Genomic DNA, 70,216 nt, shown 5'->3' on the forward strand with positions numbered 1-70,216 from the left:
TACCTAATTTTTGTTTCTAAGAAAAATGAGAACCACAAATGAGGATATTTGTTTAAAATTTCGATAGAACAGTAGCAGTATAATGTCCTTGTAAGTGGACATCAGGTCCTTGTAGAGGAAAATAGAGTATTTTGATCTAAATAACCCAAAATGTGATGTCAACATATGTGGACGCCAGGTCATAGGAGGATATAGACGCCTCAAAATTCTGTGCTGTGTTTCTGCAATTTTATCATAACCTCAAAAGCAGTTCTTAAACACGTTTGCACCATTGCAGTACCTCATTTTCATTATCACCAGCCCAAATTTCTGCCTGTCAAACAGACTTACTGATGAATAGATACAGCTTGCTTATTACTTAAAAGCTTATCTGTGAGTTCACGGTGGATTGTGAGGCACAAAGTCTAACTGAGGCTATGGTCTGTTGTAATATTTATGGTACAGTTACTGGGTGCAATTAGTACCCAGTGCACATTACACAGACAGTACAGGCTGATAAAATATCTGATTCACTTTATGAATCACAGACCCATATACATACTGACCCAAGACGCATGCAAAATTAAAAAGATGAGGAAGGACAAAATGCGAGTCAGCTGTAAAACTATTCCTGTTTTGGGAATTGTCTCATTGTTGCCACCTTTAGTGCACCTGTTGTTAATGTAATTAACACCAAAGCAGCTGAAACTGATTTTAAAACCCCCCGTCTGTTTCTTAACTGACCAGATCAATATCCCAGAAGTGTAAGTGACATGACGCTGTACTCTGATTGAAAAGTATTCCTTTTAATTTTTTGGACCAGTGTAGACACACGGTGTCGCTTCTTTCAGCAGAAGAAAATGAATTACCCTGATGTAATGTCTTCAAAGGCACTGTCAGAATACACGTGACAGTTAAGTATCTTTTGTTTTTTCTCAGCTGTCTGCTGTTTAACAAGATGCAAAAATAAAACCATACTCAGAGTTTCTGTCTCTCAAAGTTCAATTTTGATTTGGAGTTTTTTAATGAACCAAAAATAATGAACTTTTTGTCAGTGTTCAGTTGAACTCACCACAAACATGTTGTTACTGTTACTAAAGGGATATTCTCTCTTCCTGCCTTTTCTCAAACACCGCATTTCTGATTCTATAAACGCAAAATCATAGGAAGTGCATTAATCAGTTTCTTACAGTTTTTCTGGAGCATGCATTTAAAATTTAAAATCTTACGCATGCAGCAAGAAACCCAGTTTTAGGTTAAAGCAGAAGTATTCTCAGGGTGTGGTATATTGTGCTATACAAAATTGCAGCATTTCTTAAGAGCACTCTTTTCAACACACAAAAGGGGAAGTGTAAGTATCCCATATTACCCGTAACTCTAACCATATACAGATACAAACACAGACTTATTAGTGATGTGCGATACCACTGATTTCCTTTCCGATCCTTTCCGATCCGATACCAAGTAAAATTCAGGGTGGTATCGACCTCACTGATCAGATACCGATACTTTGCACAAACTTAATATGTTATTGTATTTTAGATTATAGCTTCATAATGATTACCGGACATCAGAGTACTTGTTCTTATTGTTTAATCATGAATATTATCATATAGAAATAAAAAATCTGAAGTTGTGTGTTAATTGATGCTATTTGAACATGTATATCTTGTCATTTAACATGTATATAATTGCCTGGACATTCCAACAAAAATGTCCAACATTCACACTTTCCCTCATTCACAGTAGTGCTGTGCCACACTACACATTTTAGTATCGATCTGATAACAAGTAAATACAGGGCCAGTATTGCCAAAGTTGATTAATGATTAATGAGATGAATTCTCAATTTGCAAATGAACACATTTTAATCATCACTATATCAGTGTGATTTTTACTTTCCACAATAACTAGTTAACACAACAAAACACACCTTTGAGCTTTTCATGTGTTTTGAAATTGGATTTTTTGGAGACCTGGAAAATAAATTTTTCTTTCTCTAAAGCACACAAAAAGATTCGGACATTTTTCACAGTGTATGTTTGAGGTTTATTTTTTCCAAAGAAATAATTAACAGAGTTCAGCGGGCTACACACTGAAAACTTAAATACCACTGCCCTTTAACATCAATTATGAAACCTTGTTTTGTAATTTTTACCAAGACCTTTACAAGACACCTTACAGCATGTTAGCAAACACACTTAAGCAATACAAAAGAACATAAAAAGAGACATTTGCTTCCCGAAACTTTAGTGTGGATTTCACCAGTGACCATGGTAGCCAGATACTTCCTTCTGCTGTTTGTCCTCAGTGGTAAGCTTTCATGTCTTTATGATAAAAAAAAATCTAAAATATGACAAACACTGTGCATATTTTTATTTGCTACCTATCCTACTACTAATTACATATTGTCCTGGATTGCTATAAACAAATGACGTCGTAGTTTGTGTTTCAGGAGCTGACAGTTCTCGGATTATTGGAGGCCGAGATGCTGCCCCCCACTCACTCCCCTACATGGCCTCAGTGCAACTTCAAGGTCGCCATTTGTGTGGAGGAGCACTAGTGAGAGAGGACTTTGTACTCACAGCAGCACATTGTGAGACACGTGGGTACGCATTCAGTGTTTGCTTTAATCGGCAGCATTTGCAGAACTGACAAAAAACCTCTCTATCAGTTTTTCTCCATATCATAATAGGTGCTTCATGGAAGAAAAATTATTAACATTGGATTCTTGATAACATACTAAATGTTGCTGCAATTTGTAGAACACCCACAGTTGTGCTGGGAGTTGATTCCCTGACAGGTACTGAGCCAACGAAGCAGCAGTTCCTTGTGGTCAAATCTTTTCCGCATCCAGGCTATGATGGACACAAAAATGATATCATGCTCCTCAAGGTGAGAGCAACAGCTCGTGGATTAATGTTTCTTCATGATCATTTCTAATTTGCACAGAAACACGTTAAGGTTATGCAAATACACCGTTCAGCTTTTTAAAGTATTTTTCCTGTCGTTGATCTCTTTCTCAGCTGAACCGGAGGGCCCAAGTGTCTGAAGCAGTTCAGGTGGTCTCTCTGAAACCTGGCAGGCTGAATCAAATCAGCCAGTGCATCACAGCAGGCTGGGGCGATATAGGCGATAACAACACCTTACCAAAAACGCTTCAGGAAGTCAACGTCACCACTCTGCCACACATGATATGCAAAAGGAGATGGGGACAAGTTCCCATCACACAGTCGATGGTTTGCGGTGTGGGATCCCACAGCCTTCAAGGCTTCTGCTCAGTAAGAGATTAAAGTGTCTGAGTACTGGGAAAACCTGAAAAACCTGTATTTTAAACAAAACCCACTTCCTGTTAAGTGTACTTTATCATTTCTCTTCAAGGGAGACTCAGGTGGACCGCTCGTGTGCGATGGAGATGCAGCGGGTGTTATCTCTTTCTCTGGGAGGCGATGTGGAGACCCCCAAACCCCCGATGTCTATACACGCATATCTTCTTTCCGGACATGGATTCAAAGGGTGTTGAATGACAATTAGGCCAGTTAGACTAACTGATAATGTGTCGCAACGCTTGATTGGATTATGGTGCTGTAGCCATGATTTTTGTAATTCTGCACTCATCACAGATATCCTTTTTTCTTTAGGTGTGCCTATCAGATGGGTTAGGAAAGGTTCATGCATGCTTTTTTCTTCTTCTTTGCTGTTGCTGCACTTTAATGTGTTTCAAATAAGAACACAATCTAAAATAAAATACTTTTGCTAGAGAGTTACTGTACATTGTGATTTTATTTATTTATTTTGAAAAAACTGGATGGCGTACCGAACATTACACTAAATATTGAAACACTCAATTCATGCAAATCATTTTCCTCATCATGCAGTGATACTAGTATAATGATACCTCACGGAAGAGTTAAAATATTTAGCAAGAAGCACAGGCTCATTGAGCCTCACTGAATATCTTTGTCATTCTCAGTCACAGGGAGGCAGCTGCATCCTGTTCCAGTTGTTTGTTTGTTTTTTTAATTATTTTTTTAGGTATTACAAAAAAAGAAGGCCTCCAACACTGTCATCTTCATAACTGCTGCATTTCAACCATATAACATTTTTGTCTCTGCCATTAAATATTGAAAATTCACTCCACACTGAGCCTGACTATATTTGTTCCTCTCTAGAATATTTTATTGGATACTATTTTTTTAATTAACCTCCAGTTTTTACTTTTTAAAATGTGTTTTTGAAATTATGCTTGACTGACATTTAAAAAATATATTGAAAAATCAAATTAACAAACCAACCCCCCCCCCCTCAAAAAAACCCCAAACAACTGCAGTACTCTAATATACCTCTAGGGGGAGAGCAACTAGTAATGGAAACACTGCAAAGCTCATATAACATCATACTGAATATGTGTTACTGCCTCTGTGCATCTGTTAAAATAAGATTAAGATTGATAAGATTGATTCAGATGATTAAGGCAGCCCAAAACATGAAGGTCACACTATGCAAGTGTCCTTGTCATGTGTCTAATATTTGTCCACACCTATTAACTCCTAATTCCAAGCCTGCACATTTATTTTTACAATATTTTAAGTCCATCTAATAAAAACAGCTTCCTTATTGTTATAAAGTATTGTTGTAAGCTTTAAATTTTCATGTTTTAGAGTAATATTCTAATTTTACAAACTAAATGCTCTCACAGCTCAAACAGTGACGCCAAAAAAACTAAAACAAATACTGTCTGTCCCTTTAATTGAAACCATAGGCAACTCCTGCGTCATAGAAAATTCTGACCTCATTTTTCCTGCTTGTTGGCTGTGTTGTGTAGCTATCTTGTCATCTTGCCCGTGTACTAATGACTTAACCGCTTTATTTCTCATATTTCTAAAACACACGAGCTGACAGTATTCACGAATCACTGTCGGAAACTGTTTATGTTTTGTGTAAAAAAAAAAAAAGTCAGTTTCGCGGAAACCAAAACATCATTTCCCATCACTCCCCGCGCCCTGCTCTCATTCTTCTCTACGGCTCTGGTGACTCACGGCTTGACGGGACATAGAGTCTTCTCTCCCCTCCTTTCCCTTTCCCACAGGTTTCGCGAGATTTTACATAGGCGGGTTGGTGTGTGGCAACATTTCTCTGCCAGACGAACTGAACAATGCTGATATGAAATCTGCTTAAAGGTAATGAAAAATATGTTCCACGTAGAGAACAAGGCTGTAAACACACAGTTTTTAGCTGTGTTTGCTAGCTGCCATTAGAGACACCGAAGAGTGTGCTGGATGTATGTGTCCGCCTACACTTACCTACAGTAACATCTGCATTGAGGTAGAGCTAAGACTGTTTCCGATAACCTACAGAGGCGGTGTGCTGGCTTTAGTCCAGGACAGGTAGGGTACATGTGACGTAAAGGGTCTAATGGCCTTGCCAATCAGCTTTTATGTGTAACTTGGTGAGTCCTTTGCGCCACACTGTAACCTTCTAACATTAAATCCTGTAATTTCGCACATAGCAGTGAAACGGCTTTTCTCAAAGTTGTCAGTCGGTTTTGTTAAGACTTTGTGATCCTAAGATGAGGGGAGGCTTGCTGTCAGCTATAACACACACAGTCTTGTCTTAGTATACAGTGACCTCTATGGTAATGTTGTGTCAATAAATACCCAGGAAGTTATTCCGTCATGCAAATTCATTGGCTCGAGGACTTGTCAGTCTGTTGAACAGGCAGCATCTGTTTCATAAATATATGTGTGTGTGGCATCTCCTAATGTATAATCATCATACATGTGCTTGTCAGTTTGGCAGCCAAACTAATTGTCCTGTCTTTCTCTTAATTAGTAACCTTTGCATTTCTGGAGGCATGTCCAAGAAAAGGGGCAGGTATGTCGATCTGCGTCTGCTGTATGTATTTGATGTCACATTGTGCCATCGTTGTCACAAAGAAGTCACCACAAGAACCCCCCGCCCCCCCAAGTGTTTTAATCACGTGGAAGCCACAGAAATGAACAAATAGCTGACAAATGTGACAAAGGTCATACTGTATTTTGACTCGGGTGCATTTTTAAAAGAGCAAATTAGGTTAGGTTGTTGGACCTGTGTGTAAGGCTCAGGCTCACAGACTTGCATCTTCATCTTGTTTCTACCAGAAAACGGAGCAGCGGGGAACTGAGTGACACAGTAACCCCAGACCCCAACTGCATTCTGGGAGTCCGCATTCAGCATAACTGGCGTGAGAGGGGGAATCAGAGCAAATGGAAGGGCACAGTACTTGACAGAGTTGGTGTAAATCCTTCCCTCTTCATGGTGAAATACGATGGCTTTGACTGCGTCTATGGCATTGAGTTGTTCAAGGATGAGAGAGTGTCCAACCTACAAGTGTTGTCAGAAAAAGTTGGTAAGTCAGTGTCTGCCTTGATCAGTTCATACTTCAGATTCTGGAGTTACAGCTGGGTCTGTATTGTTCTCTTTCATGCTTCTGTCTCCACAGTAAACAATAAAGTCAAGACACCTCCAGGGGCGGAGGAGTTGGTTGGCAAAGCGGTGGAGCATTTATTTGAAAAGGAAGATGGAGAGAAGAATGAGTGGAGAGGCATGGTCCTCTCCAAAGCACCAGTTATGACCAACTGGTATTATATTACTTATGAAAAGGACCCCGTTCTTTATATGTACCAGCTGTGGGACGACTATGCTGAAGGAGACCTCAGGATTCTGCCTGAAGCAGGTATTGCTAATTTCTGTTCAATGGAGGCATGTTTTATACAAGACTTTTCAGAGTTGTAAACATTTTTGTCCTACGGCATTAGAAATGAGTTAAACTGGGCCCATTTTTTGTATGTAAATCAATTTTACACTTTGAAGATCATTTGATACATTTTTCTTCTGTTGGGCATGAATACCATGTGAGCTAAAAAAAACATGATCGGTGTCTGTGTTCATCATCTCATCAGTCATATTTGGGGCAACCATGGTTCAGGGGGTTGGGAAGCTCGTCTTGTAACCGGAAGGTTGCCAGTTCGATCCCCAGCTCTGTCCGTCCTGGTTGTTGTGTCCTTGGGCAAGACACTTCACCCTACTGGTGTTGGCCAGAAGGGCCGATGGTGCGATATGGCAGCCTCGCTTCTGTCAGTCTGCCCCAGGGCAACTGTGGGTATAACTGTGGTTTGCCTCCACCAGTGTGTGAATGTGAGAGTGAATGAATAGTGGAATTGTAAAGTGCTATATAAATGCAATCCATTATTATTTACTGGCAGAATGACGTGTTTTGAGGGAAGAGAGCAGCACTTCCCTACTTTATTTCCCTTAAAACAGTGGTTCTTAACCTGGGTTTGATCGAACCCTAGGGGTTCGGCAGAGCCTCCGCCGTGACATGCACGGCTCGTTTGTGCACAAGTAAAAAACATATCTATGTCTTGAATTTGAAAAAAAAAAACAACACATTTTATTTTTCACTAAAGAGGGGTTCAGTGACTGCGCATATGAAACTGGTGGGGTTCGGTACCTCCAACAAGGTTAAGAACCACTGCCTTAAAGTAAAGTATTTTAAGTTAAATTTGAGTATTACAGATACCTAGTATTGCTGCCATGCTGTGTAAATAAAACCCAAGGATTGAATCAATAGTATCACTAAACGACCATTTCCAGCATGTGAAGAAATTTCCACATCTGATTTGGCAGAGACAGGTATTCACATTAACTTCAAGTGAAGTTTAATGCAAATAGAGAGATCTTTATGCAAAATGCTTTGACCTTTATAGTACGTATCGGGACCAAAGCCAAGTATAAAAACAAAGTAAGTTTTTTTTTATTTGTAAAAATTATGACAATGACACCATTAATTTTTTTCTTTTTATCAACAGCTTTCACCAGCAGCAGGATTTTATTTTACTCTTCATCTCTTCTTTAATTACAATCTTGGTGTTGTAATGATTAACCTCTCTCCACAGAAAACAAGCACCTGTTGCCTGCAGACAGGAAGCCAGGAGAAGAGACGGAGAGTCTCGTTGGGAAACAAGTGGAGTACGTTACTGACAAGGGTGTGAAGAGAACAGGCCTGGTCATCTACCAGGTCCCGGCCAAGCCCTCTGTCTACTATATCAAATATGATGATGACTTTCATATTCATGTCTATGATCTTGTCAAAACCACCTAGAGATAGTGGACACTTTTATCTCATTCCCCGACATCTCTCCACCTGCTACTGTTCCACTCATTGCTACAATCTGTTATTCAAAGCCTAGACAGGGTTAAATAGCTGACATGCTTTATTGTTCAGAAGTCAGTGCAATCTCTTTTTATTTCTTTTTTTCTTTTTTTATTTGTATGCACAGCATAACTGTAGCACTGCTATGCTTGGCTGTTTTGCAGAGAGAAAGTTTTTGTTTTGTTGTTGCTGCTCTACTTTAAATACAACTTTAAAGTCTGGACAAAGTCAAAGATTGCACTGCACAACATTTGTGCAGCACTTTCACATCTGTCCCCAAAAGTGCTCCTCTTAATTAAATTCCAGTGACTAACGAAGCTGCTTAATATCTCCTTTCAAAGGGCACTTTATGTTGGCTTATCTAAATTGACGATAAGTATGACACACACCTATGGACTAGGTGTTTTCCACTGAGGTAGTTATTAAAAGAAATGGGCAGATGCAAATGTGTGTGTGTGTGTGTTCATCAAAGAATATCAAATTAACTTAATACCAGAAGAGATGAATGGAAGTTGCATTGTAAAATCATCTTAATTGAGGCCAATTCTTTTTAAAAGCCAACATATTCCTGCACCTTTGCACCACGTGAAGTATTGCAGCTTTCGTAGCTGGGTGAAGTGGCTACACGCTGCATATGTCATTCGTGCTGAACATGTCCTCGTGACCTTGAAGGAAGGTTTCTGCACAGGCCCTAAATCCTAACATCAAGAGCGCAAGTATCATGTTTGTGCTGGTAATTAAAGTACTAAATTTGCATATGAATTTGATCCCACTGATATCATAAAGTGCCTTCCGGCTTGTCATTTTGCAATACTGTACTTACCATTTCTCTGACTGTGCTCTTAATGAATCTTTGCCCCCGGAGGCTGCTATTTGGTCCTCATTTCAAAGTGGCAACACTGACAGCTGGAGCAAAGTTTTAAAACTATCAATTTGTATTAGTGATGTGTGTGTGCTCTTAATGCAGTTTGAAAAAGTTCTTCAAACATAATGCACATTATCATTGGTTGTATAATCTCACTGTTGACGTTGTGGGGAGCACTTTATTGTATAAAGTTTACATATTTAGGTAATGGTACACTTTAATAGTTTCCCCCAAACGATGTTTCCTTAAGTGCAAATGTGGCAGAATTTCGCTTTAAGATACACGCATGTAAAAGAAAAAAATAGCTACAGTACATAATGACAGTATTTAATCTACGAAACTTGTGTAAAATTACTTGTAATGTTGCCTGTTGTGATTACTTCAGTTTATTAGAGTATCTCATTAAAACGCCACACCAGCTTCTTGTGAAAAAGTAATGTACATTAATTAAAATATGAATATTTAAAGATTGTAATCAACCGATTTGTTCAGTGACTAATCTCGACTCCTGCCTTTGGAACTCATAGTCTTGCAAATATGAGCAGCCAGTTTCCCACTCATGGATTAAACATAGTCCTAAACTTAAAGAAAAATTCAATGAAGAGCGCCACTGGGATCAGAAATTTATTTTAAGATTAGGCATAATCAATGTTTGGGAAGCTAAGCCTCTGTTCGCTTGCCACGTGGACGTCATCTCGCTTTCGTTACTGTGTTGCAGTTGCTGAACTGGCCTCAGTCTTTTCAGCCTTTGCTTTTTTTTTCCTGCATGCATCATATCTGATCAGTGCCTCAAGGTTTATAAACTTTATTTGGATGTGAAGAAGTGACAACACGTGGCAGAATGGGTAATGGTTTCTTACATTTAAATAAAAAAAAGGTTGACACTAAACATCACCGCTCGCGGTGCTGTGGAGTGTGTTCTTCATCGTGTACAGTGGAGTCAACCGATAATAAATGGCTGCGTGTGCTCTTACTCACGCTTTCAGTCATCTCCCCCTCTTTTCAAGTTGTAGCAGAATCAAGTGAACTGTGTCATTATTGTCATGATTAATAAAGATTTTTGCACATTTGTATGGTCTTACACTTTTTGTCGACCGAGCACTATGTTATATGACTTGATAGATCAAACTAAAGATGAGACAAGATGTTTTAAGATTGATATATTGCTCACAAATAGTGAAATTGCATATATATATATATACACACACACACACACAGATATTCTTAACATTTTTTGGGCAAGGTGAGGGCAGAATAACACTCTCTACTGGACAGTGCTGATAGCAACTATTTGGTATACACAATTTTGAGGTATACACAAAATGAAAGATTGCCTTCTTAAAAATAAAATTTCCTTCCCATTATGTACAGCTCCCATCAAAGGCCACTATCAGTTAGAAAACCACAGTACCCATTTAGCAGAGTACACTCCTTGCTTTTAATCTTTTAATCTAGCAGTTTTCTTTGATGTTGTGTGTTGCTTCATTCTTATGGCAGGGTTCAACATTTGAGGAATTAATGTCATTCTGAAGTGCAAAAGTCAAAAGGACTGATAATGTGAGGCTGCCCAGAGAGTCCATGTTCACTTTGTGAGGTCCTTCAAGTACTGCAGCCCCTGACTTGTGTATTCAGTGGCTTTTGTCGGGGCCTCAGAAAGATTTGAAACCGTCCACCGTATGCCTGCAACAAAAGAAAAAAAGAGAAGTTTGGGTTTTAGATAGTGAAAAATCAGGGTCAATATAGGGTCTAGACCAAAAGTAATACCAATACCAAAAGTATTTTAAAACAGACTACTGCCTCCAAACAATTTTAAAACTATTACTGCATGTAACAAGTGAAATACACAACAGAAAGTCTGTGCAAAACTTGTGACCACAGTAAATTTTTACCTTTGCTTTTTTAAAAAAGGAACAAATAATTGAATTCTTACCAGAATTCCATGCGTCCACAGGAGAGAACTCAATCTTAGGTATGGTTGGAAGTTGAGCCTGACAAGAGGGATAGGGTGCATTATTTTCTGTTAACAACATATTACATTGCTTACACTGCTTTGATTGGAGCTGGTATACAGACTTTCTATTAGTATAGGTGAAAACACTCCTTGTAAGGTCCTAATTTATCTTAGGTCTGATTTAGAAAAAGATAAAAAGTTTAAATAAGTAAATAAATTTTAAAAAGTGTTTATTATAACTGGACAATATGACTACTATTCTGTGCAGTGCAAAACAGTAATAAAAAAATAAATGCATAAATAAACAAATCAGGTTTTAAAATAAAATCATGAAGAGCAGACGCATTTGTACACTGTTTCAAGTGAAAAATTGCTTGTTGGAGTTTGTGAATAAAATCATAAGTAAGAAATGGATAAATACTCTTGTTCTTTTCTTTGCTTTTTTTTTTTTTTTTTTTTTTTTAAAATCACCAGAACTGGTTTGTCAGCAGAACTAGGACCTGTACTATGAAGCAATTTCAGCATTCCCTGGATATCCTTCCATTATCTGACATCAATTAAAATAACACTGAGAACCAAGATAAGCAGAATTACAAAGGTGTTTATCGACTAAGCCAAGCCAGAGTTTAACAATCTAGCTGTGAGTGTATTCAGCTAGATGTTGGCAGCAGTCGACCAGTCAGAAACATGGGCGGATCTTACAAAGCTACAACTATGATATCTGAAAAATTTGAAAAGATTAAATAATACAGGCATAAAGCAACAGCAGTGTTGAAAAGGAGTGGTGTGAGTGTGTGTGGGAAGAAACAGCCAGTCCAGTAGTATTAAAAGTTCTGTATGAGCACTTTAAGCATTTTGGTCAGTAATGCTGGAAAAGACATTTACTTTAATAAAGTCTCAGTCTTAAATCTGGTAAGTCTCAGTTACCAGACTTAAGGCACAGGAGAATCTGAAGAAGTGTTATTGACTATATTTTCAACCTGATGATCTCTAATCTAGACCACAACCTGCTCCAGAGCTAGTTAGGTCTGCAGCATACATTACCACGAATCAAAGTACATGCCTCACAAAGGTTTATGATGTCACGATTGTACTGTAACTATGTATGCATTAGAGCGTTTCTGATCTCATAAGAGAAAGGCTAGAAAGCAAAAAGAAATTTGCTTTCTTTTCGATGACTCGTATTTATGGTAAGCGTCATCAAATTTGCTGTCTGCAGCACTGATCAATTTAATGCAATGACTTTATAAAACCATTTTACTTTATGTTGTATTAGGCCTAGTGGCACTGATCCAGGAAGACCTAGTTGTTTATGACGTGCATCTTGTACCTCCACACCAAAGTACTTCATCCATTCCTCCATGGCGGGTGGGATTACTGCTTTGGCCTTCTGCAGAGCCTCTGAGCCCTGTTCACTGTTCCCCAAGAGACCAGAGTCATAGGCAACATAGACAGCTCCTCCTGCAATGGTCACCTTGGTGGCCAGTCTGGAAATGAAGGAACAGATGCAGTAATGCAATTAATCTGAAATACCCCAATTTCCCAACAGGGCAAACTGAAACTACAGACACACGTAGTTATTATCAAAGTAAACAACAAATTATTCTTTGATGCTAAGTTAGCAGTTAATAGTTGGGAAATTTACAACCGCCCACATAAGCTCACGTTATTGCAGAAAGTTAGTATATCAGCCCAAGGTTAAACTCCATAAAGAAAAGCATATTTTAAGTCTTAACATTGGAGCTAAAACGAAAACAACTGAAAATGACCTGGTATGACTGACAGCTAGCTTAGCCTAAGTTAGCTTAATTATCAATAAGAGTATTTAGAGCAGTAATAGTATACGAAACCGTGGGAGTTGAAATAAAAATACTAACTTCATAACAGGCCAAATCCTCGTCGCCATCGTTCAGCGCGGTCTATTGTCCTTTAAGAAGCTGTTATTACGAGAACTCCAACAATGAGCCGTAGATCAGGCTAGCTGGTTAGCTGCACTGAAGGACAACCCTGCTTGATGATCCGTGTGCACCAGTGTTGTGTAAATAAAGTTGCTGTTTCAAAAGTAAGGGCGGATGTAATTTCAGAGGCGCAGATTCGTCAGCCGTGATTTTTTTAAAACTATAAATGTATAGGCAAATAAATTAAAGATTTTGGCGCTTCGATAAATTAAAAAATATATATAGATTTTTTAAAAGTATTAAAGTAACAAAAAAATGATTTGTGTCCATGAAAGAGGGCAGGCCTATCTGACCAACCCCCGCCCCTTACAAAGTGGAAGGAGGGGAGAAATAGTGGGTTGCATAAAATGCACTTTGTTTTCTCAAACTGGGATTGTGAAAGTTGGTAGAAACTTCTAAAGCTTAGCATTTCCGATCAGCTGCTACCAAATTGCCATAATGGGTGCTGTCACAAAAATTATTTTAGCTAGTATATGTGTTGCTTTCCTGGCTGCCAAATGGACTTCACCCAGATTTGATGCCGGTAAACTCTGTTCTTTGTCATTGTGAGAAAGTACTTGCTTGTTTTTAGTTGCAGACTTGCAGCAGGCATGCAGGTTTGTCAAGCAGACAATAATGTGTTAGGTGGTGTTGGACCTACAGTGGTCCAAACATATGCGTGGTATGCATTTGCAATGTATAAGTTGAAAACAGCTAAATAGAGTCACACTTACGGATTTACTTAACTTAAAAATGAAGGTTTCACATGAAAAGGGGAAGACTCACGTAAAGGAATCCTAGCTAGCCTACTCGGTTATGTCACAGTTATAACTTAGTATCTCGTAACACCTCACTATTATAGTCATAATTACAATATTTTACGTCATTTTTTCCTCATTATTATGAATTTAATCATGACGAATTTCCTTTTTTTATTGTTTGTTATACATATGAAGTCTGTTTTTAATAGACAGCTAATACATGTGCAGTCAACTTTGATTTGATTTTTGAAGCTCAAAAGCACCCGGGCCAATAACTTATATGAGGTTTTATGGTCAGGCGTAGCCAGATTGAGGAGATAAAAGGTCTGAAGTTGAGTCCAAGAAATCAATTTGCATGTTCAATATGGGTTTCAAAGAATTACTGATGGAATCAAAGGCTGAAAAAGCAAAAACATGAGCTATAAAACCAGAAACCACAGGAATGTTTAAATTACCAGTTACATTCTTGAAAAAAAAAAAACAATGTACAGAAGGCCCGGAAAACAACAAAAACAACAGCAGATATCAGAATTCTGAGTAAAAATGCCAGGTCAGACTTTGCTATTAAAAAAAAATTATACATAAAATCTGAAAAAATTAAACCAACAATTTGTATTAGAATTATAGAACTAATAGAATACATGCCACATTGTTAACAAATAAAAGGCAGTCTTATGGTGTGGGTGTGTATTACTGCCAACTTGGAAAGGTAATAGTAACAATTTAATGATTTGTTCAAGAAATTTAGTAGAAACAGCACAAAGTGAGCGAGTAATTGATGACAATCTGCTCTCTGCTTGTGACCAAGGCCTTACCAAAGAGAGAATCCAGCATTTATTCACATTTTGAGAACACACCGTAGAGTCAATTTTCCGCAAGCAATGAAATTATGCGGCCCATGTCAATGGACTAGTGTTATGTATACTTGCATATCCCATGTGCTCTACTCTGCAACACTGTAACCTTATAAAATACCACATTTTTTTAAAGCCTAAATGCCTATACTTAACAAATGTATGACAGCGCAGGACGATTCGTTTCAGATGCCTTGTGTTTGCTTTGGTTAGTAATAAAAATGCAGTTTGAATGTCTGCTTTATGAACCCTAACCCGTCATGGGAATAAGAAGTGGAATGAGAGAGAGAGGGCATGCAGTTGATAGCACATTTAGCTAAACCTTTGAGGGGAAAAGGGTACTGACATATGGCTCCATTCTCCAGCATGGGGAGTGAAAATTTTTAAACCTGCAGGATATTTAAATCTTCATAGCACCAGGCAAAGAATTAAAGCAACAAACGAGTGATATGGGACCTTCAAAAACAAAGTACAGCATGGAAATTCTGGTGAAATAAATAAACACAATATCCAAGCATTTTACTAGTCCAAATGAAGAGTATGCATTTTGCAATTTCTCAAGATGGAAAAGTTTCAAATGCTCTTTGACCTGAAGCAATATATGGAGGACTAAGATTAGCTGATCTTTTTAGGAAATATATCTGCCAAAAGAATGATTCTAGATAAACTAAACTATTTCATTGTCATCAAGTTCACTTAAAAACTTTTTCTGCATGCGTAGACAGATTAACAATGTATGCATTAGTTACTGTGGTCATTTACTCTATTTATTGTTGACTAATAGAAATAACATATTTTTGTTGTTTCTATTAACCTTTCATGTATTAAAACAATTCCATTCCATGCTGAATACAGTAAACCTTTGTTTCAGATTCTCTCAAAGGGGCTAGGGTACTGGTGACTGGGGCCAGTACAGGTATTGGTGAACAAATGGCGTATCATTACGCCCGCTTTGGAGCCAAAATTGTTATCACAGCAAGGAGGGAGAAAGTCTTACAGCAGGTCAGTTTACGTAATAAACTGTTGAAATTCTGCTCATAGATTGCCATTTACTTGCGTTGTTTTGTGCCAGTCATGAGACATTCTGTAGTTCTCTCAAGAAACTAACCATGTGCATTTTTAATAATTTTGGCCTGTAGGTAGTAGAAAAATGTCTGAGTTTAGGAGCCCAGAAAGCTTTTTATATAGCAGCAGACATGGCGAATGAGGCTGACCCTGACAAAGTGGTGGATTATGCTCTGGAGAAGCTGGGAGGTTTGGATTACCTGGTCCTCAATCACATTGGGCCTAGCCCCTTCAGCATGTGGAAGGGAGATGTGGATCACACCAAATGGCTGATGAAGGTAACTGAGCATTTTGATGGTCATTCAAAACAGGAAATGGAGAGACTATGCTGATTCATGACTGTTTCTTTTGTGAAGGTCAATTTCTTCAGCTATATTGAGATGGCCTGGAAAGCTTTGCCCTCCCTTGAGCAAAATAAAGGATCACTGGTTGTTGTCTCATCACTCTTAGGTAGGTTTATTTTTATACTTCTTCAGCATTTTTATACTTTATACTTTTTTATGCAGATGATGACAAACTATAAAATACAAATTGTATGTGTGCACATATATACCTCCTAATACTTTCACCCACCAATTACAATTAAATTGACATTTTTTTAAAGACACGTTCTACTGCAACTGATAAATAAGTAATGGTAATTCAGTAATTAAGATTAACTTAATGTATTATGATAACAAGAGTTGATAACCCACTCTGGAGCTTGTTTGTGTGCACCAGGTGGCTGGGCCATAAGTTCTTGTGGAGCTCAACTAAAACAAGCCCAAAAGGTCTATTGTACCATGGGTCAACTACCTGCAGGAGAATCTGTAGAGGGAAAGTGTTTTCTGGATTGGAAGTACTGATAGTCTAGTTGTTGGCTTTTTTTGCTGTAAGGGACGTGGGGATCTTTAATGGGGAAGGAGCCTAAGTTTTGGTAGGAAGTTGAGGAATACCCACCAGAGCATGAAAGTGGCCACAAAGCTGACCGCAGAAGCAAAGCCATCGATTTCCTGGTCAGTCTACCTTGTTATGCTCATTTATTTATATGGGCTGGCGGTAGTGACCAAAAGAATAAGATTTGCAGATACAAGTGGCTGAAAAAAGTATCCTTCACAGGGTGTCTGGGCTCACTCTTAGAGATAGGGTGAGGACCCCAGTCATTTACAATGTGCTTTAAGTAGAACTGCTAAGTAGAACTCTTAAGTCAGGGTGTTAGGGTCCCTGGGTCTTCGACCCAGTGTTCTGTGTTCTTTGATTTTTGTTATTTCATTATATTTTAGCTTTGCTTTATGGGTTTCTGGTTTTCTGTCTGTGTTCCATGTTTGCTGTATCCCCACGTCCAGTCAGTGTCTGTGTCTGCCCTGGTCCCACGTCTCTGTTCCCTCTGGTGTGGTGCCTGCATGAATGTCTGTGTCTTTTGTTCAGTCTGTGTTATGTGTTTCCTGTTTTACTTTGTAGGTCTCTGTCTTATCGCAGTGTGTTCAGTTTACGCTTCCTTGTCTCGTCAGTTCTGATTTCCCCCAGCTGTGTTTACCTCCTGTTACTCATTCCCTGATTGTTCCCTCTGTGTATTTAAGCCCTGTGTTTCTCTGTGTCCGTGTCGCGATCTACCATCATTCATGCTGTGGTTTCTGTCTGTCGGCCTGCCTGTGTAAGTTTATTTTGTGTTTTTTCCAGTTTTTTGTTACGTTTTTGCCTTCTAGCAATAAAGCTGAGTTTTGGAAGTACACTTTTGCCTGTCGAGGAGTCTGCATTTTGGGTCCTTTTCCTGCCTTCACACAGCCGTTACATGACACGGGTGTTCAAACTTTTTTCACTGAGGGCCACATACATAAAAATATAGGAGGGACTGGGCCACTTACTAGAAATTAGGTATATAACCTTAACTTTAGTGTATTAAAGTTAGAAAAATCACTTAAAAGTGGTCGAATATGTTATATTGTTGAATATAATTAAAGACAAAACTGCCTTCATCACAGCTTTCCATAAATGGATCTTTATTGATGTATTCAGAAAAAGCTTTGGTAGCTCATTCTCAGAGCAGCAGCCTCAGATTTCTTCTTAGACAGAAGATTTACAGCACAGAGAAAAAACAAAGGGGAAAATGGGACAGGTAAATTTCAAGCTTGTTATTTAAGTTATTAGGCTTAGCAACACACCTATTAACGTTCGTTTGAAACCGTTATCAACATTAACAGACTGAACTGGACTTAATAACAGGAGTCTATATAATTTTAGTAAATTATTCTGGTGAGCAATGTTCCCTCTAAGCTGCGCACGTGCGCAATTGCGCACTGCTGGCACGGTCTCTGCGCACAGAAAATCTGCGTTGCGCACAAACAAAATCTAACCTGAATTGAAATTAAAATTAATACTTTAACAATTCTGTTTTGCAGTGTCAGTCAGTAAGTGACTGGCTGCTCCCATATGGGATTAGAGCGATGCCACCTTATCCCATAGTCCAGCCAATAATGCGATTCACATTCGTATATACGCAGCCAATCAACGTCGTTGACAGGCTATGACAGCGTCCTTATGTGCCGACACCGGAGTTTTAGCTAGCAAAGCGACGTGGCTGATGTGGAGTGAAGCCACGTTAATGACAACGTGTACAACCATTGGAGATGTGAGCAGGACAGACGGAAGAATTGACGGAAAAAGTGTGGACTTTATACCAGTTTTTAAATTGTGTTGATAGGCCACGTAAAACCAGAGTTGTGATTAAAAAAAAATGCAATGTTTGGTTTTCTTCCTGAATACTGTCGTTGTTTATATTTACTGCGGGAAGAAACGGTAAAAACGGCGTTTTAGAAGAAAAAAGGCTCGAAAGCGCTCTCCGCATGTGAGCAAAAACAAACCCCCACCCCCTCTCTCTTTCCTATTCGTCCAAAAAAGTACCATGTCGACCAATCAAAACATGGTATGGCAAAGCGGCATCTAGTTGTTAAGAAACGGGGGGAAGTTTTAGGAGTGACGGCGGTGTTTTGAGATGTGAGAGATTTGAGATGTTTAGCGCAAATCTTGTGTAGTTAGTGTGTAGTGTAGTCAGTAGTTTTGTTGTGTGTGTCAGAACAATGAGGCGACTGCTGAATGTTACAGGTGTTACAGGAGTGATACATCTGCTGTTGTCAGGCCTGCAGGTATCAGGCTGTTGTTCTCCTTTGTCTCATAGTAGACAAATAATTTGTGTGGCATCAGATTTGATGCAGAACAGCTGATTGTTCTGTAAATAGTTTGAAATGTTTATTTAAAAATGCATTGGCTGCATTTAAAAAAATTGCTGCAAAAAACTTTGTTTGCCAAACTGAGTTACTTTTGTGAGGAGTATATATAATTAATTGCCCAGCATTGGTCATTATATACTATATTTTGCAGACAGAGTTACAGACTCTCTCCCAGACCACAGACTCATACTCATAATACAAGTCAGAGCTTTATGAAAAAAAGAAACTTGTGTTTTCGAAATTGGAGTTCAAGTTATTTTTACTTCCAATAGTGTTAACATACTACACAGGTCAATGACTAGATTTTTTTAAAATTTTCATTGTAAATGGGCTAAAGCAGTTAATTAAAAGTAGTCTAACATAAATGTAAATGCTGTAATTTGGTTATTTTAATAAACCATGTAACTTGGATGGATTAGATGCTGGCGTGACCACAGTGCACACGTCTGATGTCGCTCACAGTGGTCCAAGGGATCGCTCAGGGAGTTTGTGTGTTCGCTCAGACACGTGAAAAATTAGAGGGAACATTGCTGGGGAGTATCAGCTGCGCTGGGTATGTAAATCGGGCCATCCAGCTGCGGTGCTGATCGTACGCCACTCGTGCCAAAACTCCGGACAAATGTCACTTGATCAAGGAGCAAATCTGCATCAGATGAGATCAGCTGACTTTGCGTGCGCTGTGCACAGCGGTGTGTACTCTGTGTGTTAACAAGAAAAACGCATATAAGAAAGTGGTGCGCAAAAGCAGGGTAGTAACAGAATTGATGCGCATTATTGATATTTGAAGCATGTGTACCTGCACATTAACACACGGGTACTGTGGAATATATTTTTATTCACCTAAAGTGCTCGTGCTGTCGTCTACTCCCTGCAAAAAATAGCAGCTGTGCGGTGTCTGTGGCATCGGTGCTCTCATCGCATGCGATGGAGTAAAAATCAAAAGCACAGCTTTATCAGACAGTTGCAGTTTAATGTTGGCTGACAGTCTTCAGTGCGTCGCACAACTGTATTTCTGGACATGCTGACGTTGTTGAAGTCCTGCACTTTTTCCGGGCACATTATTTCGGTGACTTTAACGAGGCAGTGTTTTGTGAGGTCTCCATTTGAAAAAGCCTTGCCATGTCTTGCGATGAGTTGGGCGACCTCATAGCTGGCTATTGTAGCTGACCCTGCAGGAGAGCTACCCTTTGCTTTAATTTCTGCTCTCGCTCGGCACCGGTGTAGGATGCATAGGCCTGATGTTTGGTTTCATAATGACATCGTACATTATACTCTTTCATAACTGCTACCGTTTCAGTGCAGATCAAACTGACACACTTCCCCTTGAATTCTTTGAAGAAATATTCACTCTCCCACCTGTCTGAAATTTTCTGCATTCACTTTCTACCTTTCGCTTCTTTGGTTCTGCCATGTTTAGTAACTTGGGGTAAATTTCTTCTGTGATTGTCCTTTTTGGTGGAGCAACTGCCTTGATCAACAGTAGCTCCCCCTGGTGTTAAAACTAAGAAGTGCAATACACTCAAGCAAAAGTTGAAGTGCGGGCCATATTCTATTCTATTTATAAAATTACTTGCGGGCCAATTAAAAATGGACCGCGGGCCGGAGTTTGGACACCCCTGTCTTAAGTAGACCTCTCCTGGCATGTCAGACTGGCAGGAGGCCTCAGCGCACACACAAGTATGACAGGAGAAATTAGATTTATTGGCTACCATCGGATTGCCTGGGTATTCCCCTAGGGCACAGTTGTCAAACTCCAGTCCTCGAGGGCCAGTGTCCGGAAACTTTTCCGTGTGTCCCTGCTGCAACACACCTGAATAAAATTAGTAGGTCATTAGCAACACTCTACAGAACTTGACTGGATGTTGAGGTGGCAATTCAGTCATTTGATTCATGTTACAGCAGCTCATGAGTGAATGAACATGGTGCAATAAAAGTACTTTAAGAAGTACAGTTTCCAAACGCTTATATTTACTTGAGTAGGGTTAGGGGTTGCTGCCTCAGCATGCAGTCAAGTTCTATAGAGTTTTGCTAACCTACTAATTTTATTCAGGTGTGTTGCAGCAGGGACACATTTAAAAGTTTCAGGACAACAGCCCTCGAGGACTGGAGTTTGACACCCCTTCTCTAGAAATATTGGAAGAGGTGACTGTGGAAAGGGACTTTTTCAGATTTAATTTCAAAGTTCTTTCCAAGTACAAGGAAATAAATGATATAGAATCGATTTAAAAAAAAAAAAAAAAAAAGAATAATTGGCTAGACCAGTGGTTCTCAAACTTTCGTAAGGCAGTTTTTATTAATCATTACTAATAATATGCAAAACCATCCCTGTGGTTTGTGATTCAGGGAGCAGTTGAAAGAAGCTTTGTTAGAATAAAAGTGACCAAAGTTGAAAAGTGAAATAAAGGCCAGTATATTAGAATCAGCAAACTCTAAGAAAAGTATTTTACCTGCATAATTCATATTCATCAAGTTGGTTATTTTTTCCTGCTCATTACCTGCCCACCTTCCCTTCTGCAGTGGTGCTGGGCCCCTCAGCAGAGCCCCTTAACACAGTTTGAGAACAGATAAACTAGACCAAAAGATGAAAAGTTGGACTCCCAGAGCTCAGAGATTTGAAATGGCCAAGGGGGCAACAGAAGTTACAACACGTAACAATATAACAAATGAAGAAACCAAACAACTGACATTCAGTACAGACTAATTAATAGAAACTTGTGAATCATATACAATAACAGACGATTACAGGAGCAATATTAAACACAGGCTTGAGCAAAAGAGCAGTTTTCTAATGCATTTAAAATGGACTTTGTCAGAACTGGTTACGACGGGGAGTCAGTGTTTGAAAGCTCCAAGAAAGCTACTGAAGACGCTTCTCCTACTCTAACAGTTGTTGATGCTCCACAGGTAAAATAACTTCTCCTTTCGTGGCGCCATATTCCTCAACCAAATTTGCCTTGAATGGGTTTTTTGGGTCTCTTCGTCATGAGCTGGCTATGAAGAAGAGCAACGTGTCCATCTCTGTCTGCACACTCGGTCTCATTGATACCGACTCAGCTATGGAGAAAGTCCGGTTAGTCAAATATATGTATGCAGAAATATTTGACATTGTGTATTTTGAAATATTTTTGAATTAAGTGTAAGAGTTTTCTCTATCCTAGGGGTGTCACTGATGTACCAGCCTACCCCGCCACAGATGCTGCATTGAACATCATCATTACGGGAGCTACAAGGCAGCCAGAGCTTTTCTACCCTTGGTTCACATACTTTATAGCTATCACCAAAGACTGGTTTCCTTCTGTCACAGATTATATAATCCAGAACTCCTACAACTACATCCCATGAAGAGCATTTATTCAGCACAACTGAAACACAATTATACATGTTCCTAATTATAAATATCAACATTTAATTTGGATTTTGGCCTAGCTCGTTGACATTTTGATGCACCCAGTTTTGTGGGAACATTTCTGACAATTCAGTTTCCACTTTTCTCATCATTTCTTTGAGAACAGTCCAGTAATAAAATGTATACAGATAGAAAAGCTCAGGACTTAGGATTTTACTTTTTAGGCTACTATTTTAACATTTTAGACATTAGTGTCTGTGTCAATAGTACAGCCACTGCTGTCCAAACATTATTGCACTAGTACTTGAAAACTCAGAAGAAAAAAGTCTGATTTACTACTGATAAGACAACCTCACCCCTCCATTCAGCCCTCCCGCACACAGACACAATACTTCACATGAGATTTGGTTATGAAATAAATGAATATGTTTCATGTTGCTGCTGATAAAGAACACAAAACAATAAACCAGCTTCCTCCTGACATGTTTGTTGGTGTTAATTGTGGTTAATGAAGGGAAGGAAAGGTAGATCATAATAACAGACCACATAAGTCATCCATAGTCTAACAGAAACATCTTTCTACCATAAAATGCAGTTTAGCATATTCCAGGTCGGTACAGCTCAGTGGAGAAGTGAAGAGCAGTCAGGAAGCTACTTGGCTGACGCAATAGAGAAGCCCAAAGCAAACAAAGTCAAGAATGTGAAATAACGTGAGGTATGATAATGCCTATGGATGCAAATGGAAGAAAATGGGTTTTTTGTCAGTGAAATATTTGTTCCGCACCTTAAAGGTATGAAGACCTAATAACTTCAAATTTAGATTTTTTTTTGTGTGTGCTAACCCCAATGCCACTATTAGTGTCTAATTATGGAGCTACAAAAATGTTAGCCTCCTATTGCAGTTGTCTGCTTTGACCTACAGCCACAGGCACAACAAAACCTAGGTTATTTATACTGCACCAAATCACAACAACAGTCAAAAAGGCGCTTTATATTGTAAGGTAGACCCTACAATAATACATAAAACAATCATATGACCCCCTTTGACCAAGCACTTGGCGACAGTGGGAAGGAAAAACTCCCTTTCGAATAGGAAGAAACCTATTTGAAGCTCTGAAACCTGACTGAAACTCTTCAAATAAGCCATATTATTTAAAATAATGATTAATTATACTTGTTATGTGGTCTGTTGATCCAAGTCTGCAGCACAAGTTGAAAGGAAAATCAAAAAGAATATCACAAGGAATAATAGTACAGGACTTATAGATCAGCTGTAATGTAAAATATTCATATTCACAGATGGGTCAAAAGATCCAGAGACTGGTTGAAAGAAAATGACCAAAACTAAAGTTTCATTGTAGCTTACCAGTACAAGGAAGGAAACACAGAAAATTTGCAATCTGTTATTTCAGTATCTTCAAATTATAAAATTGATGGAAAGAATATAGTTTTTGATTTTTTCCTAATTCTCCTCTCCACACTCCAGTCCATTAGGTGGCAGTAATGGGCTTGTGCCTTCCCACATGGCTAGGTTCAGTGGTTGCACAATGAGAGTGTAAAAGGCAGAAAGTCAAAAGAGCACTGAGATTTAAAAGGCTGATTAGCTCACAGAAGGCAGGCAAGAAGGTGACTGCACTGGAGTAATGATGTCAGTACTGGCAGATGATGGTTTATGACTAAACCATCATCTGCATCAGTGCCCAAATAATTGGTCACATATGTGCACGTTAAATTTCACTGGTAAATGTGAGCCACCTGCTAATGGTTCAGAACAGTATATATTTCCTCAAATGTTTGTTTTCTGCCATTTTATTCCGTATTTGTCTTTTCAGACCTCTAACAGCAGCATGTTTACGAGGAGAAGGTTCTCACAGACCAGCAGGAGAGGAACTCCAGTCTGGACCAGGATGGCGCAGAGCCTCCACAGATTAAAGAGTAACAGGAGGAACTTCGTAGAAGTCATGAGGGCGAGCAGGTTGGACTGAAGCAGGACTGATACCTTTACGGAGATTCCTCCTTATGAGGAAAGTTACCACAGCTCTCCTGAAGCAGAGAGCCAAGCTCATAAAGAAAGCCAGCATGTGGACTCGGGAGAAATAATTAGAAATGCAAAACTAAAGAAAAGGAGTTTTTTTTTTTCTTTTTTGCATGTCCCATTTGGTTCTTTAGCCATCAGTATTGTTGTCTGAAGACCATCAAGGATACCCAATGAATTTACTTTGCCAAATGGATCATCACAACCTTGCCGTATTGGTCCATTTGATCGACCTTTGTTGTTATTATTTATTTTATTTTATTTTCAGTTGTTACAGAGGGGACAGACATGACAGAGGGATTGGAAAGGGAGAAAGAATGATGAAGGAAAAGAAAAACAGAACCTACCTGACATATAGACACAGACAAACAGGCACAAACATGCATTCCCACCCTCATGCACACATATACAAATACTTAGCACTCACCCAACGTAGGGATAGACATACATGGACATGTACACACAATCACACACCCCAAACACACTCTATACCCCGGGTCCAGGTACCCTCGCCCCTAGAGGGGGAAACGGCACCTAGACCCAGGAGGTGTTACCCTTTCCCCCAGGGTGGAGGCAACAGACCACCCCAGGCTCCGCAACAGCAGGGAGGCCCCGCATCCCAGATCCCAATTGGACGGCCAACACCTCCTCCGAGCCCCCCCGCCCCGATGGCCAGCAGAGAACGGGGGTGTGTGAAGACCCCAAACCTCCCTCCTCCCGCTCATGTGTAGTGTTGCTGTGTGTTGTTCTAAGGTGCATTTAAAACACGGGAGGGCATGGTGCTGCTGCCAGAGAGCAGCAGGTGTTAGCACGGCCCCTCCGAGAACCCTCAATGTCTACATGGATTTAAAATTGAGAGGTGGGCACTGGCGCCAGAGGTGGGGTTGAATACAAGGTAAGGGAGCCCAGGCCCATCCAGGGCCTCCAAGAAAAGGAGACTTAACAGAAAGCTAAGTCACAGAAAGAAAAGTCTCAGCCCAACTTTTTTGTTGTCACTATTTTCTGTTTCACGAATTGTTAAATTTCACCCCAAATATGAAAAAATAAAAAAATCATAAACACACACACAAAAAACCTCAAACAAAACAAAAAAACTCTTCAACTCTGCCATTGCCGGTCCCAAGCCCGGATAAGAAAAGAGGAGGGGTGAGTAAAACTAGAGTAAAAGGTCTAGGGTCACAAAAGTCAACAGGATTCATTCTAATGGGCATGGGTGTGCACCCAAAATTAGAAAAAAAAATTAGATGGAGAATTTTCAAGATACACTAAATCTAAAACTGAAAGTTTGACCTGATGGTGGCACTAGAGAAAAGGTCATGCCATCACTAAAAACCAACAGGGTTTATCCACTTGTGATCATTAATGTTTTGAGTAATTTTGAAAAGATTTGAATGCAAACTTTACAAGATACATTTATTCTAAATTAAAAGTTTGGCCTGATGGTGGCGCTAGAGTTTCATTATCAAGGGGCTATTTATGTGTTCAATAAGTAACCAAAGTGTGGTCAACAATTGTATGTGAACCATTGTCTGTGTTAGTAATATTTGAGGAGAATATGAGGGTTAGAGCTGCCTTAATATTGAGACCTCAGCACCATCTAGTGACAGTATGGAGGACTCATCATATTTATGGTGACTGTTGAGTAACTATGTCGAGTGCAATATCTGTAAAGCTAGCTCTCATTCCTTCTAATTACCTGTTAGTATGTTAACTAATAATTGATCAACAAATTGATTTACTCTGCCTGACAGAAACCTGGTTACAGCAGGATGATTATGTTAGTTTAAACGAATCAACACTAATTGTCAGAATCCTCGAAGCTCAGGCCGAGGGTGCAGTGTGGCAGCAATTTTCCACACTAGATAATTAAACCAAAATCAAAGACCAAGACTGAGTTTGAATTCATTTGAAAGCCAGATGCTTAGCCTTGTCCACCCCAGCTGGAAAACTCAAAAACCAGTCTCATTTGTCATCATCTATCGTCCACCTGGGCCGTACACAGAGTTTCTGTCTGATTTCTCAAACTTTTTGTTTGATTTAGTGCTCAGCTCAGATAAACTCATTATTGTGGGTGATTTTTTTAACATCCATGTAGATGCTAAACATGACAGACTAAAAATGGCATTTGATGTCTTATCTTTTTGGATTTATTTATTGCAAATTAAATCAAACACTGTGCGGTTTATTAAATAAAAAGTTAAAGCTACTGTAAGGAAATGTGTTGATAAAAAGCACTTTCTCTTTGAGTTTGAGGGCGGGCCTTATTGAAGTTCAATGAAACACTTTTGAAAACACGCCCCCTTACAGAGCGACAGGAGGAGGGTGAATGGAATGCGGTTGCATAAAAGGCAGTTTGTGTCCACAAACGTGAACTGTCTAAAGCCCAACACTTCAAAACAACTAGCAGCAAGCTGTTAAAAATGGAAGCTTTCATAAAGATTATTTTAAGTTGTATATTTGTTGCTTTCCTGGCCATCAGATGGACCAACAATTTTGATGCAGGTAAAGTACGATTATGTTTATTGTTACTGAGAGCAAGTATTAATCTGTATTTATCTGTAAACTTTGGTTCAATGACCTAAAGAGCAGTACTGCTGATAAAAGACAGGTGGTATTAGAGCTACAGGTTGCAACAGGCAGGGGTGTTGTTTATGAAATGAATGGCGTGAAAACAGTGTATGAAAGCATTTTAAAGGAGTCTGCATATGACATTTACTTAGGTTAGAAGTTAAAGTTGAAAGATTCATACGAGGTAAAAGATCATTGCGCTCTGTAGTTAATGTTTGAGTGATTGAATCAGTTGTGCGGACAATAAAAACATGCAGTGCCTTCCAAAACTGAAGTAGTTATCTTTTAACTCATGACCTTGCTTTTGAATTTGATTGAGGCTTAAAAGTAATCTCTAATAAACATCTTTACGTTGACGTGTGCATCAATTAAGCAGATAACAGGTCTGAAGTGAAGTTCAAGTGTTGAACTTGCATTCAAATGGTTCACAGGAATTAACATGAATCTAAGACTGCTGATAGAAATAGCAGGAGGAATTCTGAAGTGTAAGTCAGTCAGTTGTCAGATTCAGTTAAATGCTGCAAAACTGATGGCACAGAACTTCCCATTACAGATGAGTAATGATCCAAACACACAGCAAAAGAAAGCCAAGTGAATGAATTTGTGAATTATATATTCCTGTATTCTCCTCGTCACCTACTCCCAGATATTATAGTTTGCATTTTCCGTATCAAATGTTTGCCATACAGTCAGGACTGTGAAACTTAAGCTCATCCGAATGAAACATGTAAAGTTATTACACATAATAAGTAAACTCATATAACATAAATATCTGATTTGCATGGACCAAAGATATCTCTTTAACAAGGATAGTAAAGGTTTATTGTTTTTAGGATATTTTATGAAAACAGTAAGCAATTTAACGACTTTAAAATGCAAATGAAATCAGAGTGGAATGATTTGCAACTCTCAAAAAGCCATATTTTATTCACAATAGAACATGGAGAACTGACAAAAGCCAGGAAAATTCACCATTTTAAGAATAACATTAGCTCATCTTGAACTTGATGGAAGCCACATGTCTCAAAAAGGTTGGGAAAGGGGCAACGAAAGACTAGAAGAGTAAGTGGTACAAAAAGAAAAAGCTAGAGGAAAATGTTTCAGCTAATTAGGTTCATTAACTACAAGACTGTGTATAAAAAGAGCGTCTTAGAGAGGCAGAGTGTCTTAGAAACAAAAATGGGCAGAGGTTGGACAAACAATTTCTTTAATGTAAAATAGCAAAAACTTGAAATATCCTATCACTGACATTATATAATGTCATCAAAAGATTCCAGGAATATGGAAAAGTTTCTGCATGCAAGAGATCAGGCGTCTCTGCAGCACTACATTCTGATTCTGTTTGATTGTCACGGTTATATTTATATATATTAAAATAATAATAATAATTCCACACTCGCCCTGCAAGATCAATGTTATTTAAATAGTATGTTCTCTCTCTTTAAACATTTGGCATGTTTTCTGTGTTCTATATGAATAGAATATGTGTTTATGAGATTTGCACATCCATTTCTACAGGCAATGAATTTGAATTAATCTGATTTGTGTCAATGAACTGTTGGTTATGCCCTTGCACATGCCATGCACTCCATTCAACAATTACAACACTTTGCATCTAGCTAGTTTACAACCTACCACACCTTGTATATCACTCTGACATTTTAAACAAGCATGTTTCACAAATGGACAATAGCATTTAATTTGTTTCCTTCTGTAGACATTTGCAGATATACTGATATCTGATATTCACAAACTTCTGCTCTGTATATTTCTTCTCTTTGTTAATATGTGGATGGAAACAAGACTTTAACTATTATCAAGCATGAGGGGTGAGAGAGCCAATACAAATACAAAACAGAATCTAAAAGTCAACAATATTACTAAAAAAACACAAATTCAACGCAAACCCGAGACCATAACACCAACAGCATATGAGGACACAGTTTTGGCTCATATTATATTTTATTTATATAGTGACAATTAACAGCAAGGATTGTTTCAAGGTCATTGAACACATCTGCATTATCGCTATTAAATGCTTCACTTATACCTTTACCATGTTTTGTGTATTAGTATAATGACATGCAATTAGTATAGTATATGATTTTGCTCCAGAATCTCTCAGAGGTGCCAAAGTATTGGTGACTGGGTCCAGTAAAGGCATCGGCGAACAAATGGCATATCATTACGCCCGCTTTGGAGCAAAGATTGTTATTACAGCAAGAAGCAAGGACACACTACAGAAGGTCAGTTAATATGTAAACTACTCAAATTCTACTAAGATGCTGTCATTTAGTTCTAGTGTTTATGTAAGTCATGTCAGGGAAGATATTTTAGAAATCAAGCAGCTCAGAAGGTACATGAGGATACCTGATTTCATAAGGTACATGAGGATATTCTTTAGTTCTTTGGAGTAGCAGTTTTAGCTATATGACTCATGCCATTCTTATTGATTGTGACTAACAGGTAGTAGAAAAGTGTCTGAGTTTGGGAGCCCAGGAGGCTTTTTATATAGCAGCAGACATGTCCAATGAGTCTGACCTTGATCGAGTGGTAGATTTTGCCTTGAAGAAGCTGGGAGGTTTGGATTACCTGGTTCTCAATCACATCGGCTCGACCCGTGTCGCCATGTGGGATGGAGACGTAGAACATGCCAAGTGGCTGATGAAGGTAACGGAGCATTTTGATGCTCTATCAGAAACATAAAATGAAAGGAATGCCCTCATTCATGAATGTTTGTTTGTGTACAAAGATCAATTTCTTCAGCTATATTCAGATGGCCTGGAAAGCTTTGCCCTCTCTTGAGAAAAATAAAGGATCGCTGGTGATTGTTTCCTCACTTGCAGGTAGGTTTGTTTTTATAGTTCAACCAAAGCACAAAAACAGTCATCTTAAGCCTCTTTACATCGTAAAGTAAAAACCATGCAACAATTTGGAGAAAATCAAAACAATCATATGAAGCCATATGAGCAAGCACTTGGCAACATGGGGAAGGAGAGACTCCTTTTCAACAGGAAGAAACCTCTGAGAGGCTCCTGGGGCTATACTGCGCTATATTACACTTTATTTACTATATGTCTTGATGCATTCTCAATCATCCAGGAAAGTAAATCTCCAAAAGTTGAATCTGTTCATCTGGACGTAGCGTTTTGTGGGAGAAACGTTTCGTCACTCATCCAAGTGACTTCTTCAGTCTCAGCTGACTGCAGGTTTCCCCAAACCTTATAAACAGTATATTTGCATAATGACTGAAACCAGCCCACTGAAAGAACAATGGGCTGTGAGGTCAGTTCCTTAATCATAATTATGCAAATTCCCATGACCATTGATCAACAATCACTGACCAAAACCCACTGATCAAAGACCACTGATCAATGGCCATGAGTACCATTCACAGAGAGTTGGGGAATGGCTGCAATCACAGCATTGTAAGATGGCGAAAGATGTACCCTTAGGCCCCCTCCTCGATTCAGAGATGGTCTTTCCCTTTTCACGTAAATGGCCTCCTTGACTCCGCGCTCAAAAAAATGTGAAAGTCAAATCTCAGGACGTACTACATTTCACGGATCACATTAACTCGGTGGACCGACACATCAAATTCACCAGGGAGGATATGAAAAGTGGCAGGTTAGCCTTCTTAGACTGTGAAATTTCCATCAGTAATGGGGGACATCTAAAAGCTGACGTGTACCGTAAACCTACACATACGGATCAGTATCTAAGGTTTGACTCTCATCATCCACTGGAGCACAAACTGGGTGTCATCAGGACGCTACAACACAGAGCGAACACCATCCCCACTGACACAGCGGCCAGGGAGGCAGAAGAACAGCACATCAAGAAGGCCCTGAGTAAATGTGGTTATCCCAGCTGGACTTTTGTCAAAGCTGGAAAGACACCTAAAGAAAGCTCCAGCCGATCTAGGAGAGAAGGACAACCGCTGCCCAAGCGAAAACCTGTAGTGATCCCATATGTGTCAGGAGTATCGGAACAGTTGAGACGCATTTTTTCTAAACACCGGGTCTCTGTGGCTTTTAAACCCCAAAATACGCTGCACCAAAAACTGGTCCACCCCAAGGATCGGGTCCCCCGACACAAACAGAGTAACATAGTGTACGCTGTTAAGTGCCAGGAGGATTGCCAGGATTTATACATCGGGGAAACCAAACAACCTCTAGCGAAGCGGATGGCACAACACAGAAGAGCTACCTCGTCAGGCCAGGACTCTGCAGTCTATTCACACCTACAGGCCAGTGGACACTCTTTCAATGATGAGGATGTACACATCCTGGACAGGGAGGAACGCTGGTTTGAGCGCGGAGTCAAGGAGGCCATTTACGTGAAAAGGGAAAGACCATCTCTGAATCGAGGAGGGGGCCTAAGGGTACATCTTTCGCCATCTTACAATGCTGTGATTGCAGCCATTCCCCAACTCTCTTTGAATGGTACTCATGGCCATTGATCAGTGGTCTTTGATCAGTGGGTTTTGGTCAGTGATTGTTGATCAATGGTCATGGGAATTTGCATAATTATGATTAAGGAACTGACCTCACAGCCCATTGTTCTTTCAGTGGGCTGGTTTCAGTCATTATGCAAATGTATTGTTTATAAGGTTTGGGGAAACCTGCAGTCAGCTGAGACTGAAGAAGTCACTTGGATGAGTGACGAAACGTTTCTCCCACAAAACGCTACGTCCAGATGAACAGATTCAACTTTTGGAGATTTATTTACTATACTTGCTATTGTTTTTATTCACTAATTACAATTTACTTAATTGCTTTAATTTTAAAGGCAAATTCTACTACTACTAATAAAAAATAGTAGCAATATAATTTTTTCATGAACGTGATATGTACATTATGATAAATTTCTTTGTTAATCACTTTTACATAATAATTTAAAAGATGTTTCCCAAGTAGGAGAACAACAAAACAGCTTAGCATTTCCAGTGACTGCTCATGTTTTTATCAGCTATCAACAATAGAATGAGCCAAGATGAATTTCAAGTTTTAATTAATTTAGCCACATTAGTGATATTTATCACCTTAGCCATCATATGTGTTTTTGCCTAATGTCCTGTTGTGGACCATCCAGTTTTCCTGACACATTCCCTGAGGGAATCCAGTGTAAAGAAAGAAAAAGCTGCCTAGTCAAGCATGCGGAGCGACCCGCTGTGGTGACTCCTTGGTTATCGAACCACATAAGGGAGCAACCAAAAGTAGCTCCAAGAATCGATTAGCAGAGGAAATTTGAGACATGTTAAGTTTGAAAACTCCAGAAAAGCCCTAACAGCTGTTGATGCTTCACAGGTAAAATGCCCAGTCCCTTAACAGCTCCATACGTCTCAACAAAAAGTGCCTTGAATGGGTTCTTTGGGTCTCTTCGTCATGAGTTGGCTATGAAGAAGAGCAATGTGTCCATCTCTGTGTGCACACTGGGGCTCATTGATACCGAAACAGCTATGAGCAAAGTCAAGTTAGTATGCATAAAAAGATTTGCCGTCAAATCATTTGTGCTGTTTACATGAGTTAATTGCAAGAATTTTTTGTGTCCTAGGGGAAAGGTTAACATGCCAGCCTACCCCGCCACAGAGGCCGCCCTGAACATCATCATTACAGGAGCTACGAGACAGCCAGAGCTTTTCTACCCCTGGTTCACATACATTTGGACTCTCACCAAAGATTGGATTCCTTCTTTTACAGACTATGTGGTCCAGCGTTCCTACAACTACAACCCATGAAGAACATTTATCTGAAGCACAATTATACACCTCTTTAATTAAAAACACAGAAATTTGGCTTGGATGTTGGCTTACAGCTTTGCCATTGATTTTTTTTATGTTGATGTACACACTGGGCAGGATTATACCATGGACAGCTCGTCTGTAGCCGGTATATGTCACTTCCATTCCTCCTAATCTTAGCCTTCATATTTTAATACACCCAGTTTTATGGCATAATCTTTGACTTTTCCAGTTTCCACTTTTCTCGCCTTGCTTTTGAGAGCTGTCCAGTTATGAAATGTCTACGGGGAAAAAAGCTTACGGCTTGAAATTGTTTCATTTTCGTCTCCCTCAAAGAGATTAGCTCCTATCTGCATAGCACAGCCACCGCTGTCCAACCGTTACTGCACCACTAAGTGAAAATTCAGAAAGAAGACACCTGATTTACTACAAATAAGACAACTCTCTCTGTCTCTCACACACACTTTCCTTTCAGGATTTTCAGCCATGAATGGTATATTAAAGTTTCACATTTCTGCTATTCACTAATAAAAGATGAAAAGCAATAAACATATTCTTTCCTCTCATACTTTAAATTCAAATTTAAATTTTATTTGTCACACACACAACCATACACAGTATGACATGAGGTGAAATGCTTATTGCTGTGCAATGCCCGACCATTAAATGACAGTAAGAATTGACAGTAAGATTTACAGATTTACAGATTACTACAAAAATTTACAGATTTTAACTTAGAAATTTACAGTAAAAATGTGCAAATAGCAGTTTATGTAAGAAATGATTAATAAAAAGAAATTATAAATTATAAGAAGTGTGCAAAAAGAAAAACCAAAGTGCGTGTGGTGATGTGGTGTTTGTGAGAGAGTCCAGTCCTACACCCGATTCAGGGCCCGAATAGCCTGGGGGAAGAAGCTCCTCCTCATTCTCTCTGTTTTGGCCTTAAGGGAATGGAAGCACTTCTTATTAATTTGAGTTTTTTTAAAGTTACTCTACATTTTTTTATTTGACAGGACAAAAAGGAAATGAAAGCAGGTGACAACAAACAATATAAATAATCTTAAGTCTTTGTTTTCCTTGCTGAATCCTAAAATACAGTAATATAGCCGAGTGGATATGTGAAATGTAGGAATGGATCTAAGCCCAAAATACACACACACACACACACACACACACACACACACACACACACACACACACACACACACACACACACACACACACACACACAAAGATAAAAGGAGATAAAATGCACATAAAAGCAAAGACAGGTGAAAAATAAAACCATTTTGCATTAAGGAAGTGAAATATTTGTTCTTCATCTTAAAGGTAATAAAAAGGTTAAAGCAAACCTGATCAGTACTTTGAATATCCACATGAGGGCAGTAGTGCCAAACCGTTGAAGTGCCTTAGCTTCAAGCACATTCACAGTTAAGAAAAATAAAAATCCTAAAAATCAGAGCAACATTTATTTGATGGCAATGAAACAAATCAATGCCAAATATTTTATCTTTAATAGACTTGTGTTGAATTTGAATTTTGTGATTTTTAAGCCCCCATCAACATATCAATAGTGATCCTCTGTGTTCCAAACCCTGGATTGTCCTCCTTCTCCTTTCTTTTCCATTTCATTTAGTTTCGTCTTCCCAAAGCTGGCCACAGTAGGTGCAGACTTCCTATAGAGCAGGACTTTCTCAGTGGCTTCCTTTGTGCCTTTGTTCATCATCCCCAAAGGCACCACAGGCTTCCTGTGAAGCTGTTGGTTCAATCCATCCTGGTGGTCTTTCTCTATTGTAACACAACCTAGAAGTTGTCCCCTGCTGTCAAAGCAGTTTTCTACTGTATACCAGGAGTGAGCTGTCCTTGTCACAAAAAAGACTCACTAAAAGTAGTTTGAAAAGTTGAGAAACAAACTGTTCCTTTTGAATATATTTACACGAAATTCTCTAAGAAGAATACGACGTCCTTGATATATAATAAAGGAGTTTTCACAGTTCACTTGCACTCTGCAGTTTTCTGTGACTGATATGACTGATGACAAGAAGTCATTGGAATACATGTTCTCTTTGTCTTGATCTCGACACTGCTGGTGATTGGAGAGGATTTTGGAAATGGTATAATCTCCCTGCAGACAGCATGGAAAGAGAAAAATCTTTCCGTTCCTTTCCCTCCTGCTGTCTTCTCTTCTGTCACACATGCACGCACAATGGTGGGGCCTCCTGGAGAGGGGAGCAGGCATGGCCTGGGAGAACAGCCAGAAACACCTGCAACAGATTAGTGCTCCTAATGCCGGGTAATAAATCCTCTCACCCTTCTCCAGCATCTCTATCTGCGCTGTGCATGGCTCTTACATGCTGAGGAGCATCCTCCCACAACATTGACAGCAGAATACACACAGAAGATAAAGTAAACACTAAATCTTTAAAACATCCACTATTTTATTTACGTTTCTTTTCATTATTATCCACTTCTGCAAATGCTACAGATATATTTCTTCTATCATCAAGGGTTTTTTTCCTAGTCAAAGCTGTAAATAAAGATCAAACATTTTCATTGTGACCACAAACAGCCAAGGCTGGGAATAAAGTAGATCCTCTCTGCTTTACTGACTGCACATAAAAGTTGGAAGGTAGCCGACTGATTAGCCAATCAGACTCCTACTTACTGAGGCCTGTAGTGCAGTTTGAATCCAGCTTTTTCTCGGTGATTCAGCATGATTTAATCTCTGTATCTACAGACAGACCTTAGGTGTGCTACAGTAATAAAATCAATTAAATGGAAAATAAGTCTATTACCTTTTTGCACATATCATATAGTGTGTCCTCAGTTTTACATTTGCACACAAAGTTTGCTGATGCAGCAGACATGTCATGTTTCAGACCATAAATAGTCACCTATCCATGAAAATAATCTGATGCACCAGTCCCAGTTTATAACTCTTTCTTGTCCTGCTTCTTTGAGCACAAAGGTACTACTCCACAAATTCTGTCCGGCTCCATCCATCATTTCGTCGAGCTCAACAGAAAATGGGGCCTTGGCGTGGTATGCATGTGTGCTGGCTTGTGTATATTGCCTTCGTGCTTGACATTAATCACGGCCACCGCTGCAGTGAAAATAATTGACCAAATGCTGAGAATGGGAAATAGGTGTCTCATGATAAGGTACTGTTAATATCTATGCAGGGTCAAAGGTAACACACAGATCTATACCATGTATACTATGTACTATGACAGGAATGCAGCAGTAGTAGCTAGTAGCTGCCTGCTTGGCTTCCTCTCGTCTAAATCCAGTCACTGGATGTCGAAGTTTCTAATAGATATGGTCTACTGTGAGGTCCTTCTGAGAGTCTAGTATGTGATTTGTCCATTACTAAGATGGGGCTTGTTGATGACAACAACAGCAACAACAAAGAAATTATTAGACAATGCAAATAACGTGCTTCAAAATCTGAGATCCAGAAACCAAATGAAACAGTTTATGATAATAGCAATGGGTTATTAAAGCAATGGTTCAACATTTTCATTACAATGCTAGTGTGAACCTGAAAGAGTTCCCTTTTCTTCTATAAGTTATCTTAGAAATATAAACATCTTTAAAGCTGTAGAGTGTGAGTGTAAGGTCAAGTCTGACATTTGTGTGAATTCTGAGCTGCTTGCGTGAATTGCAGGTACCAGCATGGTACTGCAAAACAAACACCATAAATATTCTCATTTTTTCTTTCATGTAAGTGCTAGATTTTATATATTCCACGCATTTATTTATTTTTTAGCTGTGTGAGATGATTTGTTTTGAAAAGAATGTTAATCTTCCTGAACACCGAGCTCGTTCGTGACCTCTGAAAAGTTTTCACAAAACATTAAGCTATGATAACAAAAGGAGAGCGTGAGCAAGCGAGACGGGGGAGGACAGGGCAACGAGATGAGAACCTATGAAAGGGAGCGCCAGTGTGAATATAAACTGTGGGTGTGTGCGAGGTGGCTGAGGTGGCCCTGTGACCCCTGACCTCTTTCCCCCAAGTCCATTCAGAGCAGCACAATGGTTAACACCTGTGTCTTTTCAGTACTGGTTCTATTATTATTTACATCAGTTGGTGGGAGAGAGACAGAAAGAGGCCAGAGGTGCTGTGAAGCCGAGTGCAACAGCCTCATGCCAACAACACCCCCCTCTTCTGCCCTGAACTTTTTCAAACACAGGTGCCTTCCTATCGTTCCTTCTGTATTTGTGTGTGTGTGTTTGTGTGTGTGTGCGTGTTTGCCAGTCTGTTCCTGTCTAATTAGTTCAGATAACTCCAAACACATTGGCGGAAGGAGCGGATCCACAAAGAGGACAGACAGGGTGTTTTCACATCCTGTACCAAATGGTCTAACATTGTTCTATCCCTGCTGTCCTCTATCATCATTAACATCCAGGGCATCAGATGGAAGTTTGTGGAAGAAAGCTGAGAGTCTCCTGCTCGCAAGGAGAAAAATACCATTTTAACTCTTAAAAATAAAGTCGAGGATTTCACGTTTGCTTCTTTGGCATCTGTGGAGGCGAAAAAAAAAAGATGATGAAGAAGAAACGAGATGAGTGAAAATAAGAATAAACAAGCCCAAATTTTCCCAGAGCAAATTTAAGAAATAACATAATTCCATGTTATTTTTTCCCAATTGTTTGGTAGGAGTTGCCACAAACATTAACAATGTCAGTGCGATTTTGGTCAAACTGAGAGCGTGTAAAACTTAAATGACATGCCCGGGACAATCCCTTCGTTATGTTCCTGTCATTTATCCCTCTCTTGCTGATCTGGGTGGTGGGGTGAGTCACAGGGAGCATGGGTGGCAGGCTGGGGGTTACATGAATTCTTTTTTTTATTTTTTCATTGGGGGAGAGAATGCCCAATTAACAAAGGATAAGAAGTGAACCGTAAACACCCTCAACAAGACCCAACAAACCTACAAGAACAAGCTCACTCTCTCTCTCTCTCCCCCCCTCCTCTGCTGACCACTCCCCCCTACAACCCTCCTCCTCCCTCTTGCACACTCACTCTCTCTTCCACTCCCCTCACAAAAGGAAGACTCAGAGCTTACAAAGTGCCAATTAACACTGAATGTTTGCCCCTCGCACCTCCCTCTCTGAACTGCTGACAGCTCTGGTGTTTGGGTTAATACCAAAGGCCTGCAAAGAATTATAATTCTCCTCCTTGCACCCCCACCACCACCACCACTCCCACCCCCTTCTCTCCCTCTCCTATCCTTTTATTTTGTTTCCAATGGGGTGGTTTTACAGTTCAATGCACAGTCAAAGGGTGATATAAAATGACTTTCCAAAGAATTTCATTTGGGGAGAAGAGGGGCTATGTTGCACTGGGACAGCCAGGGGCACGACAAGGGATAAGGGGGACACTGGGCGACACAGTGGAAGACAATAGAAAAAACTACAAAGTAGTAGTGGAAGTACAGCAAAAAGAGCTGCTTTGAAATATTTATATCCATGTATTGTTAATTCTTTTGTATAAGGATAAGCATAAAACAAACATAAAAGTGTCTCTCTTATGTAAAAAAATAAAATAAAATAAAAATATAATCCTGCTACATGCCAACAGACTCATTCTCACCCACTGGAACTGTAGGTCCCACTTGAGATGAAGATAGCGGTGTGGGTCATTTATCACAGGCAGGGCTGATGGTTATGCTACGCTTGTTTTTCTCCCTTGTGAACTTCAATAAATCAGCCTACTGAATAAAGGAGCAGCCAGTAAGAAGAGGTGATAGGGTTAAACTCTGGGAGAAACAGAGACCACTAGACTCTTTAAGGGAGCTTCTGCTTGCGCTCAATTCCCTGCCTAAACTGGGTCTGTCTCAACAATTTATGACCTCTTGGGACCTGGTCTCTGCTCTCCTCGTTCTTTACTTTGGGATGAGGTCCTGAGTTAAAATGGGTTATTCTTGGCGATGGAGCAATGCTTGAATTGGATTTCGCTTGTGCCAAGAAAAGATCTGATTAGTCCTTTTAGGTCACAATATGGTATGGAAACAACACATGTCTTGCATCTTTGATAAATTTGTTTATTTATTGTCCAGCAGAGAAATAGGTGAGAGGATCAACATTCAAGCGTCTGTCCATTTAATGTGAGGCTCCAGCTTTCAAAAGTGGCAAAAAAAAAGAGGTTTAAATAACAGAGCCTCCCATCAGAATGTCATCCGTTAGCCCGAACAAAAGAGAGTCAGTAGTATTGTTGATGTGGAACCAAGCTAGACTGGCTTTATTTACATTCAAGTAAGGGGAGCTGAGCAGAGAGCTGACATGACCTGACACGGTTCATGGTTCCACCAGTGAGGGCTGACTGCGCCTCTACCTCAACCCCGGGACCCTGAGGTCAAAATGCTCTGAGCCTCACTGGGATGAAAGCTGCTGGCAAAACATGTGACTCTCAGCCGGTATTTCAAATGTAGAATTCTTAAATTCACTTAAGATAAGCGAAAACTTGCAACCTGAGGAGATATAAATGAAGAATTCACGTGGGAGGGAATATCTGTGTGCGCACAAGGAATCAGATTTCCACATTTCCAGACACACGATCGAGCTGCAGTGTATCATTTTTTTTTTTATCTTAGATTTATTTGGAAACAGGTGCTCCTCCTCTAGTGAGCAGCCAAGCAGCAAAGGAGAACTCTCTTTCCCGTCTCTGCAACATCTGATTCGCATGAAGAATAATTTGACAGATGCAAAGGTCGACGATGTGTCTGTGTCAAAGGAGGGTCGTGAGAAAAGCCCAGAGAAGCGCATACGTGGGATAAGATGAAGGTCAAAATTTGCTCTGGTTTTGTCTCAAGAAGGAGTGCATGTGAGAGGAGTCACCTTGACCTAAGTGGAACTGCAGGTCCTTGCCAGAACTGGCTCTTTCCTACATTTTAAATCTCACCCCCCCCCTCCCCAAAGAACAGTAGTGCGTGCATGTCAGGAGTCTACGTGACCCCATCAGTGCTGAACGGTACACAGCAGACTGGTCCTGTGGGACCCAAATTCTGGTCCAGAATCTGCGACGGCACAGCACCACACTGGAGCCTGAGCTGTAACTCACCCTCGCTGTCTCTGGTATGGGATGGTGCACAGGGAGGGGTGAATTGCAGGTCAGCCATGGAAAAGCTTGCTTTATTGTCTGTCCGAGGGAAAGAAGAATAGAGGCGAGAGCGAAAGAGAGTGAGCGATGGTAGGAGGTCAGCGTAGACAGCAGTGGTTGGGCAAGATAGAGGAAGTACAGAAAGATTAAGAGGAACAAATTCAAAATGAGGACATAAGAAGAGGCTTTCACTTGTATTAAGATGGAGTAAAAGATGTATAAAGTCGGAAGGTAGAAACGTGGGCACCATTAATTCCACATGTCGGGCTCGCTCATCTCTGATTTTCATCTCTTCTGTATGGCAGGTTGAAATTTCTGATGGCAGAATAGCTGTAAGGCACATGGCTAACTTTAAAGCTGAGCCAATACCCTCGACACAGTATTAGAATCAAACGGCAACCTCCATCAGTATGTATGTGCCCTGTGCACTATATGTGCTTATGAAATTTATATTGAGTGCACCTGACACTTTTGAAACACCACAGAGAATAGCACTGACGGGGGCACTCGCACACAGTGCAGAAAATATACACCTATCAGTCACACAAGCAGATTTGTAGATTCCTCTGGGTTATCAAATAACAAGATTTCTACCAGATTCGGGGTGTCAAAGTTCCTCGTCTCAAGTGATTGATGAATTCTCGGTAACTGTCCATTGCGAGGAGATGTCAGACGGAGACAGTGTGTCACCTCGCAGTGAGAGTAAAAGAGCCAGCAAATGGAAGTGATTACATTTAATATTCTCCATCTGGGAGCGATTGCCTCAGAAGACGAGTTTCAAAGAGGAGAACGGCGGGGAGAAAAGAAATAGGCAACAGTAATTTGCAGAGGATTTACAAATCTCCTGAATCAAATTCGGGAATCTTTTTGCACATCTTGTTCTCTTCTCTCAAGACAATAACTCCCGAAATGCACGAACACATACATAAACAACCCCACAAAAAAACAGTAAGTAAATAAATAAAATACCCTCACACTATCCCAGTGCACATATAGGTGTATTATCTGTGTTTCTGTTCTTGCCTGAACTCTAACAGTCCCTGAGAACTCAGATGTAATATTCACTGCAGTGAGCTGAGTTTTGTGGCTCACACATCAATACTCAATATATCTCACTGTCTGTCTGTGAGCAATCACAAACCACCCAAGAAATGGTTGCCAGTGTGTCAGAGTTGAGCTGGAGCCAGGTCAGAAGTGATCAAAGACTGCTGAGGAGAGAGGGGGAGGGGGTTATCTGGTCCCAATTACATTCAATCATGGGAAATTGGCAAAGTGCAAAGCAAGAGAGATCTTCACGATGAGAACAGGAGACCAGATGAGCCGAGGTGGTCTGCCGACATTTCTGACTTGACAGAGCAGATAGGAAAATTAACGCCAGGATCCAGGAGATAATGGCTTTTTTGTTTCTGGAGAGTGATGAGGTCACAGTGACTTTAACTACAAGCTTCTTTTTTATAAACCTGAATACAAGATTTACACTTGTAAGCGAGGAGTGAAAAAACAAAAATAAATTGCCTGCGGCACCACATTAGAAACTTTAGCATATGACATGCAGTGATGCAATATGAGTGCAATACTGCCTGGCTTTTGCATTGCAGTTTCTAATCGCTGTAACACTGTAAGGCTCTAATACTGGCCTCTGTGCTTTGGTTACAGTCTGGTGATTGCATGCCACCTAAAGAGAAGAGAAATTCAACTCTCGGTTATGACAGTTGTTTGTTATATTTTCTTTATGTGCTCTTGGCCTGCGGTAAAAAACATCACAAACATGTGGCAATAACTTGGCTTAACTAACAGTAGGATGAGGTGGGATGGGACTTTGTGCACCCACTTTGGCCAATATTAACAAGTGGGTGCTGATCAACAAAGAACGCACACTCTCAGATGGGAGTTTGTTAAATCGCAATGTGTCTAATTCTGCAAGTGAACAGAAGCTAATTTGACAAAGCCAGGCTGAAGGATTGAAAGTGAAGCAACGAGCAGCATTATCAGTTGTGAGAGACAGCCTCTGTCCAGGGTGTGGACCGCACTCTTGACCAGCTTCAGCTGGTACAGGCTCCAGCACCCTTAACTGTATAGACAAATAACATAAAAAAACCAAACATGGACAAATGAATAGAGTATATTAACGCAATAATGGTGAAATAGCTTTTAAATAAACTAAATTTTTGCACATTAAAGTAACTTTTTCCAGCACTGCAATAAAAATATTCTGCTAATACTTATGCAAATTTTAAAACATCACGTATCAGGACCTGAATCACATCAAGGATTTACTTATATGGCAAGGAGTCGAGTTTAACCGGTGGATGGAGTTATTCTTGGATCTCAGCTTGTAAACAAAGGTGACCAGGCCTTTGTCCTTGGAGTCTTCACACTGTGTATGTGGTGATGCCTTATTCCATTTTAAATCTCTTCCCAGTATATTGAAAAGGCTTTATTGTTGTTGCTGTTGTTATTATTGCTTAAATGCTTTTTTCAGTGGAACAACAATTCGCAAGAACAGGACCTTTAAGCAATCAAGACTCAAAGAGTTAAATGTTAACAATGCAGGACAATGTAATAATAAGTTAAAAGATGATCCAGCTCAAACAAAGGCTTTTCTTTCAATGCAAAGGTTTGAAACAGGTACATTTCCCCAGCTAATGAATGCTGATAAAGAGAAAGGAGATAACCAAACAAAGGAGATTTTTTACTGTTGGTTTCACTCTGATTTGTCAAGTGTTTTCGCTCTTCTCCATGGTTGGTCAGGAGCTTCAACCAAAGAATGCCAACAAACAAGTGACCCTCCTCCGCCATATCCCTCCACCCCCCACTGTACCCTCCCTGCTCACCACCCGCCTTCAACCACTCACTCTCCCCTCTCCCCCATTTTCTCCTAGTTGCCTCACGGCTTGCTGTGACCCATCTTGCACCTCCTGAAGCCCACAACAGACGCTTGGTGTGTGAAGAAGGTCAGGAGTTCAGGCTTGGCTGAGGCTCCATTCCTCCCTCTGCACAGAGGAGGCTGCCCTGCGGGTTTATAATTATCTGCCGTTGGCATTCAGCGCAGGTTCAAGCACAGTGCAAGCGCTGGCACCAGCGTGGGGGGATGCGCTTGGCTACACACTTGGTGATTAGTTGTCCCTAATTGTCAGTTCCTTGTTCCTTTTTACCTTTCTCTCCCTCTCTTCCTGTCTCCCTCCATCTCACCAGTAAAAACATATTTACATAAAACTTGGCGCTTTGTTTATTGTCCCTGAAATGTGCTCGGCTGTGTTCCTTTCTGCTTCTTCGGATTGGTCTAAATTTTAGAATTCTGCAGAAAAAAAGCAAAAGTCTTCATTTTGCATCAAGATGTGAGTTTGCTTGTTACAGATTCATGAGAAAGCTATCTGCAATCTGAACGTTCTGTGATCCAGAGCCGGGGACACGCTGCACCTGTCAGACTTCCACAAGCAGGTAAATTCAGACCATGGGTGACTTATTGTATATACTTTTACTTTTATAATACATTTCAGCCTCTTCCTTCAAGGTTATCCTCACTCTAGATGACGTGCTGGAGAATAATGCTTTCTAAACTTCACTTGCAGATGCAAAAAGCACCCCATAAAGTCCTTTTCAGAGAAAAGGACACAGAAAAAACAGGTGGACTTCAAATTTCTGAATTGCTGTCTGAATTTTGCCCAAAGAGGAATTCTCAGTGCATATTTTGTACTTTGAACTACCAAGTTATTTGTAAGAACTGAGCAGAAATGCAGGATTTACTGGCTTTAATGTGTAGGTAGAATGTTAACTTGACTATTAAAGAGAATACAAATCTTTCTCTCTCAAATTTTGTTGTCGTCCTTTATCTTGTGTCTCACTGCAGGTTTTGTGGCGCGTTGGAGTCAGTTCCACTCAAAGGTGAATGTATGCTTTCTATCAGGCATTTTATATTGGCAGTGACAGGCAGTGTGATGAATGACACTGGATAAATCCATTCTTCAATGCCCTCAGAGATGTCTCCGCGCCATTAGTCACTCACACTAGAGATCTCTGCAAGAGTCCATCATTGCTGCTCTAAGAAACACATCTGCAGACCTTGAGACAGACCCTGAAATGGGCTGACAACTGAACCAATACTGTTGGGGGTGGTGGTGGAAGAAAAAGAGGAACAGCAGTCAGGCAGATGTGTTGCCTGGATCGCTGCCAAGCAGCACCCGTCATCATGCAGCAGACCCTTCATCTCAATATGAGTGAGAAAAAAGGAGAGAAGGAAAGAGGGAGAGATGTGGAAAACAGCAGGGTGTAGGAGGAGCTGAGGGGGGACAAGGATAGATTTGGTACAAAGGCTATTCCTCCATCTTAGAACATCTGCCAAACTTCTTGGCACCACTATACCGTGACTACACACACAGTCCGGTCAGCTGTGCGATCTGATGTTAGTTAGAAGGAAAAAAAAGGAATTTGAAGTAATTTATTGTGCAAACACCTCGCTGAACACAGCACCTTGAATAGCCTATTATTCCTTGACATTTTAGTGGAAAGCAGAACTAGCCCGTTGAGCCTTCCATAAAAATCTATATTTAACACACGCACAGATGGTTGAAATAAAAACCCACATTCGCCCCTCTTCCCCTCTATTTTAGTGGAAGGAATAAGTTGAATTTTTTTTTTTTTTTTTTGCCAATTTCCAAGAGCTGTGTGAGATGACACATGGACTTTTGACAGGTGTTTGTTTGAATATCAAACAGAGCAATAGAGGCCTGCAGACGGCAGGCAGATTGCATTCCAGACAAAAACTTCAGCCCGGGCCCAGACCAGTGGGGGAGAGCCCACTTTTGTTCTTTAGTAGTTCTACATTGGAACAACTTTGTAAAGCTCTTCTCTGCATCGACTCTCTCCATCTTCATCATGGCGGTTTGTCCACTCTGGCACTGTTTTTTCATCAGGTACATGCAGAGATGGATAAGTGTTGGATCATAAAACTCCAGGTTATTATTTTTTTATTTCCTTTTTTGGATGTGGAACTATTCATGTCATGGAAGATGGGTTACATGGAGATGGAGACAGTGTTTGGTTTTCAGCTACATACAAGTTCGGGTTAGATGTTGTCTAAACTATCAAATACAAGCATTCATCACTGTTTACAGACTAGCATAGTTTCAGATGTGCTTAAGTTTTGTTTAATCTCACAGTGACTTTGATACTTTGGCTTGTTTACAATATCTGAGTGCTCATGTGTCTTTTTTTTCTAATCAGACTTTATTGCCATGATGTTGATGCAATATTGGAGCAATGTGTTTTCTGAATATCACGACTGCAAGAATCATGTGACTTAAGGTGCAGTGGATAGGCAAAGATTGCACACAACCACAAAACATCTGAAGAGCCATTCAACAAAGGAGCTGATGTTGTGTTTCCCACAACAGCAACACTCTGGACCATTGGCGAAAGCAACGCAACAACCAAACAACAGACATCACGTGAGAGAACACTGCTTTTCTGCCATAAAAAAAGGAAAAGATGTCCAGTTCCACAAGACTAAACAATAGTTTCAGACAATAGAAGTCATTTTATAATTCTTTGTAGTTTGTTTGTAGTTTTGGGGCCTTTAGTCTTGGATTTCACATTTGTTTTGACTGCTGGCTGATGGCTTTCTTAACTGGCTAACTGACAGACTTGCTTGAGAAGTAAAATGAGAGTGGGAGGAAGGTATGAATAGCTGGCAAAGTGCACCTCAGTGAGTCAACAGAAACTAGCGGCTGCCAGAAAAGGACTATTTGGTGTGTGGCTAATGGAGAGACAAGTAAATCTGTTTGTCCTAGACTCAGGGCTATGCGTCTTGTCATTAAATTCCTTTCCCAAATCTTAATTAACAGCTCGTATGTGCTATTTCTTCACAGTTGTTTGTTTCAAGTCTGTCACATTATGCATGTGAGTAAAAAGTATGCAAGAGAGAGCTGAGAAGTGTGGAACGGGGAGGGAAAATATGAAAAACTAAGGAAGGGATGAAAAGTCTATGTCCTGAACCTTTCCTTGACTGGGCCTGAAGGAAACATGGCCAATGTCAACAGAAGCGAGGCCAAGGCTTGCAGCTCCTGCTCACTCATACATCACCTGTTTAGATTTCATTACATAACCTCTTTAGAGAACAACTGGTTAGTGTAGAGTGGTTACTTCTACAGGTTTTTATTCTCCTGCTTCAGCTCAGCAGCTGGAACCGTGTTCACTTCCACACAGGTTCTAAGTGCCGAGAAGCAGCTGAGGGACTGAACCTGCAAAAGAAATTCCCACAGGGAAAAGTCAAAATCCCCCTAGGTTCCATTTTTTGTATTATTTTTTTGTCGAAGGGAGAGATTTTTTTTTAAAGGAATTCAAGACCATCTGTGCTTTCAAGAAAAAGTAAGTCCACACTACATGTACCAGATGTGCTTTTAGGCTCCACAGCCAACTCTCCATCAACAGCCTGCACTCTCCTTCCCCTGAGGGTGGCTGGCCAGCAGCATGCATAATGCCTGAGCTGTTTCAAGCAACAGGTAGCCTCAATTTCCATATTCACCCCCACAGCTTAGAAAAAAGCAATTCTGCAGATCTCTTACTGTGAACCAACCAACAGAGAAGAGTTTCTTCCCCCTACACCACCATTGTGACCGTGGCCATACCTCTTTTTACTGTAACAATGACCTGCCAATAAATGCACCACCTACCATCCCAGCCCCCGCACCATCCTGACCTTAACCCATGCTGGGGTAAAGACACAAGCTTGTTTTCTTAACCCTAATGCAAGACAAATAGAACTCCCTGAGAAGGGATCTGGGGCCAAATTTGTCATTTAATCTTTTCAAAAAAAGATCGCCAAGTAGGGTACACTGCCTGGAATGTTTGACTTCTCCTGTCTAAACCTGAGGGAGGAAGGTCAGACGCTAGTCTGGCAAAGACCAAGGATTTAGTGTCATTTACTCTTAGCCCCATTCTCTTCTTTCCATTAATCTGATGGCATCTGAACATTTTAGCTTCATGCCCAAATGAGCAACACGGTCACTTTTCCATTACAGTCATGAGGACAAACATACTAGATCTGGACAAGAAAGATTTACGGAGATGCTTGGACCCACAGTAATAGATAAGCACACAAGATGACCTCTGAGTATGTCTTGAGTTACCATGATGTTAAAAAAAGTTTTCCTTAAAAGCGAGCAATAACAAACAACAAAAAAAAGGCTAACAGTGTTTTTAAGTTGCCATATGAAGATGTTAGTGTGTGAGGCATCGTCCTTATTCCTGTTCCAAGAAACAGCTTCCCCGGGAGCCTGTTTGCAAATGGTGGAAGCAGCAATTGTTTGCTGCACACACACAAAAGAATGAATCGCTTCACTTGAATGACTGATGTCAATACTCAGTACAAACAGTCTTTCAAAATTTATGGCAAAAATCACAGCACGCTGTGGCTCTTTCAGTGAGTGTTGTATGTCTGAATCAAGCTGTGAAACAAAAGGAAAAGCAGCTCCAGCAACATGTCACAAACAATTTAAAAGCAAGTGATTCTGCAAAAGTGACACTTTCTCTGATAAAATAAATGACCTCCCAAGTTTTATGTTTTTTCCATAGAGGCCAGTGAGCCTATCCAAGCTCACCCTGAAGCTGGTTAAATGTAGTGAAAGAAAATCCCTGAGACAAACACTAACTTCAAACAAAGAAGGTATGGGGGAATCGGTGTTGAAGGAATGCGATTCCTCTTTCAACTGCTGGTATGCTCTTCTTGCAGTACCTCCTGTCAAGAGAAGAAAAATCCCAGGAAGAAACAAGCTGAAGAAATGCAAAACAACGCAAACCTCCTGCTGCCTGCTGACTGATTGATTAGGACTTGTCACATTTCTCTTGTTTTCAAATTGCTGAAGGAGAAAAAAAAATCAAAGATGCTTTTGAGCAGTTTAAACTATGTATTTTTTACGGAATGCAATGTTTAATAGTTTTGCATTATTTAATTGCCTGTGCTGTATATTTTTCTTACTTGGGGAGAGGCATGAAGGATCTTTACTGTTTTAAATCTCATTTAATCTAAGGGTCAGTGTAATGAGACAGATTACCCAGAGTGAGCGGTTGCAGAGAAGTCAGCTGCAACTCCTCTGCTAGGTAACAAGCTTTATAGTGTATTACTGTGTAGAAGGACATTTTGCTGCTTCCTGGAATGTATATTCATTTCCATCTAAAATATACCCCTTCTAGCCTTTTTTGCCTTATTTTTGGACAAGCAAATCTTCGCCTATTCTTTTACCCTTTAAAAAACCTCCCAATCAAGTCAGTTGTTGGCTTGCTTGTTCTTCTCCTCTTGTTTTGCTTCCTTTCCTCAAGCTGCAAGTCTTTAGTCCGAGCTTTGCTTTGACAGGTGAAGATCACCCGCAGTCATCACTACTGGCAACCATGTGGGACTGAAGAGAAGAGGTGGTCATGGGGTCATTGGTAACAGAGTTATTTTATACCCGTGCAATGGCACACCCACTTGGGTCAGAGTTCACAACATGCCTTTATCCTCTTCCTGCAAACAAACTGCAAAACTATTTCAGATTTAACTCCAAAGGCAAAAAGAGAAGCAGCCTCTCATTTTCCCTATGTTGGTACATCTCCTCTGTCAACAGGAAGTGTTAAATGCGATCAGTTTTAATACCTGTGTTGCCTTAGGGTTAGATTTCCTGTCACACATGCCATTAGAAGACAACAGCTAGCCTATTTTATCCTGTTTTCTCAGAAATGATCAGAGAGGAGCAGCTGAGCATTACTGACTTCCACTGCAGACTGGAGTGATTAAGCAGCAATCACATTTCTAATTATGATAATGTCAATTGAGCTTGTCAAGGATGAATAATTTCAGGGGAGACAGTAAAATATACCTAACAAGGCTTTTCTCAGCGGTAAACAGAGGGCTTTTAAAACTGTAATTAGCCCTTTAATGTCTAACACATGGCTTACAAGCCATCCATGGGTCCAGCTTCCCTTCCCTCAACCACTTTCACCTTCTCTCTGTAGGACACACTTTTCACATAGCTGGAAATCTAACCGCACAAATAGGAAGCCCTCCCTGTGGAGTGGGGGTGAGGCACAGAGAGGCATATTTCAGCAATTGCGGGACAAATTGTTATTTTCCTGTGCCTAAAATAGGCACACACAAGATGCAAAATAACTTTTTTTTCTGGGCCTACCTTTTACTGCATACAGTAAATGAAATGTTACGCATTCCCCTCACTCTTGTGCACTATTTTCCGTTAATTGGGAAGCTAAAGCAGATAGTAAACAGCTATTGGTTCAATGCAGTTTCTCTGAAACATTTGAGGCCACAGACAAAAGACGAGAGCTGAAACTAACAAATGCATCATCTCTCCAACAACTGTCTCTCATTCCATCGCCAAACACCCACCCAAAGTATTCAAGAATTCCCCCTTTAGAGTCAGACATAGATAATTGGTCACAGATTTCTTTTGGCAGGTCACAAAAGGACCTTCTATTCACCCCTACACAGCTGTCTATTTCCCATTCTCCTGTCTCCGTTCCCCTACTTGTAGCATCCCCTCCAACGATTTCCCCACGAAGCAAGAGCTTAAGCACTGCTCATTTCGAAAACACAACCCCTTTCACTGCCACGGTAAACCCGCCGAGACACAGGCTTCTCATGACCCTGACCCAGAACCCCTTTCTAGCTTCCTTATACCCTCAGGGCTCAGAGACATCTCCAAGACCTTTGAAACTGTTATGAGTTCTCTATGATTAAAAAAAAGAAAGAAAAGTTCGAGTTTGGAAATCCAAATGGTTTAATTAATGCTTCTGATGAATATTTTGTTAATTAAGAAAATGTAAATATATGTTTTGTTATTGTTTTGCAAGAGTACAAATATGTGAGATTTACTACTTTATAAAGGTGACTGCATTTTTATTTCTGTTTATATTTCAGTGTGCTATTGTTGTCTTCTCTTTAGATTAGCAGGTTGTTACCAACAAAGCAATTAACTTTACTATTAGGAATTTCCAGATAATGCGAAATAAATAATATTAAAATGTGAAATAGAAAAGTACATAAAAACTTGCCAGTTTACTACAATACAATCAGATATTTGAGAGTGTAATTAGGCACAGCAGTACTTTGGTCTACAATCCAATGTTGGCATGCTAGCATACACTCAACATTAACATAGTTATCACCAAATTTAGCATATTTTGCATTTTAGCACATGTGTAATAAATAGTACTGACCATTAAAAAGCTGAGATTGATGAATTTCATCAGACCAAAGCAGTGAACTGAATGAATAAACTTAGTTTTCTGTAAATACAAATTGGTACTCGATCCAGTCGTCTTCTCTCATGAAGTATTGAGGTGTTGCTGATATGTGACTATTAACCAGTGGAAATTTAATTGTCAGCCATTCTGGATGTGCAACTATTATAACATCCTGAATGAGGCCCCAGTGACGTGGGCAAACTGACAACTAATGGACATAAATTAAAAGTGTGTATTACCTGACTGGTTGGCAAAAACCTCCTTGTGATTGCTTTGGTTGCTAGCAGATTTGGCACGGTTGATCGTTTACCTTCAAAGTAAAAGTAAAAGTTGTGTCTTTTGTATCAGAGGCAGAGTCACAAGTTATACTTTGAAACCAAACATTAGTTTATTTCAGTTTGCCTTAAAGTTTTTCAAGTTTAAATCATGAGCAAGCAAGTTTTTGATGAAGCACTCTCTTTGCAACCAGTTTCACACTGTGACACCCCGCCACCTCTTACAAACTGCCACCAACCAGTCAGGCAACACACATTTTTCCCTGGAGACAAGTGACTGTATCATATTTAACATTACAGCCAATTTTCAAACATTTGCAAATGATGTCATGCAAGGAACCTCTATAATAGTTAAGGTAACAGAGAATGAAAATATTTAAGGAACAAGCTACTTTTACTCAAACTTGAATAAATATAGTAAGTTATTATTTCATCACTGTTCAATTTCTATTGTACATCCTGGATATATGATTATTTACATCTGATTATAAGTAATCAGAGGCAGGATGTAACAAACTACAAATACGTTGCAGTTCAGCATTGGTTAGTTTGCAGCACTGCAATGATGTTTGCAGTGATGCACAATACTGGACTGGTGCAGAGCAGCTGTGTTGTTCATGGTCAATGATTTGTTGCATCAAAGGTAGCAGACAGTGATATCAGTGTAAGTTAGCGATACTGTTTATGCTCACTGAATTCTACATTTATACTAGAGGCTGGAAATCAGCTGTAGTTTGTATAATACCTGCGTATATCTTGCTGAATTTACAAAGAGCAGCACAGCTCAGACGATCACATCGTGTACACAAACTGGATGTCTAAGTGATTTTTACCTCATGCTGCGCCTCTGTAACCAGTGGGTTCCCAAACTTGTGAAATCTGTTTAGGTTTGAAGTACACTATAACCTTTTTTTGTTTCGCTCTGCTTGTGTTGTACATAATAATGTTCAAGTTCACGTTCAAGTTTCAAGTTTTTTAGGATGAGAACTTTAGCTGAAATAAAGCCTGTATTCACCTGTATTAATATGGCTTTATTATTGTATTAATAAGGCAGCTTTACACAAAAACACCTGTTAGAAGAGGTACTTATACTTCAAGTACCTTTTCAATTTTACTAGAGTAAAGAAATTGAATCTGTACTTCAAATTTAAACACAGTATTTTTTCAAATCTGTGCTTCAACTTAAATTAAGAATTTGGACTTTCACCACATTTTATATATATATTTTGGTATTGATGTGTAAAATTTCTTTGTAAAGTTTAAATTTTAACAATTATCTTGCCAGATATTTTTTGTACAGTGTGGTGATCCTAATAAAAAAAAATCACAGTTAAATTGTCCATTTAGACTTTGGGAAGCCACAGAAATAATGTGCACATCCAGGAAAGTGGCGAAAGGAGAAAGTAGAGCAACACTCTGCACCCCTGGTTTCGTGTACTCTCTCCCTCCTCTACCTACCTTAATAGATTACATGTACAGAGCTGGTGTTGTGCTGAATTCCAAGAAGACTTAAACAGATATAGTGCCGAAAAAAGAGGCATAAATACAATATGGCGAAAGAACAGAAGAAGAAGGAACATTGAGTATTCAGTTTGGAGAGGAAGAAGGCGAATAAGGTGATTATAATTCCAGTCACAGCTAGCACAGCAGTTTGTGCAGTGATCCTAGATTTCTTGTGCAACTCACAACGCTGTTCCCAAGGGGCTCATGTGAAGGCATAGGTCAACCACCCCTTTCCTGACTCACCACATGTTAAAGGAATTTAGTGGTGCATTGTGGGATATGACACTGGTAACCCCTGCAACTTTTTCCAAATTACTAACACATACACTCTCAAACCTGTCTGCAGTTTCAGCAGTGGAAAAATGGCAAATGTTAAAATGAAATGGCAATATGTAATGTCTAGCAGCATGTCAATAATGGAACAAGTGTGTACTGAGAAAATAAAAACGGTACATGTTCAAGAATACCTTTATAATCAAGTAAGTTATATTACAAATCAAGATTATTTAGTGTTTTATTTAGTAGTTTCCATTAGATCTTAATTAGCCATAAACCTCAGTGTAAAATGACCCGTTTCCATATTTTCCTTCTTATCTGAGATTGCCTATGATAATGTCACTGGATGACTAAATAACACAAGCTGGATTTTAGGCTTTAGGCTTTAATTGTGTACCAGTCTCCTCCTAGTCTTATCCCTTTACCAAACAGAGACAGTACACATTATTGCAGCATAAAAGAAAAGATAAGGCAGACAAATACAATTCTTCACGAGAGGCAAATCTTTGTGATTTGCTTATTTGCTCATCACATTCTTCTCTTCTCTTCTCTTCTCTTCTCTTCTCTTCTCTTCTCTTCTCTTCTCTTCTCTTCTGAAACTAATTACAGGTTATTAGTAATCAAACCTAAAGGTTATGGGCTGTAACTATCTGCCATCCTGCAGGAAATTGAATTAGGGAGATAAAGAATGAAACCTGAGCGGTGGATTTTTCTCAGTCAGGGACAGAAACCTGCCACGTGTCATTATTAGACCTATTAATGTTGTGAAAAGTTTCTGTTTACAGTGTGCAGTTTGAAAACTAAATAAAACTGAGTGAGAGCGGAGTAATTTGAAATCATGTGGAACAAACTGTGACAATAAACATTTTCCAACTGTTGATAGAAGGATTGTGGTAACTGAGTTCATTATTCAGATCCCCGTAATTATGGTAACAAATGTACTTGAAAAAAATGGCTTTATAAACATCATAAAGATCTTGACAGCAAGAATATGGGGTGTCCATTTACAGAGCCATGTTTCATAGAGCAGTAATTGCCAGTTTCTTGTCTCACTGTGGGGCCTGGAGCTGTGTTGGGTGAGAGCAAACTATGGAGCTGATGGGCATCTGTCAGCCAGCCTCAAGTGGATGAAACAAATCCGCAAAAATGGCCCAAAAACGGAGGGAAAGTTGTGTAGAAGGAGGAGAATAAACACTCCTCTGATCGCTTAGTAAAATGTTTCTTTTGCATTACAGAACAAAAAAAAAAAGATTGGTTTGTTGGGCCAAACATAGCACATGGATCTATTCAGATGGGGGCAGGCTCTGTTTTAGCCTCACTATCTTTGTGCCTGTGAGCCCAGAGGGAATACTTGGAGCCACAACAGGCCTAAAGGAGGGCTTGGCCACAGGTGGTGTCCAGCAGCTGCTATGGCTTTGTATACCCAAACACACATAGCCTAAACTAACGCCCATTCCCTGAGTATGCCCTATCTGACATATGCCTAACTGTACGCATATATGTGTGTACTGCATACCAATGTAATTAGCAAAGAAAGACACACAAAAAAAACCCCGCGCACACACATAAATGCATGGCAGCAACCTGCAAGCCCACAGAAATAGATTATAAGATATGGAGACATGTTTGTACATATATACACACATTCATAAACATGCCTAAGCAGTCACACAGATACTCCCTGCACTAGAATAATCCATCGCTAAGCCAAATGATGCATACTGTATACAGACACTCTTGCACCAGGCTATTATTTTAAATATTCTCCTTGCATCTGGCCTGCACACATCCCACATGCCAGCACAAAGACTGCCTGTCGCTCAGAACCAAAGAAAAAGAATCACACCCTCATGACACAATGCGATAAACACACAAACGTATGCAAACACCACACATAAGTCGGATGGACCGTTAGCCCTGCACAGCCGCAATCACACATGAAAGAAAAAGAAAGGAAGTTAAAAAAAAAAGCACCTCACACTCCAAAAAATAAGGAACGGTACCGTATGTTCATGTAAAGCCATTCCCACACCCACATAGATTCCTAAGAGCAAACTCCAGTCTTGCTGTCCATCTTTCAGCTGTAATGCTAGACACACACCCTTAGAAGGGAAAAACCACAACTTTACACTTTTACTGACTCTTGATTTATGACAATGTTCGCTGCCAACATGTCTTTCTCTATGGCCACCTCAGTTTTCTTTTAATGTCAAGCCCTCATATGCTGAAATTTGTTTACTGTTTATGTTATGCTTTTATTTTTTGCACAAAGACAAATTTCCAGTGGTTTAAATGCCGAATGCAACTATCCCCCCCAAAAAACCAGAAAAAAAACCCAAAAAACAAATGTAGTGATTTGATTTGGCATTCCATTTTCCTTAACCATAAGCAGAATTATTCTGTTATGTAATCCTGCAAACTTGAATAAATATGGTAAATGCTCACCAAGTTTCCAAGAAGGCCTGCTCATTTTGTAAACAAGAGGAACAACAGTGGCAATTTATCCTGGATTCCAGAGCAATGAGGCAACAAATTAAAACAGGCATTAGTGGTGAATATGAGCCCTCTTAGGGAGTAACAAGACACATGACTGACAGAAACGTTATGCAAACTCTCCCACAATTGTCCCTTTCATCGATCCCAGGATACAGACTTTTTGCCTTCCAAACGAGTGACTCAAGTAGAGGGAGAGGACTCCAACCAGGAAGGTGGGATTTATTTAAAAATCTATCTTAACTCCAAAACAACTAAGAACTCACATGCATTCCAGTTTCCAACCACCTCCATGTGTTTGCATAATTGCATCCAAGAGTGTCATGTGTCCCTGCACTCTACAGAATCAGTTTGCTTGTCTGCTTGTGCATCTAGATCACTGCGACTTGCAAAGTAGGCAAAAAAATATAGTCTGATCAGGCCATACCTCTTTACCACTGTCAGCTGACTGCCTATTTGCATAGAATGGTACACAAAAAAACAAGAAAACAAAAAAACAAAACAAAACAGATTTATCTGATGATGTTAAAAGGGGCAAAACAACAGGGCGGGACCTCAGAGGTCTACCAGCTGGGTTCAGGTGATCCTCTTCACAGTTCAGGGCCAGACTGTGTTGTTTGTCCAGGCTGTGTAGAAGAAGGGAGTGGAGTGAAGCTCATATTTGTACCTGGTCTCACAACACTCAAGCCGAACCCCCACCCCCGTTTTCCTGTCCCTTGAGCCGACACATTTCACGGCTGCCGTAAAGAAAAGACACTGCCCTCAATTTCCTGTGAGAGAGGCCGTAACGGGGTAGAAAATGTATGAAGAAGGAGAGTAAGCAGCAAGAAAATATGATGACAGCAATCTGAAGTGTACAGAGAAATTTAAACACCTTTTTTAAATGATCCAAAGTGAGATAAATTCATGGATTTATGGGATGTGGGATGTTGTCACTGTATTTGACTGTACAAGCAAGAGTAAATCAATATGCTGTCCAATTTGATTAAGTAATGCTGATGCATGGAAGTTAGGCGGGTGATTATTTGTTAATACTACAGGCCTGGTCTTGCCCCTGTGTGTTCAGATCGTATATGTCTCGTCATGACTGTGCTGGAGGCAAAGTGTGCAGCAAGCATTCATGGGAGCCTGTGATTGTTGTGCTCTCTAACATTTGTCTTTCAGGAGACATGGGGGATAGTGGGGGATGGTGGGGGCTACTCTAAAATCTGACAAATTGCTGAAAATTGCCTTCACGCAGTCATTCCTGTTTGGACACACTTGGCACATCTGGTTGTGATCTGGCAACAAAAGTGCTGCGGCGGAGGGCTCGGCTCTCAGAGTGGTGCCACATATTATCCCCACTCTTCTCCGCCTCCTCCTCTCTTCTGGTTTGGCCTGCACACATACTGATGATCTTCACCCCCAGCCCACTCCTTTTTCTTTGGGGCACTTGGAGCTGATGGTGTTGTGTAGTGATGCTTGGCAGTTGTCCTGGCGGAGCATTCCTGAGCACATCTCTGACTTTAAGGGTATCAGTGGGTTGTAATTGAGGCGTCTGCAGAGATGAATGCAGCGCTATGATGCTGCAAGCGTGCATATTTTCAAAAAGGAAAGCTGCTCACAATCTGTGAACTTTAAACAAAGCTAATAAAAGTACTGACGTGATAAATTATCCATGTTTGGAATTGTTTAGCACATATGCCTCCTGTTCAATAGTGGTGCATAACAATCAGCAGAGATCGTTTAGTTTTTTCTTTATATCAGTTGCATGCATCACAGAAAGCCTCGTCTAAGTGTGCCGCTGTAGCTTTTACTAATCTCTCTACTCTGCTCATCGTCTGCGAGGATGACTGCATGTTTTCCATGTTAACACTGCTGCTGCAGAATGTCTCCACGGAAAAACACAACACGAACAAGAGGTAAGATACTCCACTGACTCAAGTTCTGTGGAATACGATGCCAAGCATAACTCAAAAAATAGGCTCTAAGCAATAGTTGACATACTCGTGCATGCAGCCTCAAAGAAATATTGGATAGATTCAAATCTCTACTCTTTTGTGGCATGTGCATCAAATAAATATGCACTGGATTGTGAAGTAGAGGAGAGGTCGTGGGTAAATACTTGCAGCATTGTCAGTCCTGCAGCTGTGTAGCTGAGAGAGGAAAACTGAGTGCACAGCTGCAGACTGAGGCCTCAGCTTCTCAAATTGCTTGTGCCTCAGTTTCCTGCTCTTTCTACCCGAAAGGCCAAACCAGGCGCTTATTAGACCCACCCCCACCTTAATAATCCATGATGTCACCTCAGCATCACTTTTTTGCTTTGCTTGATATGTTTTTCATTCCCGCTGCTGGTGCCACCCCCATTGTTAGTTAAATATTAACAGGTGTTTGAGCCGAAGAGGACAAGGAGGTGAAATGAATCCATTTGGCTCTTCTATTCCTGTCCATCCGTCTATCTGTCCATCTACTGCTATCACCACATCTGCTTCAGTTTTTACTTCCCCTGGTTTGTTTGTCCATCTGTATTTGTGCCCCCCCTCCACCCCACCCCTTCAGTGGAAGGAGGCTGAGGAATGATCAGTCAGGCTTTGATGCTGCTGGCCCCTGCCCTGGCTTTCCACAGCACATGAGCCCAGGCAATTATAAAAGTGCTCCTAGCTGCCTACTATTAGTCTGTAATGCCCCTGTCTGGAGCATGAGGAGGGCATAGAAAAGAGAGATGAAGAGTTGGAGAAAAATGAGAATGATGAAGAGGGGACAGATGAGAAAAAACAGGCTTGTAAAACTGACTGACAACTTTCTCACTCGCACCGCTTTGAGTAAAAGAAAGAATAAAGTGTACTATACATTTCTGGATGCTGTAGCGCACATGTGGCAGGCAGGAAGTACTTTGGCATGAGCAGGCGTGGGGGGTAGGGCAGGAGAGATGATGGCCCCTTCATTCCCAGCAATCATTAGACAAGACTCCAGAGGAAGTCAGAAATCAGCAAACCATATGATCCATACTTCCCGTGTTCCTAGAATATAGGATTTGTGCTTTTTAGACCATTCACTGTGTTGTCCACAGCTGGTTAAAGCTTCCATTCATTGTGCATAATGGTAAGTCTGTGTACCAGCCGTTAGAAATAAATCACTTTGGAGCATCAATTCAGCCTGGGACAGTCATGCTCTGCTCTAACCAAGAGGAGGGTTTTTAATAAATACATTTTATTTTAATTCAGCTCCATCCAAGTTCAAATAGTTCAAATCAATTATGTACTGTGAAACTATGAAACTAGCTGAGAAAAAATTAGCTCGATAATGCAAGTTCAGTAAACTAGTAAACTCACTTCACATTTTAAAAAGCTTGTTGTTCAAATACATGAACTCACAGCTCCAGATGCTAAAGTCATTTTGATCCCTTCAGTACAAAGACTGTAAACCTGCTCCCAGCGACTGCTCTCAGCTGCTCATTCAATCAGATTATTAGTTTAAATCCAACATCTCACGTTCGTTTTAAGTCTGTAAAGGAAGAAGAAACACATTTTACATTAATTAAGTAGCAACAAGAATACCTTTATAATAAGTAGACTTCAGTTGTGAACCGTATACATTGATTGACCACCATTAGTTTAGGCTTACAGTATAAAATGAGAGATTTCGGGTAACTTTCAGCCATAAATTATACATAATACAATGCATCTACAAGAGCTGGTAGCATCATAGATGTTTTCTTGTCTGAAGTGTGGAAAATAATTGATTTAAAGCCTTTACTTCCCAAAAACATCCATTTCTCGTGTAATTCCTAAAAAGCTATTTTTATATCTTCATTCTTCATAGATAAATTTTTATCCACTTATATCCACCAGATTATGGCAATAACATGGATCATCAACGCTTGAGATATCTGCAGGAAATCTAAGAAAACTCACCTCCATCCAATCTTATTTCATATTTCACAATTTTAGGAGAGTGTCCTCTGATCACACCATCCTCTGTACACTGCAGCAGATTGAGACTGCATATGCCTTTCTGTTTTTTGCTTTTTTTTAATCCTATGCTGACAGACCTTTACCTTTTACTCAAAGTCGTTATTCTACTTCTTACCACGGTTGATCTCTGCTTACGCTCAGACCAACACCATGTTGTGTGATGAGTTTAAACACAGTGAGAACTGGATTTACTCTGTGCCAGGGAAAGTAAAACTAATAACTCCCCAAAATGCACTTGTGCTATATCAAAAGACAAAATGGAGGGCCAAAGGCTGAATCCAATTAAATTTTCCAAATCAGTTCCAAAAGAGCGGACACTTTTGAAACAATAGAAATGCTGTTCCAAAGACTGCGGATGATCCCGTCCCAACCCACCCAACCCAGCTCTGTCACACTCCCCCTCGCACCTGCTGTGTGCTGTGAGAGGAAAGAACAAATGGAGGGATAGACAATGTGTGTATGTGTGCATGTTTGGAAGAGAGAAGCACAAACGGACATGCAAGCTCTTGTACGAATGTGCGTGTTTACGTGTGTGTGGACATATAGGAATGCATCAGTGCTTGTGGCACAAGGCAGGGCCTCGGCTCAATTTAACCCTCTGCCGAATGCCACCGTGACGCCAGTCTGACTTTGTGTGGCCGCATGCCTCCACTGAAGAAGCTATGGAAAAAATCTGTGGACCAGTAAGTCTTAGAGATTACATGGCTCCTCTCGTCTCTGGCCTCAATAATGCCTCAAATCCAGTGGTACCATGTCACTGCAATTTGGAGCTTTCCTCTTTAGAAAAAAAAAATCAAATCTCCGTTCCATCTCAGATCTTTGGTCACTGACACTCTTGACGGGCCTGCTCATGAGCATGTGCACATACGTGTGCTTAGAAAAGAGCTGGCTTGTGGATGTGTGTACATAAAAGAAAAAGGGGGATGCATGAGAAAGGAGATTACATGTTGAAATAGCAATGCATCAACTAAAACACAACATTGGCTTGATTTTTTAATTGCCTCTCAGCCGCAATGAATGGCCAGTGCAGCTGTCTGCGTGAACAGCTGCTTGACTGAAAAGATTGGACAGAGCAGGCTCCGGGAGGGCGGAAAGAACAATGCAGGAAGAATCATATGGACTATGAGGTATTTTGTAATTTCACAACTCTGAAAAATGCATGCAGGATTAGGAATCGTTTTTATTGGAAATTCACAGCTGTTCCAGGACATATTTCCCAGGGAACTTGCAATGATGTATTTTCTCTGCTGTCTGGAGAAAGCAGAAGCAGCAAGGTGTATTGGTGTGTAAAATAAACTGAAGTTGTCATTGTTTCTTCTTCTTTGGGCTTTGTTTACGTGGAATCTTTGAGCCCACAAGTTGCAATTTACAACTGTGAAAGAACTAGGGGGTCTAAGAGATTCGATGGAGCAGTCTGTATGGATTTCCTGCAGAATATTTGTCAGACTTGAATTAAGTACTGTTGTTTTGCTCACTCCCTCTGTCTGCCTCAGCCCGAGGCCTTGTGGCTGACTACCCTACATCTATAAATCACCAGGAACGCATGCTTATGTCCTGAAGCAAGCACACTGAGTCAGTCTGGCAAGGTTAATATCATTCACATCTCCTCAGCCTGTTTGCAGCAGCCAACTGATAACCAAACACACGTTACAGGGCATGATCCCTCTTGTTTGTGAATTCTGCTCATATTATCTTTTACCAGTGATGCCACATGAAAGAGTTTGATGTAGGTAAAGCCGTAGCTCCACTGTTTTGTTACCAATCACAAACTGCAGTGTCTCTAGTGAACAACACAAACATAAAAAATGCAATATAGGTGTTAAAACAGAGATATGGAAGGTGGGGTGGGGCAGGGGTGGTAGTAGTAGTGGATGAAAAACGACCACAATAAGAGACAGGAGTCTCATTCACATTGCACACATTCTCAGCTTTCACTGGGGCCAATGGTCTGCTGCGCTCATATCCTTATGTCTTTGTGTTTGATGGACTTTGGATTGTATGGGAAGCTTTCCAAGTTTGCCACATGGTTTAATGCCTATGAATATGTCTGAATATAGCTAGTATAAGTATATTATCAGCATGGGTGTGATTGCAAATGTGCATGTGATCGCTCTTCAGTCTTTCTTCTTCTTTTTTTATGCTTTAATGCTTTCATTTTTTTCCTCTTCTCAGAAGTGCCCTACCCAGATATGTAGGAATTATGCCACATCGCTCACTACCATCCTGCTCTAATCAAAGTGCCGATTCTTGAAACAGACAGCTGTTGTCATGTGCCTCAGTTCCAATGGCTATAGGTCCCTGTAGCTGCCCGAGTTCTTAGTTGGCCAGCTGAATTTGTAGGGGGAACGAGGGTTAACGGCATCCACCAGTTCAAACTCCTTTCAGAGCAGTGCGTCAATTCACAATACCACAAACATACTGATCTAAGGTAAGTTTCTCTTTTCTCCTCTCTGGCATGTTCGTAGATTTCTAAAGATGCTATTCAACATTTTAGGAAAAAAATAATTAACATTATAAGGGATTGTGTTAGGTTGCTTTAAAAGTTCTTGTTTAAAATAAAATTCACTATAGTCGACAAAACCGTATGACTAGATCTTTTGGAGCCCACCGGAGCGTCGACAGGACCTTATAAACACAGTAGGTGGGTTTAGCTTGTGTCTTCCATGTACATGATGCCATATAGCCATATAAGGATTGGCTGAACTACAGACTAAATGTGAATGTGAGAAACATCTGCTGAAAAGCAGGGTGAGAAAAACAGCTGTATCAATTTCCTTCCACTCCACTCACACTTTTCCCCACCTAACAAAGCAGTGTTCAAAGTACAGTGTGAGCAATGAGTCAATCCAACTCGTTGCATGTTCATCCAAATTTTTCCGCCTTAAACCTGCTCAAACAGGAAGAAAAATGCCTTCTGGGATAAAAGACCATAGATCAGAAATGCTAAATGTATGCTCTAAATGGTTCTTGTCCATCTATTCCTGGTTTGAGGCAGTTATCTGGGAGGGCAAGAGCACAAATAATGCCAACAGCTGCAGTTAAACTTAGGGGTTTACTGCAAATGCAGATTAAGCTTTAGATGCAGAGAGTGAAAAAAACAAAACTAAAAATATGTAAAACATAAAATCTTGTAAAACATTATTATATTAAAATAGGTATAACTGCATTAAATCACATTCATGAATCATCTACTTATTTATGGAAATTAAGATTAGAGAAAGTGTGATAAAAAAGAAAAGGTTTGATTTTGATTTTTTTTCCTCGTTTTAGGCATAAAAAATGCATTGATTAATTTAAAAAAATCATTCTGGTGCAAACTTGACTGGTTTAAACAAAAATGTTACATTTAGCATCTGAAATCGAGTGAAGTACTGCGCATTAAGTTGGACTGTGAATAGGCCTCTGAGAGCAAAGGAAGTCATCATAACTCATCACAAAGCATCATCATGTATCATGATGCAGGTAACTAGAAATGGGGTGGTGTTCAAGATAAAAGACAGATGAGCCATGTTCAGACAAATGTATGCACTGGAAAAGGCAAAAGATTTTGCTGCTTTTTAAAAAAAACACTGGAAAGGAACAAAAAGACTGAAAAATATTGGAAAATGTAAATTTAGGCAGAAACAAACCCAAACAAATAAGTAAGGCTGAGGTCAGAGAGGAAACTGCCCTGAACTCTCCCTTTAGGCTGAGGACATCAGAGGTCCCTTTGTGTGCTGCTCTCCATTTATTTTACCCATCATCCCTCATCAGGCTGGGATGACCCTGTGACCCCAGAGCTAGGGTTACCTGTCAGTTGACTGTCCATTCTCAAGCATGGGGCTTGATGCTGTGTCAACATTTGTCCTAGAAAACAGGAGTGAGGAAAACAGAGAGCTTGGTTCTGTGTGGAGAAGAGAAAAAATAGAATAGTTAGACAGAAAAAGTCTAACTACAGAATCTGCTTCATATTCAGCTTAACTGAATAACTCTTACTTCTTTTTCTCTTTCAAACTCGCAAGTTGAAGCTGTGCAGCGCCCTGACTAGTACACTCTGTGTGCAGATGACATGAATGTGTGATAATTCCTGTTTACTCAGAGACAGGGCGATTCAAAGAAACACAGTAAACACGTGCTCGCATGGATACCTACTGAGGGGTTCCTACAAAAACACTCCAAAAGCCCCCTTTGTGTGTGCTGTCAGCTATCAATCAGGGTGCCGTAAGTGGGATCCTTGAGTGGAGATGCTATCAGCACTGCCCCATATACACTCACACCACAGTTTCCCTTATCTTCGCAGAGATAACAGATCCCCTCTCACAGGGAGAGGCCTGAACCAGACACACTCGCTTTCTGCATCTCTCTCGCTATCTGTCTCAGCTGTGCCATAGGCCCCTTCATTTTAGATGGGGGGGCCCTCAGAAAAAAAAAGTCAATTTGCTTTGGTTCCTGTTTAAAATTCAATAAGTGTGTCTCTTAAATTGCAGCCGCGTGGTGCTAGCGGAGGCTACAGAGGGCACGTGCTGCTTTTGATTTCAATCTCTGATGCTATCAGCCTCCAGAAGAAACATGATACATGTCTCAGTTGACAAATCTAGACAGGCATGAAATTAAACAAAAATCAGAAGCATGAAACAATACCAATTTCCTGCAACTGTACTTTTTTATTATTTTGTAAACATCCCATTTCCGGGAAAACTAAAGTGTTTAAGGTTTGCGGTGTCTGTCAATGAGTAAAGTGAACAGATGGTTCAGACTTGTGAAATTAAGTGGCTTTACAGGTTAAAGTGCAGGATGCGTGCATGTTTGAAACTACATTTTTATGTACCCTGTTGCACTTTATGTTTACACTGCTGAGCGGTAGATATGTGAGATCACTGCAACTGTTTTCTTCTCTGGTTGGAGGACAGCGAGCTCAGGAGATGGTTCTGAACTGGCAGCGTTTTGGGGCTTCCACCAGACCACAGCACGTTTGCCTAATAACAAAAACAAGCATCCTGGTGTGGAGCTGGTCCCACAGTGTGAGGACCTTAATGAGGAACATGTGGAGCTGCCCAGACACACTGTCAGAGGAAACCCAATCCTTCACTCCCTCTTTTTCTCCCCCTTCCCCCTACTCTCCCATTCTTTCTTTCTCACTCTCTTTTGCCTCACTTTCCACATTCTGTCACAAAACCCGGGGTCTTTAGCACTTCTTTTAGATTGTTGAAATGTCAAATCTTTATTGTATTCTTTCTCAGGGGATAAAAGTTTCTTTTCTGGACTTTTTCTATTGTTCCACTATTTTAAGCGACCTGCTGTGAGCAAAAGAAAAACCCTAGCCTTGATTTTTTTATATGATAGACACCTTTGTCATGTACCCGCTCTCTCCAGTTTGTTTTAGAGAGAGTTGGTATTGTATACATAAGTGCTGGGTCATGCAATGCAATACGCCAATAAGGAAAGAAACGAATAAAGAGGTCTTTCTCCACCCATCAAGGCTGACAGGCGGTCTCTGAGTTTCTTTCATGTGCTGAATTCATCCTTACCATCCACCTGGATCAATTAACTGTTTGCTTCAGTGGCCATCAACCCCACAGTGTGGAACCTCAGCCCATTTAGTAGACAGGAGCTTTTTAAGTATAATTATTATATAATTATAATAATATATAAAATCAAGTATAATAGATTTTGTGGTTTTTAGAGACATGCAGATGTATGTATGGAGGTTTTTCGTCTTCAGTGCTTATAAAAGGAAGTAAAAAAATGTGTTTTCTTTTCCCAGGAAATGTCATCGCACTCCTCTGAAGGCAAATTTTATAAGAGGTGAGACAAACCTGATCAGCAGATCTCTCTGTCATACTGAAGCAGTGCTCTCTGTCCAAGCTGTCACGGGGAAAACGAAGCCCAACCTGTTTAAGGGAATTTAAAATATGACCTAAAGCACAGCCATAAAGTAGATCAGCTAAACAAACCTCCAAAATTAGCTGCACAAACAGAGTAAGGTAGATCCCTCTGGGGGGATAAACTTGGCACAGTGGATCCAGTGTGACAGAGGCCCTTCTGGCAGCTCAGAACAATCCAAACGTTCCACTTCGGTGAAGCTGTCTTGCCCCCCTCCATTACAAAAACTACACAAACCCATACACACGCATATATATATGTATATGGGCCTATATATATGTATATATATATATATATATATATATACATATATATATACACATATATATATATATAGGCCTAGAAGACCTTTCGCTGGAATGACAGGCCACCTGAATCACACAGTTGTGTTGCTGGAGGAGCCTGCGTGTGTACAGAAAAACCAGTGATCCAGTAAGCGTGTGGGTTCACTTCTCTCGCATAAAGTCTGGAGGGAGGTGCGCAGGAGACCCACATCTACAACCAAAAACATTCCAGTTGTGCTAAAACAAAGCCTCAACTTTTAATCAAACTGAAACTACACCAGTCTCCATTTTCTAAATATCAACATTTTATTCAGTAATGGGTCGGCGCATTAACATTCTTTATTTGCATGGCACAAAAACCACAGAGTGTGTCACAGGCGAAAGGCTGAATCTGGTGAGTCTGCGTGCCTTGCAGATGGTCCGGCCTCACAGCAGCTGTGCAAATGAAAGACAGAGTGTCATTGAAGGAGTGAGAGAGATGGAAAGTTGGCCACAGAGGGAAAAGAGTAACACACAAGTTGCTAACTGAAAATGTAATGGAAAAAATAATAGCACGCTGAGATTTTGCTGAGAGAAAATGAATTTGTAGAGTATTTTCTCTGGATTTTGGAGAACAGTGTCAGTATTTGTGTCAAGTATGCCTATAATAATTTACATGTTAACGGTAAACTGCAAGCCATTGTCAGTCATTAAGGATTTTTCACTCAGTGCCAGCTAATGCCATGTTATGCTTTTAAAATATTCACTTCATAATCTGAGAACTGTATCAAATGCTGTCAATCAATAGCCACCAAATCTGTAGTGGGGGAAAACAGCAGGTGACAGCATCCTGCTCCAAAAACATTTGCCCCTCGGGGGGGAGGGGTAAAAAGAACATTTGCCCGTTGGTGTTTGGAAGTGCAAAAAAAAAGTCTGTTGCATAAGTTTATATCGTAATTCTGCATGAGAAAACTGCATTACTTTCCACTTCTGGATACACTAAATGCTCCAAATTCTCATCTTAGAGTAAACATGTATCCGCACACAGTTTAACTATTATAAACAAGGCATGCTGTGATTCTTCGGTTATAATCGGGGCAATTACAGCTTCACACCGCCACGACTGTCGCTGAAGGCCCTTTTCCACTGTCCTCACCCCCCCGAGTAATTGCCACTACATGTAAATATCAAGTGGTTAGTGAATAATTAGTCTTTCATTGGCCAGCAATCACCTCTGGGCCCCGTCTACACTTTAGACCCCTCCCTCGTAGAGCCGCCCTGAAGACAGGGGCCCCTTTGAATGACAGCGCTTTGGAAGGAAGACGAATTTTTGTCTGATTTCTCGCAGCCGCAGCGTCGATGAGAAGCAGTCGAGGAACTCCATTCTAACTGAATGGATTGGTATGGGGAGAAGCGGACCTCAAACCACGGCTAAGCGGCAGCTTTGGGACTGTGTAACGTTGACGATGGTTTTACTTTCGCTGCTGTTTCGACCAGGTAAGTGTTGCTTTTCCAATCCCTGCTCCCCCACTCCTCCTAATGCCCTGCATGCAAAGCTGTGTCCCGGCAATGGAGGTAGATAGGGAAAAGTTTTCCTGCTGTTGTGTGGCTCAGATGTGACTCTTGTCAACTTTATGCTGTACTTGCATGCATTGTGCGGTAAGGGGTAATTAATGTGGGGTTGAACAGAGCGAGGAAAGCGGCCGTTGTTTAGCGGTGGTCGTCGGCTGCGGGGACAAAGTAGGTCCTGTCCTGCTGCTGCAGGATCCCAGCCTCCAGGCTGCAGAGCTGCTAGCAGATCAGCACGAGTTAACTCGCTCTCTGGACTCATTTTAGGGTCAAACATTCCGCTTTTCCCTTTCCACACAGGGACACCAAACAATCTGCTCCTAACCGCTCAGTGGCCAGCACGTTTTGGCACGGCCGCATTACTTCACTTATCTTTTTACCAACTTGTGTAAAGTTACGACTTAGCTTCCCGTTAGCATAGCTCGCTAGCAGCTGGCGTCCAGCACCCACAATCAGCCCGAGAACAAAACCGCGGAGCTTTTCCCCCTTTTTCTTCTGTAGGCAGAAACACCGCAGACGGACACATTTCGTACTGTAGACAGCGCCCTGTCTTTCCTTTCACGTCTCAGTTGTTTGAGTTGTTGGAAAAACTTAGAAGGAGAGCATGTTAATTCACCTATTCATGCTTCATTTAGCTACCATGCATGGGGGTCCAACTTTTTGGCCTCTGAACGTGTTGGTGGCTGCTTTCTCCCAACCCGGGATCAAAGACCAGCTCGGCTCAGAGGCATTCTTCATTTGGATTGTAAAGTTTAAGTTTTGTTTCTCACACAGGCGATTTGTCTTGGTATGGAGATTTGTTTTAAACTCTGTCGGTGGTATTATTTGTTGTGTTTATATGAGAAAGTAACCTACCATACTAGTGCGCATGCTTGTAAGCACTGATAAAATTAAGATATTGTTTGTTTGTTGTGGTTTTTTGTTTGTTTGTTTGTTTGTCTTAACAGAAATGCACATTACTGATATATACGCTTATTATTTCAAAGGAAGTGTTCAATCATGATGCCAAAAATAAACAGCAGCCTTAGTGACTTTCAAAATAAAACCTCAGGTTCATCTTTGTTCAAGAGTTATGATGAGTCCACTAAACCCATCACGAAGCTTAAGAGGTTTTTATTGTAACCTATATGAGCCACCATATCTGTCTGTTTTTGCATTTATGGTATTATTATGCTATAAAAAAGTTCACGGAGTTGGGCTCGGACAGAAACTCGTCACGTCAGATACACTAATGCGTGATTTACTAATAGAAACACTCTTTGTGTGGTCGCATTGCTTTTCTCACGCTTTAGTGCTTCCCACATGGTTCCCAAACTTGTTGGTAGCTTAACTAAGTGCTCGAACATAAAGAGCCTTTGGGGGGCTGTATGGCTGTTGATGGCAAGTGATTGTCAAAAAGTGTCAATCATGGCAGACTCGGGTGACCTCTTAGCAAGGCGGGGGAAGGCCTGTTGGAATTCAGAGGAGGGATGCATCTGACTTGACCTCTCGCACTCCATCTCAGATCAGCGCTAGTATTGAAGCGCATTGGCTGTGAGAGGCATTAATGATCCGGTGCACCAGACTTCTGCATAAGGGAAGAAAGGGTGAAAAAAACCCCAAAAAACATAGTGTTTACCAATGTGAAATCTCTGCGCTTATCTTGTCTTTGTCCAGGCTGTTTTGGAGATTAGGTGCAGCTTTGGAGTAAATACAAGATTATTCTGTTGCAAACAGAGAGCAGTTTATTGCAGTTGATCTCACTCTTGCGGTAAAAGTACGTGTTGAGATTCTGTCTGATCCTGATCTGAGATGGAAATGTTTCTACCTTGCAGCAGGAATTACTATCCCAGTCAGCGTATGAGACACGATACCCAAAAGTAATGTGAACACTCTGAAAGGAAATTGACGAATAGCCACATTTTTTACTTCTCTCCCAGAAGTAGTTGTAGGTCTTTGTTTTCCTTGATATTAAATAACCCACTGGTGGATCATTACTTAACTGGGAACCTTGAAACGGACCACCAAAAACTCTGCTTCACAGCCTATACTGCTCTTCCCATATGTTGAGCCTCACTGTGCCATGCGTTGTGGCCGTACTTCACTTACCTTCAGCAACAGCCAAAACCACATTCAACACCCTCCGCCAAACTAACACAGGTTGGTCGCCTCCTGCAGTGAGCCTACATGCTATTTCTGTGAGAGCTAGTTGGGGGAAATAAGTTTTGACTGACTTTGGAGCACAGTGTGGGATTAAGGCCTCGTGAGCTCACGCATTTGGGTTTTAATGGCTCTCCTGATTGAGCTAAACTTGATAGTGGAAAAGCTGTGACTACTGCCTCATGCACTGAGGTAATATGTCTGTAAATGTCAGATGGATGGTAGGGCGTTTTGGGAGAGAATTTTTTTTTTCTTTTTTTTTCTGGTGCATATTAGTTGAACTTTTCAGGAATTATTTATTTTTTTCAGAGTGGGGATGAAGTGTTCTTACTCAAAAAGAGAAATTCCCCTCGCAACCGGCCCGATTGCAGTACAGTTTCGTGATCATCATGTTTTTTTTGTTTGTTTCTTTCTTTTTTTTAGCACACTGCCAGCAGTGTAGAATCCAGCGCTGTAATGCAGAATATGTGGCATCTACCTCACCGTCCAGTGGTCTGCAGGAGGACGTGTCTTTAGATGTGGACTACTGCATCGCCCTGCGGGCCTATGCCATGTGCACCCGCCGGCAGGCACGCAGCTGTAGGGGCGACCTGGTCTACCACTCGGCCGTCTTTCGCATTAAGGAGCTATTCTCTCAGCATAACTGTTCCAGCGATGGGCCGACCTCTTCCGACAAGGTCCCCAGCACGTCTCGGCCAGCTCTTTTAGAGCTCTGCAACTACGAGAATCGGGTCCTCGTGTCGGGCTCAGCCGGTCAGCAGAAGAAATACGCCCACTGTGGATTATTTGGAGACCCGCACCTACGAACTTTCAGAGATGAGTTTCAGACCTGCAAGGTCGAGGGGGCTTGGCCTCTGATCGATAACCGCTTCCTGTCTGTACAGGTGACCAATGTGCCTGTTGTCCTAGGCTCCAGTGCCACAGCAACTAGTAAGGTAAGGATAACATCAGAACAGCTGTGCCCAGCTGGGTCTGCACAGCTTAAATCTAAGAAATGTCCTTTTTTTCCATGTCTTAACTTCTTTAAGTTGCTCTTTTGTGTGTGTTTATTCTAACACCAAAATATGTGAAACTGCTCACAATTTAATTCAAGAAAATTAAAGAGTAGAGCAAAGTTTTACTAAAATATCCCCAAAAATGTAAATCTCACAAACCCCTGGGGGAGGTGAAGCTCGCTTAGACACTCCAACTGGTCATGTTTAATCTGTGTAAAAAGTCAAAAACTTCCTCCGGCCACCTATGTCCATGTTGGAGACGAACATTGATGTAATACTAAGTTTTAAACTAATGCCCTACACATTAGGATGCTTTTTTTGGGGTGTGAGCTCAAGTATTGCCATAAAGTATCAAACATGTGAAGTTAATCGTCATTCCATGGTGCCTCTCGAGTCTCCAGCATTCCTCATGTCTTGGAGCTCCTTCAGATCTATGAGGGGAGAAGAGAGAGGAGGGGAGTCCTTCAGCGGTGTTGAATCACAGACATGCATGAGCGCTCTACCTTTAACACATGGGTGGTCATATGGTAGTGATTAACGCTCACTCAAACATTTTCCTCCACTGCCACGATCTGGAATGTTTTTTCACCCCTCTGGTCAAATAATTAACTCACTGCTTTTTGTGTAAATATGGAATCATTTGGAAAAATAAAGGAATAATTGGCCAAGAGCAAAGAGGGTTTTTTTTTGTTGTTGTTTTTTAAATTCAGTTAATTAAATAGGATGGTCTTTCTGGCCTGATTGTGGTTTGTGTATGTGTGCACGTTTTCTCTCTGTTTACTACTTAATATTTAGCTCATGAAGCTGAGTTTTTAATATTAATGTTTTTTTCTTCTTTGTCTTTTGCCCAGATAGTTAAAAAAAAAAAAAGGTCTCTCACTGATCAGGCATTAGTCTGACTGTCCTAAGCTAATTTTAATTCTCCAAGCTAAACATAAACGAACAAACTATATGATGTTGTGTAATAGGATTGCTCGTAAAACTCGTAGTGCGTCTTGGCTGTGCAGCCTCATGTAAGACTATAGTATTGGTGCATCTTTGCCAGCACC

The 70,216-nt window shown here is 40.4% G+C and overlaps 6 protein-coding genes across 7 annotated transcripts in view; 5 read left to right on the forward strand and 1 right to left on the reverse strand.

Moving 5' to 3' along the window:
* Positions 1 to 2,242: 2,242 nt before the first annotated feature.
* On the forward strand, positions 2,243 to 3,682 carry LOC134620877 (serine protease 57-like). Its single transcript, XM_063467203.1, has 5 exons — positions 2,243 to 2,292; positions 2,435 to 2,588; positions 2,745 to 2,874; positions 3,006 to 3,260; positions 3,361 to 3,682. Exons 1-5 carry the CDS (start codon positions 2,253 to 2,255, stop codon positions 3,511 to 3,513), a joined length of 732 nt encoding a protein of 243 aa, XP_063323273.1. The 5' UTR covers positions 2,243 to 2,252; the 3' UTR covers positions 3,514 to 3,682.
* A 1,296-nt stretch (positions 3,683 to 4,978) lies between these two features.
* Positions 4,979 to 10,107, forward strand: LOC134620671 (spindlin-1-like). The gene is made up of 5 exons (XM_063466931.1): positions 4,979 to 5,159; positions 5,812 to 5,853; positions 6,120 to 6,367; positions 6,461 to 6,694; positions 7,917 to 10,107. The coding sequence occupies exons 2-5, from the start codon at positions 5,834 to 5,836 to the stop codon at positions 8,120 to 8,122; spliced, it is 708 nt and encodes a 235-aa protein (XP_063323001.1). The 5' UTR covers positions 4,979 to 5,159; positions 5,812 to 5,833; the 3' UTR covers positions 8,123 to 10,107.
* A 76-nt stretch (positions 10,108 to 10,183) lies between these two features.
* micos13 (mitochondrial contact site and cristae organizing system subunit 13) lies at positions 10,184 to 13,030 on the reverse strand. The gene is made up of 4 exons (XM_063466933.1): positions 12,867 to 13,030; positions 12,320 to 12,476; positions 10,969 to 11,026; positions 10,184 to 10,718 (listed from the first exon to the last, which is right to left on the reverse strand). The coding sequence occupies exons 1-4, from the start codon at positions 12,893 to 12,895 to the stop codon at positions 10,621 to 10,623; spliced, it is 342 nt and encodes a 113-aa protein (XP_063323003.1). The 5' UTR covers positions 12,896 to 13,030; the 3' UTR covers positions 10,184 to 10,620.
* A 272-nt stretch (positions 13,031 to 13,302) lies between these two features.
* Positions 13,303 to 22,639, forward strand: LOC134620599 (hydroxysteroid 11-beta-dehydrogenase 1-like protein). The gene is made up of 6 exons (XM_063466817.1): positions 13,303 to 13,470; positions 15,413 to 15,543; positions 15,681 to 15,884; positions 15,963 to 16,056; positions 21,717 to 21,882; positions 21,971 to 22,639. Exons 1-6 carry the CDS (start codon positions 13,386 to 13,388, stop codon positions 22,152 to 22,154), a joined length of 864 nt encoding a protein of 287 aa, XP_063322887.1. The 5' UTR covers positions 13,303 to 13,385; the 3' UTR covers positions 22,155 to 22,639.
* Positions 22,640 to 26,553: 3,914 nt separating this feature from the next.
* Positions 26,554 to 33,015, forward strand: LOC134620604 (hydroxysteroid 11-beta-dehydrogenase 1-like protein). Its single transcript, XM_063466823.1, has 6 exons — positions 26,554 to 26,695; positions 28,877 to 29,007; positions 29,228 to 29,431; positions 29,514 to 29,607; positions 32,071 to 32,236; positions 32,318 to 33,015. Exons 1-6 carry the CDS (start codon positions 26,614 to 26,616, stop codon positions 32,499 to 32,501), a joined length of 861 nt encoding a protein of 286 aa, XP_063322893.1. The 5' UTR covers positions 26,554 to 26,613; the 3' UTR covers positions 32,502 to 33,015.
* A 32,738-nt stretch (positions 33,016 to 65,753) lies between these two features.
* The window catches only part of rgmd (RGM domain family, member D), a 6,629-nt gene continuing 2,166 nt past the window's right edge, over positions 65,754 to 70,216 (forward strand). The window contains exons 1-2 of one of the 2 annotated variants that reach the window (XM_063467398.1): positions 65,754 to 65,961; positions 68,596 to 69,107. In XM_063467398.1, coding sequence (XP_063323468.1) covers positions 65,868 to 65,961; positions 68,596 to 69,107 — 606 coding nt within the window. In that variant the 5' untranslated portion in view covers positions 65,754 to 65,867. Of the gene's footprint in view, positions 65,962 to 67,397; positions 68,173 to 68,595; positions 69,108 to 70,216 lie in introns of those variants that run through there. The other variant, XM_063467397.1, reaches the window with a different exon arrangement.

This window comes from Pelmatolapia mariae, linkage group LG23 (assembly GCF_036321145.2).
Source record: "Pelmatolapia mariae isolate MD_Pm_ZW linkage group LG23, Pm_UMD_F_2, whole genome shotgun sequence".
Classification (NCBI taxonomy): Eukaryota; Metazoa; Chordata; class Actinopteri; order Cichliformes; family Cichlidae; genus Pelmatolapia; species Pelmatolapia mariae.

What these genes read in the sequence shown, in the direction of transcription:
- LOC134620877 (XM_063467203.1), top strand. Translation starts at nt 2,253, where the DNA reads ATGGTAGCCAGATACTTCCTTCTGCTGTTTGTCCTCAGTG. An exon ending in TCTGCTGTTTGTCCTCAGTG is followed by an intron (nt 2,293 to 2,434) that starts GTAAGCTTTCAT and finishes TTTGTGTTTCAG; the next exon opens with GAGCTGACAGTTCTCGGATT. An exon ending in ATGATATCATGCTCCTCAAG is followed by an intron (nt 2,875 to 3,005) that starts GTGAGAGCAACA and finishes TCTCTTTCTCAG; the next exon opens with CTGAACCGGAGGGCCCAAGT.
- LOC134620671 (XM_063466931.1), top strand. Translation starts at nt 5,834, where the DNA reads ATGTCCAAGAAAAGGGGCAG. An exon ending in ATGTCCAAGAAAAGGGGCAG is followed by an intron (nt 5,854 to 6,119) that starts GTATGTCGATCT and finishes TGTTTCTACCAG; the next exon opens with AAAACGGAGCAGCGGGGAAC. An exon ending in AGTGTTGTCAGAAAAAGTTG is followed by an intron (nt 6,368 to 6,460) that starts GTAAGTCAGTGT and finishes CTGTCTCCACAG; the next exon opens with TAAACAATAAAGTCAAGACA.
- micos13 (XM_063466933.1), bottom strand. Translation starts at nt 12,895, where the DNA reads ATGGCGACGAGGATTTGGCCTGTTATGAA. An exon ending in TGAAGTACTTTGGTGTGGAG is followed by an intron (nt 11,027 to 12,319) that starts GTACAAGATGCA and finishes CCCTCTTGTCAG; the next exon opens with GCTCAACTTCCAACCATACC. An exon ending in TGTGGACGCATGGAATTCTG is followed by an intron (nt 10,719 to 10,968) that starts GTAAGAATTCAA and finishes CTTTTGTTGCAG; the next exon opens with GCATACGGTGGACGGTTTCA.
- LOC134620599 (XM_063466817.1), top strand. Translation starts at nt 13,386, where the DNA reads ATGGGTGCTGTCACAAAAATTATTTTAGCTAGTATATGTGTTGCTTTC. An exon ending in TGTTGTCTCATCACTCTTAG is followed by an intron (nt 16,057 to 21,716) that starts GTAGGTTTATTT and finishes GATGCTCCACAG; the next exon opens with GTAAAATAACTTCTCCTTTC. An exon ending in TCAGCTATGGAGAAAGTCCG is followed by an intron (nt 21,883 to 21,970) that starts GTTAGTCAAATA and finishes TCTCTATCCTAG; the next exon opens with GGGTGTCACTGATGTACCAG.
- LOC134620604 (XM_063466823.1), top strand. Translation starts at nt 26,614, where the DNA reads ATGGAAGCTTTCATAAAGATTATTTTAAGTTGTATATTTGTTGCTTTC. An exon ending in GCAAGGACACACTACAGAAG is followed by an intron (nt 29,008 to 29,227) that starts GTCAGTTAATAT and finishes TGTGACTAACAG; the next exon opens with GTAGTAGAAAAGTGTCTGAG. An exon ending in ACAGCTATGAGCAAAGTCAA is followed by an intron (nt 32,237 to 32,317) that starts GTTAGTATGCAT and finishes TTTGTGTCCTAG; the next exon opens with GGGAAAGGTTAACATGCCAG.